At 37.7% G+C, this 72089-nt stretch overlaps 2 protein-coding genes across 4 annotated transcripts; both read right to left on the bottom strand.

Moving 5' to 3' along the window:
• Positions 1 to 24679: 24679 nt before the first annotated feature.
• On the bottom strand, positions 24680 to 36491 carry dusp4 (dual specificity phosphatase 4). The gene is made up of 5 exons (XM_041058184.1): positions 36382 to 36491; positions 33146 to 34969; positions 31597 to 31724; positions 29091 to 29310; positions 24680 to 27033 (listed from the first exon to the last, which is right to left on the bottom strand). Exons 2-5 carry the CDS (start codon positions 33513 to 33515, stop codon positions 26645 to 26647), a joined length of 1107 nt encoding a protein of 368 aa, XP_040914118.1. The 5' UTR covers positions 33516 to 34969; positions 36382 to 36491; the 3' UTR covers positions 24680 to 26644.
• Positions 36444 to 71574, bottom strand: LOC121195027 (cytochrome P450 26B1-like). Of its 3 annotated transcripts, XM_041058181.1 has the most exons (12): positions 71105 to 71574; positions 70189 to 70266; positions 70004 to 70088; positions 69405 to 69440; positions 68991 to 69130; positions 68551 to 68674; positions 67696 to 67840; positions 67245 to 67355; positions 64319 to 64446; positions 57465 to 57552; positions 52339 to 52489; positions 36444 to 36613 (listed from the first exon to the last, which is right to left on the bottom strand). In XM_041058181.1, exons 1-12 carry the CDS (start codon positions 71292 to 71294, stop codon positions 36564 to 36566), a joined length of 1326 nt encoding a protein of 441 aa, XP_040914115.1. In that variant the 5' UTR covers positions 71295 to 71574; the 3' UTR covers positions 36444 to 36563. The 3 variants fall into 3 exon arrangements, with proteins under 3 accessions (XP_040914115.1, XP_040914117.1, XP_040914116.1); XM_041058183.1 differs by lacking the exon at positions 52339 to 52489 and having other exon boundaries at positions 36480 to 36613; positions 71105 to 71573; XM_041058182.1 differs by lacking the exons at positions 36444 to 36613; positions 52339 to 52489 and adding an exon at positions 52504 to 57184 and having other exon boundaries at positions 71105 to 71573.
• Between the last annotated feature and the right edge of the window lie 515 nt (positions 71575 to 72089).

The following is a 72089-nucleotide window of genomic DNA, read 5'->3' as shown; positions in this document are numbered from 1 at the left end:
TATACTATGACGTTTTTTATGACATTTTGAGGTCGATAAAAATTTTGACTTTTTTTGCCCGAAAAAAACGCCTTACTATACTATGACGTTTTTTATGACATTTTGAGGTCAAAAAAAATTTGGACTTTTTTTGTCCAATTTTGACACCTTACTATACTATGACGTTTTTTATGACATTTTGAGGTCGAAAAAAATTTGGACTTTTTTGTCCGATTTTGACGCCTTACTATACTATGACGTTTTGTATGACATTTTGAGGTCGAAAAAATTTTGACTTTTTTTGTCCGATTTTGACGCCTTACTATACTATGACGTTTTTTATGACATTTTGAGGTTGAAAAAAATTTGGACTTTTTTTGTCCGATTTTGACGCCTTACTATACTATGACGTTTTTTATGACATTTTGAGGTCGAAAAAAATGTGGACTTTTTTTGCCAGAAAAAAACGCCTTACTATACTATGACGTTTTTTATGACATTTTGAGGTCGAAAAAAATTTGGACTTTTTTTGTCCAATTTTGACACCTTACTATACTATGACGTTTTTTATGACATTTTGAGGTCGAAAAAAAATTTGACTTTTTTTGTCCGATTTTGACGCCTTACTATACTATGACGTTTTTCATGACATCTTGAGGTCGAAAAAAAATTTGACTTTTTTTGTCCGATTTTGACGCCTTACTATACTATGACGTTTTTTATGACATTTTGAGGTCGAAAAAAATGTTGACTTTTTTTGCCCGAAAAAAACGCCTTACAATACTATGACGTTTTTTATGACATTTTGAGGTCGAAAAAATTTTTGACTTTTTTTGGCCGAAAAAAACGCCTTACTATACTATGACGTTTTTTATGACATTTTGAGGTCGAAAAAAATTTGGACTCTTTTTGCCAGAAAAAAACGCCTTACTATACTATGACGTTTTTTATGACATTTTGAGGTCGAAAAAAATTTGGACTTTTTTTGTCCAATTTTGACACCTTACTATACTATGACGTTTTTTATGACATTTTGAGGTCGAAAAAATTTTTGACTTTTTTTGCCCGAAAAAAACGCCTTACTATACTATGACGTTTTTTATGACATTTTGAGGTCGAAAAAAATGTGGACTTTTTTTGCCAGAAAAAAACGCCTTACTATACTATGACGTTTTTTATGACATTTTGAGGTCGAAAAAAATTTGGACTTTTTTTGTCCAATTTTGACACCTTACTATACTATGACGTTTTTTATGACATTTTGAGGTCGAAAAAAATTTGGACTTTTTTTGTCCGATTTTGACGCCTTACTATACTATGACGTTTTTTATGACATTTTGAGGTCGAAAAAAATTTTGACTTTTTTTTCCCGAAAAAAACGCCTTACTATACTATGACGTTTTTTATGACATTTTGAGGTCGAAAAAATTTTTGACTTTTTTTGCCCGAAAAAAACGCCTTACTATACTATGACATTTTTTATGACATTTTGAGGCCGAAAAAAAATTTGACTTTTTTGGTCCGATTTTGACGCCTTACTATACTTTGACGTTTTTTATGACATTTTGAGGTCGAAAAAAATTTTGACTTTTTTTGCCCGAAAAAAACGCCTTACTATACTATGACGTTTTTTATGACATTTTGAGGCCGAAAAAAATGTTTGACTTTTTTTGCCCGAAAAAAACGCCTTACTATACTATGACGTTTTTTATGACATTTTGAGGTCGATAAAAATTTTGACTTTTTTTGCCCGAAAAAAACGCCTTACTATACTATGACGTTTTTTATGACATTTTGAGGTCGAAAAAAATTTGGACTTTTTTTGTCCAATTTTGACACCTTACTATACTATGACGTTTTTTATGACATTTTGAGGTCGAAAAAAAATTTGACTTTTTTTGTCCGATTTTGACGCCTTACTATACTATGACGTTTTTCATGACATCTTGAGGTCGAAAAAAAATTTGACTTTTTTTGTCCGATTTTGACGCCTTACTATACTATGACGTTTTTTATGACATTTTGAGGTCGAAAAAAATGTTGACTTTTTTTGCCCGAAAAAAACGCCTTACAATACTATGACGTTTTTTATGACATTTTGAGGTCGAAAAAATTTTTGACTTTTTTTGGCCGAAAAAAACGCCTTACTATACTATGACGTTTTTTATGACATTTTGAGGTCGAAAAAAATTTGGACTTTTTTTGTCCAATTTTGACACCTTACTATACTATGACGTTTTTTATGACATTTTGAGGTCGAAAAAAATTTGGACTTTTTTTGTCCGATTTTGACGCCTTACTATACTATGACGTTTTTTATGACATTTTGAGGTCGAAAAAAATTTGGACTTTTTTTGGCCGAAAAAAACGCCTTACTATACTATGACGTTTTTTATGACATTTTGAGCTCAAAAAAAATTTTGACTTTTTTTGTCCGATGTTGACGCCTTACTATACTATGACGTTTTTTTATGACATTTTGAGGTCGAAAAAAATTGTGACTTTTTTTGCCCGAAAAAAAAGCCTTACTATACTATGACGTTTTTTATGACAGTTTGAGGTCGAAAAAATTTTTGACTTTTTTTGCCCGAAAAAAACGCCTTACTATACTATGACGTTTTTTATGACATTTTGAGGCCGAAAAAAAATTTGGACTTTTTTTGTCCGATTTTGACGCCTTACTATACTATGACGTTTTTTTTATGACATTTTGAGGTCGAAAAAAATTTTGACTTTTTTTGCCCGATTTTGACGCCTTACTATACTATGACGTTTTTTATGACATTTTGAGGTCGAAAAAAATTTGGACTTTTTTTTTCCGAAAAAAACGCCTTACTATACTATGACGTTTTTTATGACATTTTGAGATCGAAAAATTTTTTGACTTTTTTTGTCCGATTTTGACGCCTTACTATACTATGACGTTTTTTATGACATCTTGAGGTCGAAAAAAAATTTGACTTTTTTTGTCCGATTTTGACGCCTTACTATACTATGACGTTTTTTATGACATTTTGAGGTCGAAAAAAATGTTGACTTTTTTTGCCCGAAAAAAACGCCTTACAATACTATGACGTTTTTTATGACATTTTGAGGTCGAAAAAATTTTTGACTTTTTTTGGCCGAAAAAAACGCCTTACTATACTATGACGTTTTTTATGACATTTTGAGGTCGAAAAAAATTTGGACTTTTTTTGTCCAATTTTGACACCTTACTATACTATGACGTTTTTTATGACATTTTGAGGTCGAAAAAAATTTGGACTTTTTTTGTCCGATTTTGACGCCTTACTATACTATGACGTTTTTTATGACATTTTGAGGTCGAAAAAAATTTGGACTTTTTTTGGCCGAAAAAAACGCCTTACTATACTATGACGTTTTTTATGACATTTTGAGCTCAAAAAAAATTTTGACTTTTTTTGTCCGATGTTGACGCCTTACTATACTATGACGTTTTTTTATGACATTTTGAGGTCGAAAAAAATTGTGACTTTTTTTGCCCGAAAAAAAAGCCTTACTATACTATGACGTTTTTTATGACAGTTTGAGGTCGAAAAAAATTTGGACTTTTTTGTCCGATTTTGACGCCTTACTATACTATGACGTTTTTTATGACATTTTGAGGTCGAAAAAAATTTTGACTTTTTTTGTCCGATTTTGACGCCTTACTATACTATGACGTTTTTTATGACATTTTGAGGTCGAAAAAAATTTTGACTTTTTTTGCCCGAAAAAAACGCCTTACTATACTATGACGTTTTTTATGACATTTTGAGGTCGAAAAAAAATTTGACTTTTTTTGTCCGATTTTGACGCCTTACTATACTATGTTTTTTATGACATTTTGAGGTCGAAAAAAATTTTGACTTTTTTTGCCCGAAAAAAACGCCTTACTATACTATGACGTTTTTTATGACATTTTGAGGTCGAAAAAAATTTTGACTTTTTTTGCCCGAAAAAAACGCCTTACTATACTATGACGTTTTTTATGACATTTTGAGGTCGAAAAAAAATTTGACTTTTTTTGTCCGATTTTGACGCCTTACTATACTATGATGTTTTTTATGACATTTTGAGGTCGAAAAAAATTTTGACTTTTTTTGCCCGAAAAAAACGCCTTACTATACTATGACGTTTTTTATGACATTTTGAGGTCGAAAAAAAATTTGACTTTTTTTGTCCGATTTTGACGCCTTACTATACTATGACGTTTTTTATGACATTTTGAGGTCGAAAAAAATTTGGACTTTTTTTGGCCGAAAAAAACGCCTTACTAAACTATGACGTTTTTTATGACATTTTGAGGTCGAAAAAATTTTTGACTTTTTTTGCCCGAAAAAAACGCCTTACTATACTATGACGTTTTTTATGACATTTTGAGGTCGAAAAAAAATTTGACTTTTTTTGCCCGAAAAAAACGCCTTACTATACTATGACGTTTTTTATGACATTTTGAGGTCGAAAAAAATTTTGACTTTTTTTGCCCGAAAAAAACGCCTTACTATACTATGACGTTTTTTATGACATTTTGAGGTCGAAAAAAATTTTGACTTTTTTTGCCCGAAAAAAACGCCTTACTATACTATGACGTTTTTTATGACATTTTGAGGCCGAAAAAAAATTTGCCTTTTTTTGTCCGATTTTGACGCCTTACTATACTATGACGTTTTTTATGACATTTTGAGGCCGAAAAAAAATTTGACTTTTTTTGTCCGATTTTGACGCCTTACTATACTTTGACGTTTTTTATGACATTTTGAGGTCGAAAAAAATTTGGACTTCTTTTGGCCGAAAAAAACGCCTTACTATACTATGACGTTTTTTATGACATTTTGAGCTCAAAAAAATTTTTGACTTTTTTTGTCCGATGTTGACGCCTTACTATACTATGACGTTTTTTATGACATTTTGAGGTCGAAAAAAATTTTGACTTTTTTTGTCCGATGTTGACGCCTTACTATACTATGACGTTTTTTATGACATTTTGAGGTCGAAAAAAATGTTGGACTTTTTTTGTCCGATTTTGAAGCCTTACTATACTATGACGTTTTTTTATGACATTTTGAGGTCGAAAAAAATTGTGACTTTTTTTGCCCGAAAAAAAAGCCTTACTATACTATGACGTTTTTTATGACATTTTGAGGTCGAAAAAAATTTGGACTTTTTTTGTCCGATTTTGACGCCTTACTATACTATGACGTTTTTTATGACATTTTGAGGTTGAAAAAAATTGTGACTTTTTTTGCCCGAAAAAAAAAAGCCTTACTATACTATGACGTTTTTTATGACATTTTGAGGTCGAAAAAAATTTGGACTTTTTTTGTCCGATTTTGACGCCTTACTATACTATGACGTTTTTTATGACATTTTGAGGTCGAAAAAAATTTGGACTTTTTTTGGCCGAAAAAAACGCCTTATGACGTTTTTTATGACATTTTGAGGCCTTAATAAAGTATGACTTTTTTTGGCATATTTTGACGTCATACCGTGGTATGACGTTTTTTATGACATTTTGAGGCCTGACTAAAGTATGACGTTTTTTGGCCGATTTTGACGTCATACCGTGGTATGACGTTTTTTATGACATTTTGAGGCCTTAATAAAGTATGACTTTTTTTGGCATATTTTGACGTCATACCGCGGTATGACGTTTTTTATGACATTTTGAGGCCTTACTAAAGTATGACGTTTTTTGGCATATTTTGACGTCATACCGCGGTATGACGTTTTTTATGACATTTTGAGGTAAAAAAAAATTGTGGACTTTTTTTGGCCGATTTTGACGCCTTACTATACTGTGACGTTTTTTATGACATTTTGAGGTCGAAAAAAATTTGGACTTTTTTTTTCCAATATTGACACCTTACTATACTATGACGTTTTTTATGACATTTTGAGGTCGAAAAAATTTTTGACTTTTTTTGCCCGAAAAAAACGCCTTACTATACTGTGATGTTTTTTATGACATTTTGAGGCCTTAATAAAGTATGACTTTTTTTGGCATATTTTGACGTCATACCGTGGTATGACGTTTTTTATGACATTTTTAGGCCTGACTAAAGTATGACGTTTTTTGGCATATTTTGACGTCATACCGTGGTATGACGTTTTTTATGACATTTTGAGGCCTTACTAAAGTATGACTTTTTTTGGCATATTTTGATGTCATACCGCGGTATGACGTTTTTTATGACATTTTGAGGCCTTACTAAAGTATGACTTTTTTTGGCATATTTTGACGTCATACCGCGGTATGACGTTTTTTATGACATTTTGAGGCCCTACTAAAGTATGACTTTTTTTGGCATATTTTGACGTCATACCGCGGTATGACGTTTTTTATGACATTTTGAGGCCTTACTAAAGTATGATGTTTTTTGGCATATTTTGACGTCATACCGTGGTATGACGTTTTTTATGACATTTTGAGGTAAAAAAAAAGTGAACTTTTTTGGCCGAATTTGACGCCTTACTATACTATGACGTTTTTTATTACATTTTGAGGCCTTACTAAAGTATGACTTTTTTTGGCATATTTTGACGTCATACCGCGGTATGACGTTTTTTATGACATTTTGAGGTCAAAAAAAATTTGGCTTTTTTTGGCATATTTTGACGTCATACCACGGTATGACGTTTTTTATGACATTTTGAGGCCTTACTAAAGTATGACATTTTTTATGACATTTTGAGGTCAAAAAAAATTTGGACTTTTTTTGGCCGATTTTGACGTCATACCACGGTATGACATTTTTTATGACATTTTGAGGTAAAAAAAAATTTGGCTTTTTTTGGCATATTTTGACGTCATACCGCGGTATGACGTTTTTTATGACATTTTGAGGCCTTACTAAAGTATGACTTTTTTTGGCATATTTTGACGTCATACCGCCTTATGTATGACGTTTTTTATGACATTTTGAGGCCTTACTAAAGTATGACGTTTTTTGGCATATTTTGACGTCATACCGCGGTATGACGTTTTTAATGACATTTTGAGGCCTTACTAAAGTATGACTTTTTTTGGCATATTTTGATGTCATACCGCGGTATGACGTTTTTTATGACATTTTGAGGCCTTACTAAAGTATGACTTTTTTTGGCATATTTTGACGTCATACCGCGGTATGACGTTTTTTATGACATTTTGAGGTCAAAAAAAATGTGGACTTTTTTTGGCCGATTTTGACGCCTTACTATACTATGACGTTTTTTATGACATTTTGAGGCCTTACTAAAGTATGACTTTTTTTGGCATATTTTGACGTCATACCGCGGTATGACGTTTTTTATGACATTTTGAGGTCAAAAAAAATGTGGACTTTTTTTGGCCGATTTTGACGCCTTACTATACTATGACGTTTTTTATGACATTTTGAGGCCTTACTAAAGTATGACTTTTTTTGGCATATTTTGACGTCATACCACGGTATGACGTTTTTTATGACATTTTGAGGTAAAAAAAAAGTGGACTTTTTTGGCCGATTTTGACGCCTTACTATACTATGACGTTTTTTATGACATTTTGAGGCCTTACTAAAGTATGACTTTTTTTGGCATATTTTGACGTCATACCACGGTATGACGTTTTTTATGACATTTTGAGGTAAAAAAAAAGTGGACTTTTTTGGCCGATTTTGACGCCTTACTATACTATGACGTTTTTTATGACATTTTGAGGCCTTACTAAAGTATGACTTTTTTTGGCATATTTTGACATCATACCGCGGTATGACGTTTTTTATGACATTTTGAGGTCAAAAAAATTTTGGCTTTTTTTGGCATATTTTGACGTCATACCGCGGTATGACGTTTTTTATGACATTTTGAGGCCTTACTAAAGTATGACATTTTTTATGACATTTTGAGGTCAAAAAAAATTTGGACTTTTTTTGGCCGATTTTGACGTCATACCACGGTATGACATTTTTTATGACATTTTGAGGTAAAAAAAAATTTGGCTTTTTTTGGCATATTTTGACGTCATACCGCGGTATGACGTTTTTTATGACATTTTGAGGCCTTACTAAAGTATGACTTTTTTTGGCATATTTTGACGTCATACCGCCTTATGTATGACGTTTTTTATGACATTTTGAGGCCTTACTAAAGTATGACGTTTTTTGGCATATTTTGACGTCATACCGCGGTATGACGTTTTTAATGACATTTTGAGGCCTTACTAAAGTATGACATTTTTTATGACATTTTGAGGTCAAAAAAAATTTGGACTTTTTTTGGCCGATTTTGACGTCATACCACGGTATGACATTTTTTATGACATTTTGAGGTAAAAAAAAATTTGGCTTTTTTTGGCATATTTTGACGTCATACCGCGGTATGACGTTTTTTATGACATTTTGAGGCCTTACTAAAGTATGACTTTTTTTGGCATATTTTGACGTCATACCGCCTTATGTATGACGTTTTTTATGACATTTTGAGGCCTTACTAAAGTATGACGTTTTTTGGCATATTTTGACGTCATACCGCGGTATGACGTTTTTTATGACATTTTGAGGTCAAAAAAAATTTGGACTTTTTTTGGCCGATTTTGACGTCATACCGCGGTATGACATTTTTTATGACATTTTGAGGTCAAAAAAAATTTGGACTTTTTTTGGCCGATTTTGACGTCATACCGCGGTATGACGTTTTTTATGACATTTTGAGGCCTTACTAAAGTATGACTTTTTTTGGCATATTTTGACATCATACCGCGGTATGACATTTTTTATGACATTTTGAGGTCAAAAAAATTTTGGCTTTTTTTGGCCGATTTTGACGTCATACCGCGTATGACGTTTTTTATGACATTTTGAGGCCTGACTAAAGTATGACGTTTTTTGGCATATTTTGACGTCATACCGCGGTATGACGTTTTTTATGACATTTTGAGGCCCTACTAAAGTATGACATTTTTTTGGCATATTTTGACGTCATACCGCGGTATGACGTTTTTTATGACATTTTGAGGCCTTACTAAAGTATGACTTTTTTTGGCCGATTTTGACGTCATACCGCGGTATGACATTTTTTATGACATTTTGAGGTCAAAAAAAATTTGGACTTTTTTTGTGACATTTTGAGGTCAAAAAAAATTTGGCTTTTTTTGGCATATTTTGACGTCATACCGCGGTATGACGTTTTTTATGACATTTTGAGGTCAAAAAAAATTTGGACTTTTTTTGGCCGATTTTGACGTCATACCGCGGTATGACATTTTTTATGACATTTTGAGGTCAAAAAAAATGTGGACTTTTTTTGGCCGATTTTGACGCCTTACTATACTATGACGTTTTTTATGACATTTTGATGTCAAAAAATTTTTTGACTTTTTTTGGCCGATTTTGAGGCCTTACTACACTATGACGTTTTTTATGACATTTTGAGGTAAAAAAAAAATTAGACTTTTTTTGGCCGATTTTGACGCCTTACTATAATATGACATTTTTTATGACATTTTGAGGCCTTACTAAAGTATGACTTTTTTTGGCATATTTTGACGTTATGACGTTTTTTATGACATTTTGAGGCCTTACTAAAGTATGACTTTTTTTGGCATATTTTGACATCATACCGCGGTATGACATTTTTTATGACATTTTGAGGTCAAAAAAATTTTGGCTTTTTTTGGCCGATTTTGACGTCATACCGCGGTATGACGTTTTTTATGACATTTTGAGGCCTGACTAAAGTATGACGTTTTTTGGCATATTTTGACGTCATACCGCGGTATGACGTTTTTTATGACATTTTGAGGCCCTACTAAAGTATGACATTTTTTTGGCATATTTTGACGTCATACCGCGGTATGACGTTTTTTATGACATTTTGAGGCCTTACTAAAGTATGACTTTTTTTGGCATATTTTGACGTCATACCGCGGTATGACGTTTTTTGTGACATTTTGAGGTCAAAAAAAATTTGGCTTTTTTTGGCATATTTTGACGTCATACCGCGGTATGACGTTTTTTATGACATTTTGAGGTCAAAAAAAATTTGGACTTTTTTTGGCCGATTTTGACGTCATACCGCGGTATGACATTTTTTATGACATTTTGAGGTCAAAAAAAATTTGGACTTTTTTTGTGACATTTTGAGGTAAAAAAAAATTTGGCTTTTTTTGGCATATTTTGACGTCATACCGCGGTATGACGTTTTTTATGACATTTTGAGGTCAAAAAAAATTTGGACTTTTTTTGGCCGATTTTGACGTCATACCGCGGTATGACATTTTTTATGACATTTTGAGGTAAAAAAAAATTTGGACTTTTTTTGGCCGATTTTGACGTCATACCGCGGTATGACGTTTTTTATGACATTTTGAGGCCTTACTAAAGTATGACTTTTTTTGGCATATTTTGACGTCATACCGCGGTATGACGTTTTTTATGACATTTTGAGGTCAAAAAAAATTTGGCTTTTTTTGGCATATTTTGACGTCATACCGCGGTATGACGTTTTTTATGACATTTTGAGGCCTTACTAAAGTATGACGTTTTTTGGCATATTTTGACGTCATACCGCGGTATGACGTTTTTTATGACATTTTGAGGCCTTACTAAAGTATGACGTTTTTTATGACATTTTGAGGTAAAAAAAAAATGTGGACTTTTTTTGGCCGATTTTGACGCCTTACTATACTATGACGTTTTTTATGACATTTTGATGTCAAAAAATTTTTTGACTTTTTTTGGCCGATTTTGAGGCCTTACTACACTATGACGTTTTTTATGACATTTTGAGGTCAAAAAAAAATTAGACTTTTTTTGGCCGATTTTGACGCCTTACTATACTATGACGTTTTTTATGACATTTTGAGGCCTTACTAAAGTATGACTTTTTTTGGTATATTTTGACGTCATACCGCGGTATGACGTTTTTTATGACATTTTGAGGCCTTACTAAAGTATGACTTTTTTTGGCATATTTTGACGTCATACCGCGGTATGACGTTTTTTATGACATTTTGAGGTCAAAAAAAATTTGGACTTTTTTTGGCCGATTTTGACGCCTTACTATACTATGACGTTTTTTATGACATTTTGAGGCCTTACTAAAGTAAGACTTTTTTTGGCATATTTTGAAGTCATACTATACTATGACGTTTTTTATGACATTTTTATGTCAAAATTTTTTTTGACTTTTTTTGGCCGATTTTGAGGCCTTACTACACTAAGATGTTTTTTATGACATTTTGAGGTAAAAAAAAAATTAGACTTTTTTTGGCCGATTTTGACGCCTTACTATACTATGACATTTTTTATGACATTTTGAGGTCTGACTAAAGTATGACATTTTTTTGGCATATTTTGACGTCATACCGCGGTATGAAATTTTTTATGACATTTTGAGGTCAAAAAAAATTTGGACTTTTTTTGTGACATTTTGAGGTCAAAAAAAACTTGGCTTTTTTTGGCATATTTTGACGTCATACCGCGGTATGACGTTTTTTATGACATTTTGAGGTCAAAAAAAATTTGGACTTTTTTTGGCCGATTTTGACGTCATACCGCGGTATGACGTTTTTTATGACATTTTGAGGCCTTACTAAAGTATGACGTTTTTTGGCATATTTTGACGTCATACCGCGGTATGACGTTTTTTATGACATTTTGAGGCCCTACTAAAGTATGACATTTTTTTGGCATATTTTGACGTCATACCGCGGTATGACGTTTTTTATGACATTTTGAGGCCTTACTAAAGTATGACTTTTTTTGGCATATTTTGACGTCATACCGCGGTATGACGTTTTTTCTGACATTTTGAGGTCAAAAAAAATTTGGCTTTTTTTGGCATATTTTGACGTCATACCGCGGTATGACGTTTTTTATGACATTTTGAGGCCTTACTAAAGTATGACTTTTTTTGGCATATTTTGACGTCATACCGCGGTATGACGTTTTTTATGACATTTTGAGGCCTTACTAAAGTATGACTTTTTTTGGCATATTTTGACGTCATACCGCGGTATGACGTTTTTTATGACATTTTGAGGTCAAAAAAAATTTGGACTTTTTTTGGCCGATTTTGACGTCATACCGCGGTATGACATTTTTTATGACATTTTGAGGTCAAAAAAAATTTGGACTTTTTTTGGCCGATTTTGACGTCATACCGCGGTATGACGTTTTTTATGACATTTTGAGGCCTTACTAAAGTATGACTTTTTTTGGCATATTTTGATGTCATACCGCGGTATGACGTTTTTTATGACATTTTGAGGTCAAAAAAAATTTGGACTTTTTTTGGCCGATTTTGACGTCATACCGCGGTATGACATTTTTTATGACATTTTGAGGTCAAAAAAAATTTGGACTTTTTTTGTGACATTTTGAGGTCAAAAAAAATTTGGCTTTTTTTGGCATATTTTGACGTCATACCGCGGTATGACGTTTTTTATGACATTTTGAGGTCAAAAAAAATTTGGACTTTTTTTGGCCGATTTTGACGTCATACCGCGGTATGACGTTTTTTATGACATTTTGAGGCCTTACTAAAGTATGACGTTTTTTGGCATATTTTGACGTCATACATTCATAAAAAACGTCATACCGTATGACGTTTTTTATGACATTTTGAGGTAAAAAAAAAATGTGGACTTTTTTTGGCCGATTTTGACGCCTTACTATACTGTGACGTTTTTTATGACATTTTGATGTCAAAAATTTTTTTGACTTTTTTTGGCCGATTTTGAGGCCTTACTACACTATGACGTTTTTTATGACATTTTGAGGTAAAAAAAAAATTAGACTTTTTTTGGCCGATTTTGACGCCTTACTATACTATGACGTTTTTTATGACATTTTGAGGTAAAAAAAAAATTAAACTTTTTTTGGCCGATTTTGACGCCTTACTATACTATGACGTTTTTTATGACATTTTGAGGCCTTACTAAAGTATGACTTTTTTTGGCATATTTTGACGTCATACCGCGGTATGACATTTTTTATGACATTTTGAGGCCTGACTAAAGTATGACATTTTTTTGGCATATTTTGACGTCATACCGCGGTATGACGTTTTTTATGACATTTTGAGGTCAAAAAAAATTTGGACTTTTTTTGGCCGATTTTGACGTCATACCGCGGTATGACATTTTTTATGACATTTTGAGGTCAAAAAAAATGTGGACTTTTTTTGGCCGATTTTGACGCCTTACTATACTATGACGTTTTTTATGACATTTTGATGTCAAAAAATTTTTTGACTTTTTTTGGCCGATTTTGAGGCCTTACTACACTATGACGTTTTTTATGACATTTTGAGGTAAAAAAAAAATTAGACTTTTTTTGGCCGATTTTGACGCCTTACTATAATATGACGTTTTTTATGACATTTTGAGGCCTTACTAAAGTATGACTTTTTTTGGCATATTTTGACGTCATACCGCGGTATGACGTTTTTTATGACATTTTGAGGCCTTAATAAAGTATGACTTTTTTTGGCATATTTTGACGTCATACCGCGGTATGACGTTTTTTATGACATTTTGAGGTCAAAAAAAATTTGGCTTTTTTTGGCATATTTTGACGTCATACCGCGGTATGACGTTTTTTATGACATTTTGAGGCCTTACTAAAGTATGACTTTTTTTGGCATATTTTGACATCATACCGCGGTATGACATTTTTTATGACATTTTGAGGTCAAAAAAATTTTGGCTTTTTTTGGCCGATTTTGACGTCATACCGCGGTATGACGTTTTTTATGACATTTTGAGGCCTTACTAAAGTATGACTTTTTTTGGCATATTTTGATGTCATACCGCGGTATGACGTTTTTTATGACATTTTGAGGTCAAAAAAAATTTGGACTTTTTTTGGCCGATTTTGACGTCATACCGCGGTATGACATTTTTTATGACATTTTGAGGTCAAAAAAAATTTGGACTTTTTTTGTGACATTTTGAGGTCAAAAAAAATTTGGCTTTTTTTGGCATATTTTGACGTCATACCGCGGTATGACGTTTTTTATGACATTTTGAGGTCAAAAAAAATTTGGACTTTTTTTGGCCGATTTTGACGTCATACCGCGGTATGACGTTTTTTATGACATTTTGAGGCCTTACTAAAGTATGACGTTTTTTGGCATATTTTGACGTCATACATTCATAAAAAACGTCATACCGTATGACGTTTTTTATGACATTTTGAGGTAAAAAAAAAATGTGGACTTTTTTTGGCCGATTTTGACGCCTTACTATACTGTGACGTTTTTTATGACATTTTGATGTCAAAAATTTTTTTGACTTTTTTTGGCCGATTTTGAGGCCTTACTACACTATGACGTTTTTTATGACATTTTGAGGTAAAAAAAAAATTAGACTTTTTTTGGCCGATTTTGACGCCTTACTATACTATGACGTTTTTTATGACATTTTGAGGTAAAAAAAAAATTAAACTTTTTTTGGCCGATTTTGACGCCTTACTATACTATGACGTTTTTTATGACATTTTGAGGCCTTACTAAAGTATGACTTTTTTTGGCATATTTTGACGTCATACCGCGGTATGACATTTTTTATGACATTTTGAGGCCTGACTAAAGTATGACATTTTTTTGGCATATTTTGACGTCATACCGCGGTATGACGTTTTTTATGACATTTTGAGGTCAAAAAAAATTTGGACTTTTTTTGGCCGATTTTGACGTCATACCGCGGTATGACATTTTTTATGACATTTTGAGGTCAAAAAAAATGTGGACTTTTTTTGGCCGATTTTGACGCCTTACTATACTATGACGTTTTTTATGACATTTTGATGTCAAAAAATTTTTTGACTTTTTTTGGCCGATTTTGAGGCCTTACTACACTATGACGTTTTTTATGACATTTTGAGGTAAAAAAAAAATTAGACTTTTTTTGGCCGATTTTGACGCCTTACTATAATATGACGTTTTTTATGACATTTTGAGGCCTTACTAAAGTATGACTTTTTTTGGCATATTTTGACGTCATACCGCGGTATGACGTTTTTTATGACATTTTGAGGCCTTAATAAAGTATGACTTTTTTTGGCATATTTTGACGTCATACCGCGGTATGACGTTTTTTATGACATTTTGAGGTCAAAAAAAATTTGGCTTTTTTTGGCATATTTTGACGTCATACCGCGGTATGACGTTTTTTATGACATTTTGAGGCCTTACTAAAGTATGACTTTTTTTGGCATATTTTGACATCATACCGCGGTATGACATTTTTTATGACATTTTGAGGTCAAAAAAATTTTGGCTTTTTTTGGCCGATTTTGACGTCATACCGCGGTATGACGTTTTTTATGACATTTTGAGGCCTGACTAAAGTATGACGTTTTTTGGCATATTTTGACGTCATACCGCGGTATGACGTTTTTTATGACATTTTGAGGTCAAAAAAAATTTGGACTTTTTTTGGCCGATTTTGACGTCATACCGCGGTATGACATTTTTTATGACATTTTGAGGTCAAAAAAAATTTGGACTTTTTTTGTGACATTTTGAGGTAAAAAAAAATTTGGCTTTTTTTGGCATATTTTGACGTCATACCGCGGTATGACGTTTTTTATGACATTTTGAGGTCAAAAAAAATTTGGACTTTTTTTGGCCGATTTTGACGTCATACCGCGGTATGACATTTTTTATGACATTTTGAGGTAAAAAAAAATTTGGACTTTTTTTGGCCGATTTTGACGTCATACCGCGGTATGACGTTTTTTATGACATTTTGAGGTCAAAAAAAATTTGGCTTTTTTTGGCATATTTTGACGTCATACCGCGGTATGACGTTTTTTATGACATTTTGAGGCCTTACTAAAGTATGACTTTTTTTGGCATATTTTGACATCATACCGCGGTATGACATTTTTTATGACATTTTGAGGTCAAAAAAATTTTGGCTTTTTTTGGCCGATTTTGACGTCATACCGCGGTATGACGTTTTTTATGACATTTTGAGGCCTGACTAAAGTATGACGTTTTTTGGCATATTTTGACGTCATACCGCGGTATGACGTTTTTTATGACATTTTGAGGTCAAAAAAAATTTGGACTTTTTTTGGCCGATTTTGACGTCATACCGCGGTATGACATTTTTTATGACATTTTGAGGTCAAAAAAAATTTGGACTTTTTTTGTGACATTTTGAGGTAAAAAAAAATTTGGCTTTTTTTGGCATATTTTGACGTCATACCGCGGTATGACGTTTTTTATGACATTTTGAGGTCAAAAAAAATTTGGACTTTTTTTGGCCGATTTTGACGTCATACCGCGGTATGACATTTTTTATGACATTTTGAGGTAAAAAAAAATTTGGACTTTTTTTGGCCGATTTTGACGTCATACCGCGGTATGACGTTTTTTATGACATTTTGAGGCCTTACTAAAGTATGACTTTTTTTGGCATATTTTGACGTCATACCGCGGTATGACGTTTTTTATGACATTTTGAGGCCTTACTAAAGTATGACGTTTTTTATGACATTTTGAGGTAAAAAAAAAATGTGGACTTTTTTTGGCCGATTTTGACGTCATACCGCGGTATGACGTTTTTTATGACATTTTGAGGTCAAAAAAAATTTGGCTTTTTTTGGCATATTTTGACGTCATACCGCGGTATGACGTTTTTTATGACATTTTGAGGCCTTACTAAAGTATGACGTTTTTTGGCATATTTTGACGTCATACCGCGGTATGACGTTTTTTATGACATTTTGAGGCCTTACTAAAGTATGACGTTTTTTATGACATTTTGAGGTAAAAAAAAAATGTGGACTTTTTTTGGCCGATTTTGACGCCTTACTATACTATGACGTTTTTTATGACATTTTGATGTCAAAAAATTTTTTGACTTTTTTTGGCCGATTTTGAGGCCTTACTACACTATGACGTTTTTTATGACATTTTGAGGTCAAAAAAAAATTAGACTTTTTTTGGCCGATTTTGACGCCTTACTATACTATGACGTTTTTTATGACATTTTGAGGCCTTACTAAAGTATGACTTTTTTTGGTATATTTTGACGTCATACCGCGGTATGACGTTTTTTATGACATTTTGAGGCCTTACTAAAGTATGACTTTTTTTGGCATATTTTGACGTCATACCGCGGTATGACATTTTTTATGACATTTTGAGGCCTGACTAAAGTATGACATTTTTTTGGCATATTTTGACGTCATACCGCGGTATGACGTTTTTTATGACATTTTGAGGTCAAAAAAAATTTGGACTTTTTTTGGCCGATTTTGACGTCATACCGCGGTATGACATTTTTTATGACATTTTGAGGTCAAAAAAAATGTGGACTTTTTTTGGCCGATTTTGACGCCTTACTATACTATGACGTTTTTTATGACATTTTGATGTCAAAAAATTTTTTGACTTTTTTTGGCCGATTTTGAGGCCTTACTACACTATGACGTTTTTTATGACATTTTGAGGTAAAAAAAAAATTAGACTTTTTTTGGCCGATTTTGACGCCTTACTATAATATGACGTTTTTTATGACATTTTGAGGCCTTACTAAAGTATGACTTTTTTTGGCATATTTTGACGTCATACCGCGGTATGACGTTTTTTATGACATTTTGAGGCCTTAATAAAGTATGACTTTTTTTGGCATATTTTGACGTCATACCGCGGTATGACGTTTTTTATGACATTTTGAGGTCAAAAAAAATTTGGCTTTTTTTGGCATATTTTGACGTCATACCGCGGTATGACGTTTTTTATGACATTTTGAGGCCTTACTAAAGTATGACTTTTTTTGGCATATTTTGACATCATACCGCGGTATGACATTTTTTATGACATTTTGAGGTCAAAAAAATTTTGGCTTTTTTTGGCCGATTTTGACGTCATACCGCGGTATGACGTTTTTTATGACATTTTGAGGCCTGACTAAAGTATGACGTTTTTTGGCATATTTTGACGTCATACCGCGGTATGACGTTTTTTATGACATTTTGAGGTCAAAAAAAATTTGGACTTTTTTTGGCCGATTTTGACGTCATACCGCGGTATGACATTTTTTATGACATTTTGAGGTCAAAAAAAATTTGGACTTTTTTTGTGACATTTTGAGGTAAAAAAAAATTTGGCTTTTTTTGGCATATTTTGACGTCATACCGCGGTATGACGTTTTTTATGACATTTTGAGGTCAAAAAAAATTTGGACTTTTTTTGGCCGATTTTGACGTCATACCGCGGTATGACATTTTTTATGACATTTTGAGGTAAAAAAAAATTTGGACTTTTTTTGGCCGATTTTGACGTCATACCGCGGTATGACGTTTTTTATGACATTTTGAGGCCTTACTAAAGTATGACTTTTTTTGGCATATTTTGACGTCATACCGCGGTATGACGTTTTTTATGACATTTTGAGGTCAAAAAAAATTTGGACTTTTTTTGGCCGATTTTGACGTCATACCGCGGTATGACGTTTTTTATGACATTTTGAGGCCTTACTAAAGTATGACTTTTTTTTGGCATATTTTGATGTCATACCGCGGTATGACGTTTTTTATGACATTTTGAGGCCTTACTAAAGTATGACTTTTTTTGGCATATTTTGACGTCATACCGCGGTATGACATTTTTTATGACATTTTGAGGTAAAAAAAAATTTGGACTTTTTTTGGCCGATTTTGACGTCATACCGCGGTATGACGTTTTTTATGACATTTTGAGGCCTTACTAAAGTATGACTTTTTTTGGCATATTTTGACGTCATACCGCGGTATGACGTTTTTTATGACATTTTGAGGCCTTACTAAAGTATGACGTTTTTTGGCATATTTTGACGTCATACCGCGGTATGACGTTTTTTATGACATTTTGAGGTAAAAAAAAAATGTGGACTTTTTTTGGCCGATTTTGACGCCTTACTATACTGTGACGTTTTTTATGACATTTTGATGTCAAAAATTTTTTTGACTTTTTTTGGCCGATTTTGAGGCCTTACTACACTATGACGTTTTTTATGACATTTTGAGGTAAAAAAAAAATTAGACTTTTTTTGGCCGATTTTGACGCCTTACTATACTATGACGTTTTTTATGACATTTTGAGGCCTTACTAAAGTATGACTTTTTTTGGCATATTTTGACGTCATACCGCGGTATGACGTTTTTTATGACATTTTGAGGCCTTAATAAAGTATGACTTTTTTTGGCATATTTTGACGTCATACCGCGGTATGACATTTTTTATGACATTTTGAGGTCAAAAAAAATTTGGACTTTTTTTGGCCGATTTTGACGCCTTACTATACTATGACGTTTTTTATGACATTTTGAGGCCTTACTAAAGTATGACTTTTTTTGGCATATTTTGACGTCATGGTATGACGTTTTTGACGTTTTTTATGACATTTTGAGGCCTTACTAAAGTATGACTTTTTTTGGCATATTTTGACGTCATACGTGGGAGTCGCCAGTCGGTATGACATTTTTTATGACATTTTGAGGCCTTACTAAAGTATGACTTTTTTTGGCATATTTTGACGTCATACCACGGTATGACGTTTTTTATGACATTTTGAGGCCTTAATAAAGTATGACTTTTTTTGGCATATTTTGACGTCATATGACATTTTTTATGACATTTTGAGGTAAAAAAAAACGTGGCTTTTTTTGGCATATTTTGACGTCATACCGCGGTATGACGTTTTTTATGACATTTTGAGGCCTTACTAAAGTATGACTTTTTTAAGCATATTTTGACGTCATCGCGGTATGACATTTTTTATGACATTTTGAGGTCAAAAAAAATTTGGACTTTTTTTGGCCGATTTTGACGCCTTACTATACTATGACGTTTTTTATGACATTTTGAGGCCTTACTAAAGTAAGACTTTTTTTGGCATATTTTGACGTCATACTATACTATGACGTTTTTTATGACATTTTGATGTCAAAAATTTTTTTGACTTTTTTTGGCCGATTTTGAGGCCTTACTACACTAAGATGTTTTTTATGACATTTTGAGGTCAAAAAAAAAATTAGACTTTTTTTGGCCGATTTTGACGCCTTACTATACTATGACGTTTTTTATGACATTTTGAGGCCTTACTAAAGTATGACGTTTTTTGGCATATTTTGACGTCATACCGCGGTATGACGTTTTTTATGACATTTTGAGGTCAAAAAAAAGTTGGACTTTTTTGGCCGATTTTGACGCCTTATTATACTATGACGTTTTTTATGACATTTTGATGTCAAAAAATTTTTTGACTTTTTTTGGCCAATTTTGAGGCCTTACTACACTATGACGTTTTTTATGACATTTTGAGGTAAAAAAAAAATTAGACTTTTTTTGGCCGATTTTGACGCCTTACTATACTATGACGTTTTTTATGACATTTTGAGGCCTTACTAAAGTATGACTTTTTTTGGCATATTTTGACACCTTACTATACTATGACGTTTTTTATGACATTTTGATGTCAAAAAATTTTTTGACTTTTTTTGGCCGATTTTGAGGCCTTACTACACTAAGATGTTTTTTATGACATTTTGAGGTCAAAAAAAAATTAGACTTTTTTTGGCCGATTTTGACGCCTTACTATACTATGACGTTTTTAGGCCTTACTAAAGTATGACTTTTTTTGGCATATTTTGACGTCATACCGCGGTATGACGTTTTTTATGACATTTTGAGGCCTTAATAAAGTATGACTTTTTTTGGCATATTTTGACGTCATACCGCGGTATGACGTTTTTTATGACATTTTGAGGTCAAAAAAAATTTGGACTTTTTTTGGCCGATTTTGACGCCTTACTATACTATGACGTTTTTTATGACATTTTGAGGCCTTACTAAAGTATGACTTTTTTTGGCATATTTTGACGTCATACCGCGGTATGACGTTTTTTATGACATTTTGAGGTAAAAAAAAATTTGGACTTTTTTTGGCCGATTTTGACGCCTTACTATACTATGACGTTTTTTATGACATTTTGAGGCCTCACTAAAGTATGACTTTTTTTGGCATATTTTGACGTCATACCGCGGTATGACGTTTTTTATGACATTTTCAGGTCAAAAAAAATTAGACTTTTTTTGGCCGATTTTGACGCCTTACTATACTATGACGTTTTTTATGACATTTTGAGGCCTTACTAAAGTATGACTTTTTTTGGCATATTTTGACGTCATACCGCGGTATGACGTTTTTTTATGACATTTTGAGGTCAGAAAAAATGTGGACTTTTTTTGGCCGATTTTGACGCCTTACTATACTATGACGTTTTTTATGACATTTTGAGGCCTTACTAAAGTATGACTTTTTTTGGCATATTTTGGCATATTTTGACGTTTTTTATGACATTTTGAGGCCTTACTAAAGTATGACTTTTTTTGGCATATTTTGACGTCATACCGCGGTATGACGTTTTTTATGACATTTTGAGGCCTTACTAAAGTATGACTTTTTTTGGCATATTTTGACGTCATACCGCGGTATGACGTTTTTTATGACATTTTGAGGCCTTACTAAAGTATGACTTTTTTTGGCTTATTTTGACGTCATACCGCGGTATGACGTTTTTTATGACATTTTGAGGCCTTACTAAAGTATGACTTTTTTTGGCTTATTTTGACGTCATACCGCGGTATGACGTTTTTTATGACATTTTTTATGACATTTTGAGGTCAAAAAAAATTTGGTAGAACTAAAAGTCTTTTAATCAACCAAAAATCACTCTAAGTGTCCATAGCCAAGAATCAAAACTCAAATAACCAAAAATATAACTTTCCTTACTTGATACAAAGGAAACCAAGGTAAGTCCATGCAGGGGGGGGACGCAAGACGCAGGAACATGAAGAAACACAGGGACTTGACGTGGTGCAGATTCGAGCAACTTGAGATACAGACATAGAAACAGACATGGAAACAGGTGAACCGACAAGGACACAGAGAAACGACGAGACTTAAATACACAAGGCAATGGGCAACAGGTGAAACCAATTAGGGCGGGGCAAACAATCACAAAGGCGGGAAACAAGACAAAGACAGGAAGTAGAACAAGACAAGATACACAAGGGCAATGACTTCAAAATAAAACAGGAACTATTAACAGAAAAAACTAAACTAGAGTCTGAAAGTCCACAAAACAGTTCAAAACATAACAGAAGTGTTCTCAAAACAGCCCCCTTACAGCTGTTTTCAGCCCCTCAGGGGGGTGTTATGTTATGTTATGACGTTGTTATGTTATGATGTTTTTTATGACATTTTGAGGCCTTACTAAAGTATGACTGTTTTTGGCATATTTTGAAGACTTACAGCCATATGATGTTTTTATGACATTTTGAGGCCTTACTAAAGTATGACTTTTTTGGCATATTTTGAAGCCTTGCCGCCGTATGATGTTTTTTATGACATTTTGAGGCCTTACTAAAGTATGACTTTAAACACATCAATAAATAACACATCTTTATTGCACTTCATTTTATTGTCCACTAGATGTCCTACTCTAGCACTGTGTCATTGAAGCCTCGGGCAATAAACCATTTTTTTAAATCAGGTGTCGAAGCTTCAACAGAGCCTCGATTAGCCTTACAGGCTGCAAAAACAATTTCTGTCACATAGTCCTGTCTGTTTAGAGTTTCCACTATCGTGGCAGTGAAATCATCTGTTTGTTTGACACTATTTTTAATCAACTCCACCTCAACCTCTCCCATGCGCAGTACCATCTTTGACTTGTCACACAGGCCGTGTCTGTGAGGGCCATTGCACTCTAGATGGCGCTGTTTCGCTCATTTGCAGAAAGCAACCAAACGAGAAAGACTTCACAAAGCCCATACTTGCAATACTGGTCAGCACTTTCTCATTCAGGGAATAAAGACAGAAAGACATGAATGATATAAGTAATATATAATTAATAAAATACAATAATATAATATAAATTCAGGGGTATCTGATAATATATGAGATAAATACATGTATAACTTTCTGTGAATCTGCCTGAAACACCAACAGGACAATTATGACAACGATATCTAATATATGTAAGGACAAATACATATTCTCACCACTGGATGGTGCTGCAAGCTTACACTTTTTTTTCTGTGGCAAGAGAGTTTTAAAAAATACCAAAAATTGAGTTAACCCCCCCCCCCCCCCCCCCCCTCCCCCAACACCACCCCTCCATTGCATTATAAAGGACTGATTTGGTTGTTCAATGTCATTTAAGACACAGTTACAGAGTTACCTGTATATGTCTGTAGAGATAAAATGAAGGAAAACTAACAGCAGTTAGAGTACTAGTATACTATATTTTTCTTGGTGGTGGATTTTTCTTTTTCTGCACCTACTAAATTTAAGCCTTGATTCAAGCACTGAATCAAAGCTCTATTCTGCATCTGTGGGCAGATTTTCAAACACTTTACCTATTTACCTATATTACCTATAATTTTCTTCAACCTTTTAATCTACTGAACAGCAAAAGCCATGCAAGGGCAGTCATTATCACAGTATTTTGCAGTGGATTGCATTAGATTTTACAGGTGGTACTGTTATTGTTATTGTGTCCGCCCCCTTCCCTCTACATGCTTTAACACTATTATGTCATCACTCTGTGATTAGATGAGTAATTCAGTGAAGGTTTTTTTTTCTTTCCTCTTGAACCCACGCTCACTAAACCTGCATCATCTCCTGCACTTTTACTTCACTGTGTGATTTCCTAAATTCCTGAATGCCATTTATAAAGTGAAGTTACATTGGTGAGTTGTTAGTTTAAACAGATCACTGACTGCCTTAAATTTGATATGAATAATAGCCATTTATCAAGCCTGTGTGCAAATCTATTCAGTTCCACATACTATCATACAAAGCAAGCACATGCAAGTTAATTAAGAACATTGTTTATTCAACAGTGGATCTTCAGTAATAAATAAATGCACAGATCATTCATTCCACAATAAAATTGAGGGAAAATTGTTTATATATATATATATATATATATATATATATATATATATATATATATAAATGTCCAAGTGGAGGATTGATATTGCCATGATGGGTAAACAGCATTGACCAGACAGAGAGACAATCGAGACAGATGGACTAACACAGACAGACAGACATGTATAGAACCATACATATGTGTACAAAGTATTGCGTTTTCCACTGATTGGCTCTTCTCTCTCTCTCTCTCTTTCTTTCTCTCTCTACGTGCACAAAATGTTTTTATGCAAAGTCTAGTCAGTCTAACACCACCATGATGTGCAAATCAATCATAAATTATAAATACAGTATTGCATCACTTCAAAGTGCTACAGAGATAGGTGCCAACAATCTTCAAAAACAGAAAAAGGTTCAGGTTTTCTTTGAAACCCTGTGTGTGTGTGTGTGTGTCTGTGTGTGTGTGTGTGTGTGTGTGTGTGTGTGTGTGTGTGTGTGTGTGTGTGTGTGTGTGTGTAGGCGTAGGTGTGTATGTGTGTCTTTCTGCCTGCGTGTTTTGTGCATACGTCAGGACTCTGGTATAAAAGCAACCATGGTGGGACTTTGTGCCTTTGGATGTCTAGCACAGAGTGTAGAATTTAGCCCAGTCAAAAGCAGAAGCATTACAAACATTGTCTCAGATTGTGATATTAAGAAGATAAGACGTGACGTTAGAGTGTGACGTCCTAAAAACTCACTGCTAGTCTTGTTTTTTTGTGAAATGGATTGTAAGTGCTATGGAGAGAACTGAAGACAGTCTTCAAAAACAGAGAAGGGTTATGGTTATCGTGTTGTACAAATACATACTGAATGAAATAAATATTTGGGACAGCTTCTTGTTATTGGATTATGGCCTCAAAGGCCAAAGCTTAAAATCCTTCGTTAACTTGTGTCATGAGGAACAACGCTGAGGGTCCCTAATGGTTGGTAAGTAAGAATATAAAAGGACCCACATTTAGATGCCCTGGCTTTAAAAATCTAGGGCAGATCTGTGAAAACATCAGAAGACATATATCTTAGAGAGAGTATTGCAATCTAATTTGCTCAAATTAAAAATGTCAGGGTTTCCATTTTAAATGATTAGGACCTCAAAATGGTTGCAGGAAAATTTCTGTAATGTGTTTAAAATAACCTGAGTTCTTCACAAATGCAATTTTTGTCTAGTAGTCATTATTTTTTTCTTTAACATCTAAAGTAGATAGTGAGTGTGTGTGTGTCTGTGTGTGAGTAAAGATGAAAAGAAGCTTTTGCTCTTTTGACATTGTGGAATAAGAGTCGGTGCTGAAATGCTGAGATTTTTTTTTTGACTAACATTCAGCCATCTGCCTTCTAGCAGCTGAGAAAAAAGTTGTCCCCGGCAAATCCAGAGACATCTAAATCCATGGAATACCTTTATGTACAAGGCACAAACATCTTAAGGGACCATTTGCTGGTGGTGCACATTTTAGCCCATTACCTAAAAAATAAAAATTTTCCAAAGCAACCAATGGGAGCCAGTGTTTTCAGTTCATTTGAGTACGCTATGAAAATAAACTTACAGGAAAGGACCAAAACCAGTGTCTTTAAAGTTACCTATGTTTTGGAAAATGGTCAACAGTAAAGAATAAATTACTTATAATGAGTTAAAAGATACAATGCTACCAGCATGGTCCTTTAAGGGGCTGTCTTCCAGGGCCAATGTGCTCTAAAATTTGCCCTCTGATCTAAAAGGAAAATCCAGTAAAAGACATTGAAAATGTCCCCGGACAAAGATGCATTTTCTCACAACTTTTTCTTTCAGCCCTTTCATCCAAAACAATTTTTTTTTTCCTTGACATAGCAAAGGGAGTTTCCTACAGTGTGTATATCAGGGGCTTGCAGAAGGGGTTTCCCAGTCCATTTACAAGGGTGGACGGGGTAAAGATGAGAGGCAGAGATGAGAAGAGGAGGACGAGGAGGAAAGGAGGGAGGAATATAAAAGGATGAAAAGGAGATGAGAGCAGGAGGGGGAAGGTGTGGGGCGAGAGACAGAGAGAGGAAGAGGACGTATGAAAGACAGGAAGCTCCGGTCGGACTGCCGGCAGAGCACCTGTCACTGAAGAGGCTCCTGCTTTCTATCACCGTCTCCTCCCCTCTTTTTTCCATCCATCTCTTTTGTCTGGGAACAGGAGGGACACCCAAAGGGGAAAGAGCGGGTGCTTAAAATTCCTCCTTCCTTCCTGTGTCCATCTCCTCTCCTAAAGACCTGTCGTCTCCATAGCAACAGACCCTGTCTTCATACTGAGCTTATTCAGTTGGTAGTCATGAATGTGTGTGTGTGAGGCAAAGAGAGAAAAAGAGAGTGTATGCCTCTCTGTGTCAGTGTGTGTGTCAGTGTGTCTCTGTGCATGTTGTTGTTATTTTTTGTCAAGGAAGAGGGAGTATCTCCAGTAAACATCAGTCCAACACTCCATCTGAACTCATTCACTGAAACAAGTTTTGAAAGCCAGTTCATTTTTGGTCAGTTTGAATAAATCTTGTGTTAAAATGGAAGGAGCGTTGGCTGGTTTCTAAACTTTAAAAAGTTTTTTTTTTTGTTTCCGGTCTTTGAGTTTCGAATCAGGCACCATGACGCTTCTCACCTCCCTGCCCTGGAAGCATGTACATACTGCAGCGGTCAGAAAGACTGACAGCTCTCCCAGCCAATGCCAGCCCAGTCTGTGCTCAGATAGTTTGTCGGGGGGGAAAGCTGCGATTGGCTGCCCATCAGCAGCCGGGTGAGGTTGTGATTGGGCTGTGGTGAAGGTAGGCGGGGTTCACCACAGAGACTGGGAAGTTGAAAATGAACGGAGAGGTGGGCGTGGCCGTTGTTGAGGTGGTGGTTGTTGACGACTTGGGTCCGAGCAGTGGGCTCGCCGTGGCAGCTGCTTCAGCAGCGCAAGAGGTGGCGAGGAGTTGTGACTCGAACTGCAGCAGCTGGCCCATGAAGCTGAAGTTCGGGGAGATGATGCTGCGGCGCCGGCGCACAAACTCAAAGGCCTCGTCCAAACGCACACGCTTTCTCTTCATCAGGTAGGCCAGGCAGATGGTGGCTGAGCGGGAGATGCCTGCTTGACAGTGGACCAGCACTCGCCCACTGGAGTCCCGTACTGAATCTGAGAAGTGAGAGGGGTGAGAGGTCAAAGGTCAGAAGTTTCCATGGACAATATAGACAAAACTGCAAAACTAAAAATCTCTGTAATTACAACATCTATTGAATGGCACAACATATTGTACAGAAATTCATGGTCCCCAGAGGATGTACCTTCATGACTCTGGTGATCCCTTGACTTTTGCTGAACTAAGATGGTGAACATGGTAAATATTGCACTTGCTAAACATCAGCGTGTTAACATTGTCTCAGTGTTAGCAGATATTAGCGTTAGATCATTAGCATTCTTTTTTTTGTTTTTTTGTTTTGTTGTTGTAATTATGCCATAAGCTCACTTTCCATCGTGGACAATGAAGGCGAACTGAATGTTTTCCTGTTTATTTTATCTCTAAGCAAAAGGGCTGCAAACATGTTCGTAGCTGTTCATTCAGGTAAGGTTTTCATTCAGGCTCTGGTGGCACCAAGTCAACACTTAAGTGCTGTGATCTGTAAAAGATTCAAAGAAACTATCATCCTAAATGTACATTTGCTGTATTTTAAACACAACAGATGTACAGTAACGCTTTGCCTAAAACTTTCACTTCCTCTCCTCCACATTGTCATGTCTTCCTTCCCCTCTCTGTGCAGGCCAATTGGTAGCTAACCTCAAAGTGAGAAAGCAGCAAAAGCAAATCACATTTAACTGAAACATGCAAGTGCAAAGAAAAAAATGAGTCATCAGCCCCTCTTTCACATTCCCTATCCAGTCCTATTTTTGTCTCTTCCTCTTTCAGTATGTTTAGATTCAGGCTTTTACTTTGTTACTGTGAATAACCAGATTTCGGTAATAGCTTGATTGAAGCGTTTACAGTAACTCAATTTTCTGAACATCCTTAGTTTGCATGATTAGTTGGACAGTACTGGTAATGTCCTGGAGCATGTGTGGCGGCCTGCAGGAAATTAGAAGCACACAATATAAAGAAGATAAATGGAGGGCCTTCATTTATTGTTTTTTCATGTTGATGAATGTAATCTAATTTTCCACCACTGCTGGCCATGCTAATGTTTGAACATAAAATGACTGTTTTGAACCCGGTTCACTTTATGACCCTCCTGGCACATGAGCAGAATTACACAAGATCGAAGAACGTTTTCTGCCATTTCTGCCATTTCACGCACAGATGCGTGATTGCACGCAGCCACCTCCCCCATCTCTCACTCTGTGTCTCACGCTGCTTTTCAGATGTCTATAGTTTTTCTCTCTCAGTCTGTTTCCTTCACACACACACAGATTTCAGGTAACTCCACCACAGTGTCTCTTCACCCGGTAACAGTGGATGAGTCAGACTCTGGTCCCACAGCAGCTAACTATGACGCATACCAGCACTCACACACACACACACACACACACACACACACACACACACACACACACACACACACACACACACACACACACACACACACACACACATCAGAGCACGAACATACACTCACAACACGGAACAGACACACACAATGTCTACACACAGCATGGATATGCAAAGGAAAAGCAAAGCTCACACTTGCCTACATTATATACACAAACACACCTCTGAACTCATGCTGCCGGAAAATGATTGATTGGAATATTTTACCATTTCAAACACAACCATCAGTTTTCTTCCTACAGTGTATTACGTCATTTTGTTCTGTAACAGATTAATTTGATTAGATTTTGTTGTAATTCTCAGACTCCAGACAAAAAGTGATGTGCTTTATATTTGTCGGTTTGAGATTAACAGAAGAAGAGAACTGTTTAGTTAACATGAGCAATGATGAGCCACTATGGCTGAAACTCAAATCTGCATCAGGGAAAGGACATCACAGCCCCACCAAATACCAAATACCAAATATTAGTAGTTTTATAGTAAATTGAATATCTTATACTTGTGATATTATGACCTAAAAATTATGTGACCTAAAAACAAACCCCACAAAGCAAAAAACATGCTGCAGCCTGAAGGAGGCTCATTTTATTTGTGGTTTTCCACCATGGGATAACCACAAATAAACGCACATCACACACGCTTACTCACTGACCTATGAACTCAATGGCCTCCAGGAACCAGCAGCTGATGTCTTCTTTATGGTTGTCCTCCACAGGGATACATTTGTACTGGTACACCCCCTCGAAGTGGTTGGGACAGTCAGCTGATACGTTCAGCAAGGCGGAGATTCCTATGGCGTCCAAAACCTCCTTCTTTGAGGCGTGGAGGGCACTGCCAAGGTAGAGGAACGGGAGGATCTCGACTGGCCCGCCCTAGATAAGGGACAGATGGGAGGATGATGATTACTAAATTATTTCTTTATTAGTCAGCCATGAAGAGATAGATTTACTGTTCTGAGGCGGCGGTTTGTTCATGATTCATTCAGTCAGTCATTAAGTAAGTCCTCATTCACTGAGTCGTTCCGTAAAGACACATCTCCTGACCCAATCAGCTTTGGAGAGCAATGCTGGCGAGAATTTACTTAAAAGAAAAGCAGCTTACACGATAAGACAAAGAATTCTCTGTGTCAGTGATCAGCAGAGGCCAGATGACTTCAGCATAAGCATGACCTCGCTTAAATATTTTGTTAATCACATTAGCGACACTTATCATCAGACAGGGGTAGCTTATTATCTGTGTAATTAATGCAGAGTCATTTGATACGGGCCATTTAGTTTCTGTCTCAAGCCAAGACATTTCCACATATGGAAACACACCCCACTGTAGGAGCTGAGCTTCTTGATCAACTGAGCAGTGTGAACGAGTTCCAGCTCCATTATTTAATGGAAATATCAGCACGTTTTTGACGTATTTGTATGCACAAGAAATTCCATGAGGAAGCCTTGTAATTTCTCTGTGATCAGACTTTATGGTGGAAATAAACAAGTCGTCAGAGAAAAATATGCTCCACGGCACCGTTTCCTCAGGAAGTCACTCCTACTTAATAACTTACTTAAATCACTAACACGGCACTGACCGAGTAAATGAAGGAGCATGACACATACATCCTGGAAAAGGTGTCTGAAGGAACATAAAACACGTCCTAGAAAGGACATGTGTTTGTCCTTTCTAGAAAGGACAAACTTCTTTCTAGTTTGCTGGGTATTGGTTCAAACTATTGCTTACACCAGACCACCATCAGCACTGCCCTCACCCTGCACAATCATAAACATAAACCTAAAAAATGCATATTGTCTTTCTTATGAATACAAATAGTTTATTGTGTCCTGACTCACTTCCTGTAGTATATTACTGAAATAATATATTTTCATTGCACACATAATTATTAAATATTATAGTCCATACTACATGATGAGCAAAAATCTCACACTGTTTACATAATGCTATTTTGTTTATGTTGACCCAAATCTCAGCCCTTGTTCTAATATAAGCATGAAAGCGTTGTTTTCCCCTTTCACTGGGTCTGAGAGGTCAGGCTGTTGGCGGTCTATACCGGTAGTGAAACTTATTGACGAGGGCTGTGTCTGTTTATGTCACTGCCGCTGACGACCTCGGTACTGACACAGTGTCAGGAAATGGTCGATACTGCTAAGAGATGTAATGTGAGGAAGGTGGGGGGGCTGCGGGGGAGCGTGGAGGGCGAAAGGGGAAAAGTACAAGAGAGACACTCAGCCAGCTTTTACCCATTCCATCATATCAGCACTGCAACAGGAAGCTACAGTGTTCCTTGAATTAAAACTCCACTTGACAGTGTGGCTGAGACTATCAAGCATTTTTCTTAGAGAACATACAGAGGCTGAATTGTCTGTCTCTCTCTCCTCACGCATTCTGGGGAAATTTAACCCAAACCGCATGTGACTTTTAAGAATTGCATAAAATCTGCAGGCTCAAGCAGCAGATCACTGACCAACAAAACACGGCGACCCAAGTCACAGGGAGAGGTGAACTTTCCTAAGACAAAGAACTAATTTAAACAACAAGTGGATTTTCAGGAAATGTTCCCATCAGTTCTGGCTGATTTTGCCAGCATGGCCAAGAGACTGAAGAAACAAGTTTGTGAATTACACATTCACTGGTTTAAATTCCCAGACAGGATGGGAAGTGTGGTTTACTGAACGTGGGAAAGTGAGAGACAGTTCTGTTGAGCAGCGCAAATAACCTCCAGTGTTTGCACTCAGGAGCTCAAAGTGTCAGTGAATGAAACTGAAGGTGACTTTAAATTGATCATTTGGCTGATGGGACACTTATACATTTAAATATTCATAAAGGTTTATAATTTTAATCATTTATTTATCAAGAGTAAATAAAATAACCTAAGAAGCTGCTTGCTTTTTCATGCTTTTAATCTAAAAAAGCTAATTCAAGACACCGTTTATTGGTCTGGTGACTTGTGATAGATGATTATTTTATGAATGAAAAGACTCATTATTTGCAGTTTTAAAAATCGGCTGCACAGACTCAGAAGCTGCTTACACATGACCTACATTAGTTTGACACTGGTTGATGTTATTTGTGCTTTTTAAAACCTAACAAAAAGAATGTGGGTAAAGTGTGAGTTCAGGTGGGTCTGCCCTCGTCTGTCTTGTGTTGTGCTTTACCTGGTCATGGTGTGGCGTCCCACAAGATGAGCAGGCAGAGTCGATGCTGGATTGGCTGGTGAGGGATGGTAAGGATTTGGTCTTTAAACAAAACTCTGGGTATTCTGTGAAAAACCTGTCATATCCACCTGGAAAGTGAAAATAAAAGACGTCATCGTCAAATAATCAAATAGGGTGCATCATATATGCATATGCATCATATGTTTTGGTTGAGGGAAAAGGAGTTCAGTACATGTAATGATGATGTACATCAGTACATTAAAAACAATGTTACAGTAAAGCATGTGAGATTTAATTCAGTACAAAGGACCACAGACAGGAACATTACAGAAACAGACACTTTATGTTTGGCATCATGCACAAAACACACCACTGAAACATACTTGAGGAAAAAAATGGCGGCCCACATTAACATTCCCACATCTCCACCAGGATTTTCTCCTCTGCATCCACTGAGTCTGACATAAAGTCTATTAAACTGACCCCTGACCTACTCTGTCCTGTGTCTACTGCTGTGGATTTGGAAACAATTTCATCATCCCTTTGCTTTTTTTTTTATACATCTGCGGGCTGACCAGTGCTCTCTCTGCACCTCAGGGATCAAATCAGATTAACTGGGAAATGTCTTTATAAGCTACATACATACACTCCTGTGCTTCAAGGCGCCTGCGTCATTAGGATGCACAAAAAAGAATGCGCCACAGCTTGGAGCTTGCAGCAGCTTTGGTTTTCAGATTTCCTGCAGTCTAAATATAGTCTGGCGGGTGAATCGAGTGTTGATTTTAGATTTTACCACTTCCCATCTATGATTTAGCAGAGACGGACTCTTTCTGAAATGATCATGAGTGTCCTGTAGGTCCCTCTGGTTAGAAGTGGCTTCTACGCAGCATCAGCATTACCTCATTCACTCAGCTCACGGCCATTGGTCTGTGTGTGAATGTGTGTAGCTGTGAGTGACTGAGTGTGTGTATTGTGAAAGAAAAAAATAAATAAATTTGAAAAGGAAATTTGCATAAAAATAGAGCAGGCACAGTCAGCAGGATATTTCAATCTCTGGTTTAGGTTTATAGGCTAATCAGCAGCTGCCATTTAAATGAATAAATAAATAAATAAAAATATTCAGCATCTTTTGGAAGCAATACAATAATATCGATTATGTTGGTTGAAAAATAAAATGAGCCACACATGACCCACATAGCTTGGTGGCATATGCATAGAAACGAGACTATTAATAAAATCTGGGGCTATTATTATTATCACCATGATTATATCATTATTATATCATCATTGTAAAGGCTTATTTTAAAAAAGGCATTTTTAGCATTAAGTAGTATAGGTAGTAATATTAGAGACTAAATTAGAGACTAAACAAACCAAATATAGAGTTATAATGAGGGCTGGTGATTCCCAATCTAAAGTCATGATTTTAAAATTTACACTTGTAAATTGCATTATTATAATTTTTAGACCTCCTTACTGTATCTGTATTTGTGACAGGCAGCAGTTGACCCATATAAAGGCTAAACGTAATGATGAAGCACATATTTACCTTTCAGCAGGTATATGTGTGTACCGGAGGAGTCCCTGCACAGCGCGTTGAGCACCAGGGTGACCGTGCTGTCCTCCTTCACCGTGTCGGAGTCCGGCGTCCTCTCGTCATATAACACCACGGCGGAGTACATCCCGGAGCGGAGGCGCCCGCGGACCTCCTCGTCCCCGGCCAGTATCTGGTCCAGGCTCAGCACGGAGCCCTTAGCTCTGCGGCGCACGATGGTGTTGCAGCGGGCGTTGACTGCGCCGCGGATGTGCCCCGCGCTGAAGGCGAGGAAGGAGCGGCAGTCCAGCAGCAGGCACTTGGCGCTGTCGTCCTTCAGGAGCCGCTTCAGCACCGTGCAGTCCATCTCGCACAGCTCCTCCATCGCACGTCGTTTCAGGCTGCGCGTGTTAAAGCTTCACTGTCGCTGATATCTCTATCTTTCTGAGCCCACACCAACACTCCAAACCTGGAGAAGGCGCACGGATCCTGCGGTGGATTCCCTTTGCGCCTCTCCTCTATCCGCGCATTATCTCGCGCATTGTAACCGCACTACTCTTTACGCACAGTCCGGTCACCTCTTTCTTTCCACCTTTCTCTCTGAGCGTTTCTCCTCAGGACTGTTTCTCTTTTTTCCCTTTTTTTATGAATGGGTGGATCGCGTCACGGCGGAGGTGACGTCAACCGATAGCAGCCTATCACAGAGCGTCCAGTTTCCCGTCCCATTTCCTCCTCTGCCGTTCATTCATAAAAAAAAAAAAAGCCAGACATCAATGAAACGAGTGGAGATGTGGATGGAGATTAGACTCCATGAGGCGTATAGTGTGGTTCGGCATGCCTTAACCACCTCATGACCACACACTTGAATCATTATCAGTAGTTTCTTATGGTAACAGAAAGGAGTTTCACGGATTTTGAATGACCAATTTTCAGACCCAGTTTCGAAACCAGAATAATTAAAAAAAAAAAAAAAAAAGCCAGAGCCCAGTGTGTGATTACTCATTAGCTTTTGACCTTTGTTTTAAATGTTTGCAGAGGAACATGTCATTGACATATTAGAGCTGCTCAAATAAGGTTTTTATTCATATTTTATGGTATTTTACCTTAATTTAAGTCTTTAAAGCTGCATAAAAATATTTTCACATTAAAAGTGAATTTGTTTGAATTTGCTGAAACTACTGAGAATTAAAATGCAATGGTTCTTTTAGCTTCTTTGAGGTTTATTGGGTTGTGTTCATTCCCATAAATGTACTGTATTTTCAGTCTCACCACTCTGATTAGAGCCACCCCCATTTCCAGTGAAATTAACTCTCACAAACTAACTATACGTCACCTGCACCCAGCACCAAAGGGCAAACAGAAGGTTAGCAAAACTACACTTGTGAAGAAAGACAAGCATTGCAGCTTAAGTAGCCTACCAGATATTTCTCTCAGCATTGTTGGAAACAAAAACAAAACAAGAATTCCATATTTCTTTCAAACATTACCATTTTAAATAACTTCTCCTGTAGATAATTTGAGTCTGATTGTGGTGTAATGTGCCAAGAAATGTAGCCTACTGGACTACAGGTGGGCGTGCTTACGTATGTGAGCACACGTACATAAATCTGCGCGTGTATACGTCTGAGTGTACATCTGTGTGTGTGGGTGTGTAATCCTACAAGCGGAAATGTAATTTGCATCTTCTATCGCACAGCATTAGTGAGCTTGCTCAGGTATTTGCATGTTGATCTCATTTCCATGGTTACGAGGGGAAAGAGAGCAGCACGGCAGCAGATGAGAGGAGGAATAAGCAGACACCCTGACACAGACTGCTTGCAAAACAGGCAGACGCTCCAGCTGAAAGAGACATGCAGATAAACAGACTATAAAAACAGATCATTTAATATTGTATCATTCTCAGATACATTTTGTTATGAGCGGATTTGTTTGGGGAAACTCAGCGTATGAGCAGACAATACGTGTGCACACGGATCTGTGTTTGTTAGGCTTTTGTTCACACGCCTTTATGCTCAACTCTGAAATGTTGTATGTCTGAATTACTTTCAATGAATAATCCAAGATGTAACTCATGTGATTCAGGTATGATCTGACAGTAATGTTAAAATGATACTTAGAGGTAAGCAGAAGATCAGAACCAGAAGCTGTTTGTTTCCAACCAGCTTAGACTCATGGGAAATTCTATAGTATTTATGTCACATCTTCCGTCTGACATGGTAAAAAAAAAAAAAAAAAGAAAACAGAAAAAAAAGAAACGCAACTCAGTAGTAAGCAAATGCCAAACCTCAAGACAGGAGACAGGAAATGTAGCAGACAGCTCATGGCTATATGAGAACAAAACAAATTTGTAGGCATTTTTGGTGAAAACTGAAGTATATTTTTCAGTATAATGCAAAATGATTTTCATTTAATACATTTAGATGCAGTATCTATCCTCAGTTTCAAGGGGACATTCCAATTTTGTATTTTAGCACTACAATAAAGTTGGGAGACTTGCAAGAGACAGATTACAAAAAAAAAAAAAAAATATTCAGAATTTATCCAGCAAAGGCCCAGAAATCCAGACTTTTAGTCCCTAGTATGGATCAAACTCCAAAAACAGATCCTGCATTTTCCATATTACAACTCAAAAGAAACTGTCAGTAGACCATCCCTTTCCTGTAAAATCAGTGTAGTGATTTTACACATGATACACAAAGGACAAAGCAACATAATAAGGTGTTTAGCAAAGACAGAGCATCTTCAGCGATTCTTGCCATAGAGTCTCCAAACTCTCTGGAGCTCTCCTGGATTGAAGACTGTTCTTCCAAAGTAAACGTCCCTACTCAGTGTTCTGATAATGGTGGTGGAGAGCACCATCTAACTTGTTGGTCAGAATTATCTCGGGTGTTCAAATCATACAGGAAAATAGTGACTCAAAAAAGTTCTACGGTGAGCCAAAATGTGTGTGTATATACAGTATATGTATGTGAATGTGTGTGTGCTGTTGAAGATGTGTGACAGTAGCACTGCAGTAAAAATAAGTCATGAATGAAAGGACCTTGAACGTTAGGACAGAGAGGTGAGAGAGGGTGAGATGGAAGACAAGACAGTGACAGGCAGAGGAAGAGGAGGAAGAGATGAAGGATTATGGGGGTGGGGGGATGAGTGGTGGCTGACTGAGTAAGAAAAAAGGGATGATTTCTTGTGCTGGATTGCAGCCTTTAGAGCCCCATATTAACACACACACACCACTCTGCATTACTACCAACCTCAAACAATGCTTCACGCAGGCGGGATGGTGCTGCTGCCGTAGCAACAAGGGAGAGGTGTGTGAGGGCGGAGACAGCAGGCAGGGGGGCTGCGAGGGGATTGGATGGGAAGAGACTCTGCGCTGATGTCATCCCTCTCTCTCTCCCTCCCTCCCTCCTTGTGCTCTCCCCTATCCATCCATTCATCCCCTAACATCCCTCACCAGCATGTCGTCATCCGTCAATACAGTGGCTGAGCGAGAGAGAGAGAGGGAGGGGGGAATTTTTCGTGTATGTCAGTGATGGTAAAAATCTCTCTCCCTCCTTTTTTTTTTACTTCACTCTTCTCTCTTATCATCTCTCTGTCTCTTTTGCTGACCTCCTTCACCCTCATTATCCTCTTTCCCTATAATGTTGTCAATTTTTATTTTTGTTTATTTACGGGCACTGTCCATATTACTGTATACAATTGCAGTATACATACATTTACATAGCTCCCCAACAGTTAAGCACATTGAGCTGTAATATAAAGGGAATATTAATGTGAATAAAAAGAATATGGATTACACAGGATATTATGATGCTACATAATCATACGAACTTAATATAAACATACAACACCAAAGCATACTGTACAATACATTCAGTTGAGCAGCAGATAAAAAAGCGGCAGCAAAGCAAAGTGGCAGCTGACAACAAGATGACTACTCAGACAGACTGACAGAAAGGTGACGACAGCAAAGAGCACTTCATGGCTGTGGCTCAGCTGATAAAGCAGGTTTGTCTATCACAGAGGTGGTGGTTCTGTTCATGCCTCCTCCTGTCCACATGCCAAAGTGTCCTTGAGCAAGACACTGAACACCGATTGCTCCCAGTGGCTTTAGTATAAAGGCTGTAGATAAATGCACTCCATGTGCTGTTTATACTAACAGACCATTTTCATTTCTTTAAAGGAGCAGTTCAGCATTTTGGGAAATACATTTATTCGCTCTCCCCCTGACACTGTCTACACAGAAGGAGCAGGAGTATATCTGTTCAGTCAGATGTGTGTGAGACGGATGAGTGAAAAACGCCTAACGTAAGAGTTAGATGCAAAGACTGATACCATTCGCATGTCTGTGACCCCAGAAAGCCAGGAGCTTGTTAGCTTAGCACTGCTAGCCTGGTACTGTCCAAAGGTTAAAACATCTGCCCAGAACAGGACCTTTAAAGCTCACTAAATACCATGTTATATCTCATTTGTCAACTTGTCTAAGCAAGGCTGTCTCATGGCTCTAGCTTCATATTTGGACATTTGGATTGGAAGTGATCTTCTGTTCTAACCTGTTGTAAGAAAGCAAATGAGTTTCCAAAATATTGAACTACTCCTTTAAATGAATGGTATGCAGTGTAACTGTAGTATGTACGCAATGGTAGTCCACAAAGTAGGATCATGAAAACACCGACATACCATAAAAAACAACACACGGAGATGTGTATGAGTGTGTGTATGTGTGTGTGTGTGTGTATGAAGCATGTGTATACACACTCTAAATCTGTCCCGCTCTATAATCCCATAATCCAGTGGTTAAGCCTTGACTGAGTGCCGCTACGTTTTCATGAATGAGTTTGTGTCATCTGTCATGTGTTTATGTGAGTGTGTTGACGAGAGAGAGAGAGTTACGTGAGTGAAAGGAAAAAAAGGAAAACAAATATATGACAGAAAAAAAGAGAGGAGACAGAGATGCTGTGAGGACAGAGAGGAGAGAAAAATAAACAGATTAATATTTCCTCATGTTGCATATGTTGATGCTCCTACAACACAAAGATGAGTTGTTGTGGACAAGGGCGTTAACTTCTCCACTGGGATGATCATATCACAAAGATGATCATTTTCTGCTCTTTAGGTGAAATAAAGACTATAATAATCCAACAAAAACACATCACCATCTCAGTGGCAGTGAGCAGACTTTTGTTTCTGCCACCCAGAGCATTACAAAACAGAAAAAAGTGAAATAGAAATCTGCCTTTCAAGAAACAACGTCCCAGTTACTCAGGATGAGGGGTAATTGAGAAATCAATGATTTTGAGATTTGAGTCAGATGAGTCAAACACAAGCCCTGTGTTGTGATCCTCAAACTTTTTGGCTTGAGACCTTTTAAAACAAGGCAATGTGTTCACATAAGAAAATTTGAACATTGGAGCAGAGTCTGATAAAGAACATTTTGTGTAGTAGAAATGTTTCATTTTTACTGCTCTCTTGTCCTGTTAATCATTTCTCAAACCCAGAGATTTATCTTGCACCCATCTGTGGAGGTTTCAACCTGTTGGTTGGAAACCACTGTTACTGTTTATGTGATGAGAGAAATGTATTAGAGAAATGAATGTGGTGGTGTTACCCAGCTTGGATTCCTACTTTTTTTTTTTTTTTTTTTTTTTTTTTTTTAAAGTTCTTTAGCAACGTTCAGATTTTTTGTGTTGTTCTAGCTGTTTTGACATCTACTGTGTTTATGTTAGTAGATGATGACAGGTGTTACTTTGTTTTCTGACAACTTTAAAATGGACTTTCGGGGCAACGTCATGTTTGCCTAGACCTGTGTGTTGAGACTATGTGGGTTAATGAGTAACAAAAGCTAACGGGTCACCTGCTGCTTATTTCGGTGGATGAACTTACAAAACACACACACAAATGCAAGGTCACTGAATCCCTTCTTGTCTAGCCCTCAAATGCTAACCAGCTGAACCGGAGGCTGCGGACACACTGCCTGCACACACCCCCGTGCCTTATTGCCTGTTTACTCCCTCTCATCATTGTGAATGTGAATTGTAAGCTCTTTATTTGGTCACTGTGTTACCTGCTTCCTCTTAAGCCAAGTGCAAACACTTCACTATTTGATAATCCATGACTTCTGACATGAATGAGCTGCAGCTGGTGGAAAATGACATTTTACTTTTCAGTTGTAACCGTTATTTAACTAGGAAAGTCGATAAAGAACAAATTTACCAACAATGATATTGCAAGTTGGGAAATTGGGAAAAACAAACAAAAAAGAAACAATGGGATAGACTATAATATGACAATGGAAAATGAAACAGTAGTGTTAAAAGTAGTGTCTCCGAACCTTTAGTAATGTGCTGGTAGGTGGATCTTACTTTGGACAGAGCCAGGCTGACTGTTTCCAGTCTTTATGTTAAGCTAACAGTCTGCTGGCCGAGGCTTCACATTTAACAAACAGATGAGAAAAATATCAATCTTTTCATCAAACTCTCCTCAAGAAGGCGAATAAACATTTCCCACAATGTTAAACCGTTCTTCTTCCACAAATGTTTTTATGTCTGCAGTGCTACAAGCTCCTAGTACTGTGAAAAATGCACATAAACATCTATTATGTCCACAGAAATCAATGAGAAAAATAAAATAATAAAGGTTTCCAGAGGGCACAACAGACCAACAAAGCAGTCTACTACAAAATTTTCATTACATAAAGCACATCTTTGCTTGTCATAGAGGACAGCTTTGACAGCGGCATGACATTTTCAACCCAAACTGTGGAAAATAAACCTAAAGTAAAAGTGGTATAACATCAGTGTGAATCACCTCTCCCCTGCCTCCATCTCTGTTTCTTTCTCTGTCACACATTCACAAAAAAAAGACATTTATTCATCATTCAAATCTCACTGTGTATTTTGAATAGTCAAAGCAGCACAGGATGAAACGGTGAGATCATATTCAAAGCTATTCATATTTTACTCAAACATCTGTAACCCGGGGGCATGAGTGCAACCAAACATTCCTGTTACTCCTACAACGTTCGAACTTCTCAAACTACACTGCTAATACAAATATTGTTTTAGTTAATGAGAACAGAAGAGAATTCATGATCATAGCCCGGAGGAAGCTAAGGTTTTTAAAGTACCTTCCTGTCATAAATACTGTCTCCCAGCTTGGGCACAAGTCCAGACTGCTTATTGGGTTTTTTTTGTTTGTTTTGTTTTTATAAATATTTTGCAGTCTGGGCAATGTCTACAGGCTGGTGTTGAGGGGTTTACAGACAGCTTGGATGTCAAAGAGAAAGGTGAAGGTAAGCAGTCATCATATTTGGATGATGTGATGACATAAAACAGTGCTCAGCAGTAGTTTGCGTCACTTACTGTTAACATTATAAGTTATGGTTGGGTCACACCAGACACTGGCACAGCAAAATTCATTTGTATTCCTTTGTGAAAAATGTGGCCCTGCTGCAGCATAGGTTAGCACTAGTCAGTCACAATAGCCATCTCTCTCTTTATTTTTTCTCCATACAGGGTCCATTACTATTCCTTGGCATTTTGGTCTTTGAACTGTACGTCATGCCATGTGATAAAGAGTTTTTGCAAATAAAAGTTCACCAAAGTTAATCTCTACTGTATAAAATATGCACAAATCTTCTTAAAACCATTTAATTTTTTCCCATTAAAAAAAAAACCCAAACATTATTAGCATCAGCGGCACAGCTCCTCTCAGTTTTTGTGAACGAATGACTATGGATGAAGACTACCAGGAGGATTATCTGCGGGTCAAACACAGGCAGGACTAAAGCACAACTTGTGTGAATGAGTGTGTCTGTCTGCCATGTGGTAGCACAAGCAGAACAGACACAGGGATTAAAGACAGGAAACAGGCTGCCGTTGAAACCCTTTTCCATATCTGTACACGAAAACACACATGCACTGCTTTGTTAGTCACCTATACATTGAATTTGTGAATCTGGATTCAAAAATAGAACATTTTACTGTTGCTAACATGCACCGAAACAGTCACAGACACACACAGAAACCTGGCGCCGCACTCTCTCCATCGTTTTATGTGGTAGAGGTGCATCTGACCTGACACACACGTTGACGTCATCAATCTGTCATGTTTTTTTGTTTGAGAAACTGTGACAGAGCCAGGAACTGTGGTTACTAAGGCAACGAACGGGCAAATATGACTGGTGACGACAGGTATAGACAGACAAACATAAGTGTGCACACGCAGATACACACACACACACACACAATACTCTCACAGCCCTCATGTATATATTCAAAAAGGCAAACCATACTAAACTCACGCTGACCTGTGTCTTGCTGTTTTTCTGTTCATTTTCCCAGAAAGCTACATGAGGGGCAGCTGATCGGTGAAAAGGGGGTATAAGGGATGGACGAGGGGGGAAGAGGAAGACAGGAGATGAGTGGGGGAGGAACGACAGGAAGCGGAGTGTCCTTGTTAATGTGACATGGTCACATTTAAGTGATTGAATTTCCTCTCTCCCTCATCGTGTGTGTGTGTGTGTGAATGTATAGCCATGAGTCAATTGCCCAATTGCTTGACAGCCAACATGGCTTGAATTACACAACACACGACTGAAACATTTGCCTCCTCACCCCCTCTGTGCCTGTGAGAGGCACAAAATGAAACTCAGGGCTCGAGGTGTTATCACAGTCTTCCACAAGGCTGCTGAATCATATTATGCACCGTGTGTTGCAACATTTGACAAGCTCTCTCTTCCTGCTCGCCTCCTGCTCTCATGTCGTACTCAACTGTAACAATATACAAAAGAGAAATCAAGATTAACTCTAAGATGTGCAATGTCAAACTTTCACTTAAACCTTGTGAAGCTTCATGGAGGTGCCTGAACCGTAAAAGCATTTACATGTTTAATTTACTAAAATTTACTTAGTGAGTTGAATGTTTTGTCTCTTATCATTTGGATTACTTTACTTAAATTAAGGTAATTTATAAGTTTGACCATTTCTCTTTGGTAACTGGATAACAGATTAATCATCTTTTGTCCATACATAAATAAGAAGTGCACAGAAACATTATCATGTCAGAAGATCAACTAAGAGATCTGTTGTTGTAGCTTTGAACATGTTGTTCTTGTTTTCTAGCAGTGGAATCCAGCTGACTTTAATAGATCACTGCTAGTTCTTAAATAGCACTGGGCTGATAACATTAAAACACATTCATTTAATTCAGTAGAATTAATTAATTCCAGTAGACATTAGTAAAACTGCTAGAATATTTCAGTTCTGTTCTTTTAAAAAATGACTGAGGTTATTCCCTGAAAAGCACACGTGTCATTGTATAATGTTGCCTAAAGAAAAACCAGCTCACAGTCATGTGTGAACCTGCTAACAGTAGCCTGCTGCTGCCAGCGCTAACCTGCCAGCTGCTGTCTGCAGACATATGGTGGGTCAAACAAAGATCAACACAATTTCTACTCAGATTTCTTCCAAATAAATACAAGATCTGCAAACTGGAAAAGGTGTTTACATTAGATGCTCATCAGAAAATTTAAGATCTATCCAAGAACTATCTTGTTTATTTTAATTTGAACAATGAATATCTCCATCTATGTTGGATGCTCACTAAGTTTTAATAATGGTTTTGTTTCCACATTTAAAAAATCCTGCCTAGTACAACTTCAGCTGGTGTAAGGCAGGTTGAAGCACTGGACTCATAGTTGGAAGATTACAAGTTTGAATCCGAGGAACGATAAAAATACTGAGAAGCAGCCGGAGGCGAGAGCTGCACTCTCATGACTCTAATGCTAGCATTTTATTTTTAATTCTATGAATCAGTGTTGCAGCACATACTGCCTTCTTCAGGATAGAAAAAAAACCCACAACAGTGCATAGGGCAGGTGATTCAAATATATATATTGGAATGACATTTCCATCCCAACTAACACCCCAGCCTCTATGTGGGTTACTCTAAAAAAACATACACATCTTCAAACTTCCTATAAAAATGTGTTTTGTTTCAGTGGTGTCAGTTGGAGAAAGCAAATTTATCATATCTTCATAATGTTCCACTATGTTTTCAGTGATTTAGCTTTTTCTTCACATAAAATGTCTTTGTCTATGATGCACTTTGTGTTCCTCTATTGCTTAAAACTATTTTCTCTGTCTTTTTAGCCATGCACGCAGTGCATCTGTGGCATCTGTGTATATATGCCAATGTTTTCTGTGTATTGCTGTTTACTGTTATCTCATATGTTATATTTTTGATGTGCAAATACATAAATACATTTTGTACATGCTGGTTTACTCTTGGTCACTCTATCAGTTATTCATATGATTTGTGGTTTTTTAACCTGAAGAAAGATACTAATTCATAGAATCACACCAAAAAAAAAAAAAGAAGCGTGACATCAATATTCTCATCTATCAAAAGTTCAGCATTTTCCAAAACGTCACACTATTCCTATAAACTTGAATGACTTGAACTTTACTGTGAAAGAGCATACTGTACATGTGGAGTCAATGGTTCCTCACTAAATAAAGGTCAAGTTGCTATTTGCTGTCACAGGTTACAGCTATGTCACGTTATCCTGAAATCACATTCTCATTGTGTCTAATGCAAGTGTACACTGTCCTCTTTTCTGCTATAATAACTTCCAACCAGACCACTAAATATCATTATATTTCAGATGTGAGGGTCGAGTCACATTTACTGGACCTCTCAGCTAATCTCATTGTGTTGTGGCTGATCTGACATGATATTTTGCTCTTTTAAAGCACACTGCATTATCTACATTGACTTTACCATGGATACCCATTGTCTGTTTTTGCTGCAAGCAATACAGCCCATGCCCTTTGCTTTAACACACACTCTATAAATAACCGCTCCTTGGTAAAGAGCGACTTTTAGACAACATTTACAGAAGAGTTGAGCTGTTAGATACAGGATGTTATATAATTTTGGGGGCGGACCAAATTCTGGGAACCAAAGATAGTTTGAGTGGTTTTACTTTTTAAACAGGACTGTATTATCCACATCAAATATGTCCCACTAACCAGAGCCCATTCTCACTGCAGGCAAAATGCCTCCCCCCTCAAAATGTTTCCCATGAATTATGCCTGAAGTCTGTCACACATTCATCTCAGCATTGCGCTTTAATGGCAGAGAGACTTCCAGTTGCCAGGAAACACTTATAACACAATAATATTTTGGGCCACATGTATCATTTGTTGTCTCCTGCTGGGAATATTACCCGTCTTCACTGTACTCAAAACTCACTTTGTTTATCACATTCAGGAAGACACTATAGTGGGCAGTCTCTTAATACCTTATAACATCTTCAGATCATGAAAGCATCTCAACCCCAGGAGGAGGATAAAATACTGGAAAGTTTGCTGGGACTGACAGTCCAACTCCTACTCAGTCCATCAGCCAAACACCGAGCCCATTCTTCAGTTTCTAAGGAAATGTGTTTTCTTTTTTTGGCATTGAAGTGTCGGGTCTGAGAGAGTTTCGCTGTAGCTCCCCATGTTCTAATTGCTGTTATCTTCTCTAATTGTGCAAAGACAAACATCTCCTCCTACACTCCCACTGAACTGAAAGAACACTCATCATTGTGACGGCTGACGGGAATCAGGAAAACTTATTTTATTTATTTAAATGTTTATCGGATACCTAATTTTGGTTATAACTGAACCCACATTTACAGCAATCAGTCCCAGTCCTATCATTATCATAATCCATCATCCAACAAAAACCAACAAAAAAACAAAAACCAAAAGCAAAGGTTGCCCATTTTCCACGTATTTCTTACTACAAAATACAAATATTGACACAATTTAAATGTATTACATCAAATATATTTCCTTTCCTTCTAGGACTTTCTCCAATCACTGCCACTTATCTTCTCTGAATCTATTTAAATGTACACACTTAACCCTTCTGGTTATCACTACAGCATGCTTACATAATCCCATGCCTATATACTACTGCTAAATCATCCCCACAGTTCACCCATATAGTCACTCATCTCTGCTGTGAATGCCTTTTCTCCTATATGGGAGGTCATCAGCTGTGTTCATTCCATGGGTTTAAAATCAGGCAAGAAAGAAGGAAAGCTCTGAGGGCAAAGATTGCAGCATACTGAAAGTGATGCATGACCATGAGCAAAAACTCTGCTTCTGAATGCTATTAAATTACATTAAATATAAAACTCATACCATATGAGTTTTAGTTCTTTGAGTTACCTGAACTGACCTGCTTGAATGCCAGTTTGGTTGTTTACTTACACGAATGAACAGCTAAGTTCACTGTGTATATGGTCAGGAGTGAAAGCAGCACAATTGGAAAAGTGGCCTGACCTCTTAATTCAAACTATGTGAGCACAGCTAGAGCTGTAAAAGAAACAGGCCTGCTATTGTTGTCTCTACATCTTAGCGTGTTGGGCAGCCAGCTTTCCTAACAGCGGAGGATAAACATACTTTTCACAGAGCTCTGTAAACACCAAGCAAACAGCACAGATTGAGGGTAAGAATGCAGTGTTTCTGGATGCTGGCCTGCTCGGGCTGCTTGTTCACTGTGTCTCTGCACAAGTGTGTATGATAGGGACTAAACAAGATTTATGATTTCTTTTTTTCTTTTTTTTGCAGAGTGGAGGTTGGTTCCAAGCTGACAGCTTAACAGTCTTAAGACAAGAGGTCTGTGACACACAATATGTGTTAAATGAGAAAAATCAGCTCCCAATATTTGAGTTATGTTTGAATAACCTTACTTTGCTGAGCATAAACAGGTGCTGAGTCCCATTAAGTGAACATATAGCACCACCCTAAAGGACAGATAAGGCTGCTATTATTCTATAGTTTTCTTGCTGTCAAATCCAATGACAAGAAACCAGCATTGTATTTTTATTAATACTTTTCAGCTTCCCTGCCCTTGTTTGTGGCGCTCAGCTCCAAGTCTATTGGTTCCTACTTAAGACATAAATCTTTAAAAACAAGTACTTCAATTTTCTTGAAATTATGAAAAATAAAAACAATTGCAATGGGTAAGCTTTTAAGAATCTGAGAAGCAGCTCAGATTAATAGCTATTAGTGAGCTCAGTCCAAAATACAGCTGTTAAATGTCAGCATTTAGATTTTTATTCTGGCTGAACTTTTCATTTAACTTCCCTTCTCCTCCTTCCCTGCATAACACACCTTCTTTCCTCTCCTCTGACCTCTCCCCTCATCTCATTCCTTCCATCCATCCTCCCTCTCATTGCCTTTCCCCTCCTGTTCCACCTCTTCTTCTTGTTCTTCTTCTTTTTCCCATTACCCTGGCAGCTAAAAACAGGTCAAGTGTTGTTCCGTGATGTTGAAATTAATGACTGCAGTCCCGAAGAGAGGACGGGGGGGGGGGGGGGGGGGGGGGGGTTGAGAGACTGAGGGGAGCGATACTGTATGAGAGACAGAAGAGGAGGAAGAGTGGTTATGAGTGTTTTAAAAGACAGAGTGAGAGTATGTCAATGAGAGAGGGAGGAGGGAGTTTGGAGAGGGACACGCTTACTCAACTGTACTCCCAACCACTCATCTACCTCCCCTGTTTCCTCTCCATTTCTCTGATTACAATTGCAACATAATGGAACAACACTTGATTTTAATTTTGAAATTATAATGAGAGTCACAAGAGGATGACAGCTAGTCCAGAAATAGGCTTTCTGCGCAGTAAGCTGTTGAGTTATTTCTGTGTCAGGAGCACCCGGGTGACGATAAGGTATTTAAGAGGACTAAAAGAAGCAGCTGCATTTGCTTTACTTAACCTAAACGATTGCTGTGGGTTTATTTTTTACTTGTGATGTGAGTAGGATTGGAAGGGATGCAATGTATTCTGAATCAAGGACATTAGAGATTTTCATTTACAGTTATTCATCCTCATTTTTAAGAAAGTTATGCATGCTAAACTGTTAAACTAAGAACATCAGTATGTTTGCATGCTGACTTTAGCATTCAGCTCAAAGCAGCGCTTTACCTCTACAGCCTCACAGAGCTGCTGGCATGGCTGTAAACTCTTAGTCAATGCATTTTTAGTTTAAATAAAATAAACAGATAACTTCCTTTATAAATATATATGTGTGTGTGTGTATATATATATATATATATATATATATATGGCCCTTCTCATTAACCCTAACCCCTAACCCTCTTATTACAGAAATTAACATAGGCCATAGACAAAATCAGTGTCATTACCCCAACAGCTACAGTTCAAATTCACAAAGCTAAATTCTCACATGAAGGCTTTCACTCTCTGATTTCATCATGGCTGTCAACCAAGGACATCACTATAGATTCTGAGTTGAGTCTGCACAAGCATCAACTTCCTCGACAAGTCACAGGAGGTTCATTAATATTCTATTGAGCTGAGCGACCTGAAACTCAGCTGATGTCACAAGGTAACCGACCACGAGCTGACCACTTCTCAGCTTCTATCAGAGACGTTTGCATTGGAGGATACAAGCCCACTTACTGCAACAAATTATTATATACTTCTATCTGGCGGAGTGCTCTGCTCCCGAAAGCTCCCCGGTGAATCTGAGCAGCAGCGTGCAGCTCGGCAGCAGAGGGAAGATAAATGAGACAATTAAACAGTGCTTGATGGCACCTCAGTGACTAATGGCTTTTCCTTCCTGCCTGTCTGAGCAGAGACAAACACAGTAGTAAGCAGCAAGGAGTGTGTGTGCTTCGTTGTCAGGCACATGCTTGTGTGTTTACGTGAGTGCATGTTTGTGTCTGAGTTTTGTTGCAGGTATTCAGTTGCTTGATAGTCAAACAAAACAATGAGACCATAAAGTCTGTGGCTGTACAGTTTTGTGAATGATCTATGGAGCAATGCATAGGAGGGGCTACAAATGCTAAACCACACTGCTCTAATGTAAGCTGCAAATGTTAACTGTGCTCTAACTCACTCACAACCTACAGTAGTAACAGCCAAAGATTTCCTTAACTAACTTCAGTATCTGGCGGGGTTACTGGTTGCATTACAAAAAGGCCTGATTTGGACTGGAATATCTGCTGTTTAGCTTTCCTCAACTGTAAAGAAACTGGCCCTGGATGCTATTAAGGCCAACATTAACAGCTCCATCGTGCTCTTAGTTGGATATGAGAAAGTTTACACTGCATAAACCCCAGCGAAACTTGTTACCTGGGTAATCTCATCTCAAGACCTACCTGATTTCTTTCCCTGTTTTAATTCATTCAATAATTACTTACTTGTCTTGTCTACTATCTGTATGTGTCCCAGCATGTGTGTCTGGCAGTTGTAGGGGTCGGGTTTTCTTGCCTTTACTTCCTGTTGTATACCCTGGTTGACAGGCTAACAGTCCACTGGGAGTGGACAGATAGGACAGTTATGTGGTAATTAGCTCTGCTCATTAAAACTGACCTCAGGCTTTGTTCTGCCATCTGGATACACTGTCCTACCTCCTGTTAGACGTGTGTGTGTGTGTGTGTGTGTGTCAGTGTATGAGAGTGATTTTTTTTCTCATGATGCTGGATGTAAAAATGACCTCACTTGTAGCATTTGGTTTATATCTCCCTTTCATCTGCATCTATTGATCTGTCCCGTCATAAAACATCAGCTGGCAGACATATTGGAAATCCTCTGTCCTTGGAAAACAAGAAGACACAATAGAAGGTTTAAGCATTACTTAACTTTCACCTTGTTTGCCTCAGCATTACAAATTCAGCCACAAAAATTCACATTTTAATTTTAATGGTATGAACTGAGAATATGATTTTACCTCATGCATCAGTCACTTAGGAGTCTCTTAGTTACGTGTATTAAAAACACAATGAGCTGTGCTGAATGAATGATCATGTGCACATAATGAGCTCCACTTACATCTAAACAAGCTCCATTTGGTTGTAATCCAAACGTATGAAAGACAGAAAAAAAGAATATGTCAACTCTGCTCATCACATTCTTGAAATACATTAATTTTACATTCACAAGAGCAAATTCACTAGAGCATTGTTTGCGGGGACACAGTCAGGTGACTTTTAAATTATGTTTTAAAATGTGAAGGAGGATCACACATAGTTTATTTAGAGTGGAATGTAGCAAATGTGCTGCACTAAATGCTGATCTGTCCATCAGCTGACTTAACAAAGATCTTCAGTTGAATTCCTGCAACAGGAAACGTGTCCCAATAAAATAAATGTTTTATACGCAAAGTGTGCAGAAACAGAAATCCAGTAGTCATCGGGATTAGGACCATATTCTGCATGTTTTAGACAATTAACCTATTTGAGTTTGAAGTTTGAAGTTTTATGAGGATTGATGTCTCCCTTTACATCTAACGGACACATATGGACATAGCCTCCAACTTGTCGTCCAACCCTCAGCAAGATCGCCAATAAGAAAACTTCCAAAAATATCCAACTACCACTTTAACAACCTTGCACTCAACTGCAATACCACACTTATGTAACCTTGACATCATTTCACATAACGTTCACCTCTTCATTTCAACTTCAACAAAAGTTTAAATTTTCAACCATTCAGCCATGAATTCAGACCAGCTGCTGCCCGTAAGGAAGGAAGAAAGAAACCCAATCTGAAACTTACAGTATACTTTGGAAAATAACACGCATTAAAGTTTATGTGATTTTTAGATAAAGAGCTAAAACACGGAAACACGGAAGCATGGTACTTCAAATGTTTAGTCTGCCAGTGTCCTCTCGGTGCTTTAAACTAGATCAGAAGAGAAAAACGACAAAAAAGAAAATTAAATGGCTCTAAAAAGTAAATGACATGAAAAATAAAATAAATGCAACAGAGTCGTGTGTCCTTGTGCATAAGAGGAGTCAGAGTAAGTTGCTCTCGCCTGCTGTAAATTGTTGTGAGTGGGAGCATCAGCTAATGGACAAGTGTGGGGAGAGCAGTGAGTCATACCACTCTGTTCACAAGAACCCCATTTTCTGCCAGATCCTGGGTGATTTATGTCTGCAAATGTCTGTGTGTGTGAGAGGGAGAGAGAGAGAGAGAAACTGAGACAATGGAGGGAGAGAAGTAAGAAATATGCATGTCTGCAGCATAGTTCAGTGTGTATAGGAGGAAGTATAGATGTGTGTGTGTGAGCGAGAGCAGCAAAGAGAACAGTAGGTTTGTTGAGCAGCTCTCTGTAAAACAAAAGCGTCTCTCTAAGACACGTGCGTTTAGCTGATTATGCAGACTGCAGACAACAATAACAGCATAGCTCACATTTTATACATGTTACACACTCCAGGATTTATTTATAATGTAGCTGAACATGTACCAGTTCAGACTGAAGATAACTTTATTTTAAAAAAAAGAAGAAAAAAATATACAAAAGACTGCTGCCTGGATACGTTAAAGACTATATAAAATACAGCATTAATATATTATATATTGTATGTGTTCACTGTAATTTATAGTATAATTATTAACATATGTATTTCTTGTCTATTTGCATTTTATTTTTCATTTTACTATAGTTTAATTGGGTTTTATTGGAGAATAATTTTTTTCTTTTAGCTACAACGTGGGTGAAAGCAACTAGAGAACTTGTCATTTTATTGTTTTTAACTTGTCGTTTTATTTTAGCTCCTCATACTTTGTCACTACAATGGCAGTGGTTTCCAACCATTTTGGCTTGACACCTTAAAATGATATTTCACTTGTGACCCCTCATGACTTGTCCAGGACATGAGCAGTTCAACCAAAGAGGGATTTTTCTGTCAAAAAGTGTCATTTTGAAGGACGTTATGAGGCCTGAAGAGGTGGAAGCGTTTCAAAAGAAAAACACATAAATGAAAGAAAAGTCTGAAAAGGCAAAATATAACTTTGTGTGATTTTTTTTTTATCCCTTTAATAATCCAGTGATTCTTAAGATTTATCTATGTGGGAATCCCTGCAAAGTGACACCAAATCCCAAACTGAAAACAAGAATCATCAGCATTCAAAATGCCCGAATATTTTGCCTGTAAAAAAAGAGGAAACTAAAATGAAACACTAGGATTTAATTAAAGAGTTTAATTAAAAACATAGCACATAGGCTCATAAAATAACCATGTAGAAAGATAGTCAAGATGTCATAGTCTGATACATAACATGAAGTTACACTCTGTCTCATACGCCAAACCAGAAGATAACATATGAAAGACACTAACAGCATTTAAATGACTATGAAAGACTGTGTATGTGTACTATACTTTTATATTAATAAATAAGACGGTAAAAATAGTTTTTATCAGTGTAGCAGATAGAGACAGAGTTTTGTTTGGTTTATGATTCATGTGCTAAAAATCGTTCAAGTTACCCAGGTTATTTCAAACGTAGATGTGTGCCGTGAAACGCCTTGTTGCATCATGTACATGTGATTCAGATGGCGTGCGCATCACTGCCGACTGAATGCATTCAAAAATAACCAGGTTAGTGTGTGTGTGTTTATGTGTGTTTGTGTGTGAGAGAGAGACTTGCATACTAAAAGGAAGCAAGTCAGTGTTGGTATGACGAACTGTTGCTAAGCAGTGGTGGTTGCTAGGTGGTGGAGGGGGGGAGGGGAGACAGGTTCGCAGCCAGTGATGGAATCTGAGGGCTTACCTCTGTATTTGTGTGTGCACGTGTGTGTTCCCCTGGTTTTATCTGGTTTAAACGGTGATACTGCAGCGTGGGGAAAATACACAGTTTATACCTTATCCACGTTGCAGGTTTGGAGGTATTTTCAATTTCTTCTGACAACAAACAACATTAAAAAAACAGGACAAAGGAAGGTGTATCTTAATTGAACCTTGCAGCAATGTCTGATGTATAAGACAAGTTAATGCAATTAAATTTAATGAGCAAATGTTTTTTGTGATCTTTTTTAAACTGTAATATATGAGTAATTAAAAAAACTGTCAACAAAATGCTGTCTGGCAGTGTCGGGTTCAACAATGGAAGAATGAGTCATTTACTTTGTCTTCTGGTGCAGATTCATCAAAGGAAGCTGCAGAATATCTGGCAGAGGAACACACAGAGTGAAACCAGCACGCTCCTCGGCTTTCCCCAGGACGATTACTGTATTATACACAGCGGGGGAAAGCCTCACAGTTTGATGGCTTCCCTCTCATTGTGTTCAGATATGTTCCGGCTTCTTTTTTTTGGGGGGGGGTAGTGCTCATGTGATTTCTTTCCCCCCCAGTTTATCAGCAGGCAGATCACTAAATATACTGTGCAACCCTAACTGGTACCTCTCTCGTCAGATCTGGTCTGATCCAGCCGGGTGAAAGACATGGTGGGGGGGTTGGTGGGACGAGACACTGGCAGCCATTTGTACTCAAGGTCCTGTGATGGAGGGTCCAAACACCAGTCGTAGTGCTTTAACAGGTATGTGCACGCTTCCTGTCACCAAAATACAAGGAAACAACCCTGTTTTCTGTATGTGTTGTTTTCAGTATCTTCGCTGCATTGACATCAACAGAACTTACTTTCTGCCAAACAGATGATGCTTTGAGTTAAGAGCAGTGGGGGTGTAAGTGACAATTTCCTAATTTTACAGCAGAGCAAAAGCAAAATGCTAAGCTAGAAGGCACTTGGCAGAGCAAGAGCCTCCGCCAACACTGAATAGGTCTCCAACTTGCAAAGCTACAGCCTCCATAACACTTTACGTCTGTTTGTTTGTTTTGTTTTTTTTTCCAGATATGAAAATAGCAATGCAACGCAACACCTTTTAGCAGCCAAACTGAAACAGAACATTAGGTTGTTTGGACTTGGTAGGCGGTTGTAATGGCTCAAATTATGAACAATTCTTAGTTTTACACACATAAATCTGAAAGTTGATAACCACTTGAGTCACTGGATCTGAACATTTTTTTTTTTTATCTTTGTTCATTTGACTGTCTGGGAGAGTTCACCATATGCAGTTCTCATTTTGCACCAGTTAACGTGACATCTCCGGCCTATTTTTATATAAAAACTGAACTACGGCACCACCACACAGGAAAAACCTGATCTTCTATTGTACTTCATTCTACATGCTAAGAGCTCTGTGGCTGGTGATATCATAGCCAGGATCCCCCATTGGCTGACACTCAGCCACTGAGCCGACCAATCGTATCCACCAGTCACAGTCAGTTACCCCGCCTCCCTCCATTTTATGAATGAAAACTTTTCCTGATAGAGGGGGAGGAGCAGGATGAATGAACGGGGAAGGAGGAAGCGAGGAGAGAAGCAAGGGAATGGAGGAAGGATGATGAAGGTGGGGGGTGGGGGGGGGGGTTGGAGTCACATCTCTGACCTAGAGCTCTGTGGTCTACTTGTTACTCTGGTCACGCCCTCCTGCATGTGTGTGTGTATGTGTGGTGGCGCGTGCATGTCGTCAGCCTGCTGAGAGCCAATCAGACACACTTTAAACAGTCAAATGGTTTAGCCTTTTAGCCATAAGAGAGTAGGCTACAGTGAGGGATTGAGGTTCAATGTGTACATCACTAATGCAAAATAAACCTCAGGGATGGATGGTGTGTATACTTTGTGCACAACATGAAGCAACAGTGTGGGGGTGAGTCAGTGTGTGTGCTGCTCAAAGTTGCAGAAAACTTTACTAAGGAACTCCTACGCCACGCCACTCACTGTTTCTACAGTGACGGGTTGACAGGTGAGTGGTCTGTGTGAATGAATATTAAATGAAAGACGAAATCATTATCGAGGAGTGTGAAAGGGAACTAGAGTGTTTTTGATGACATTCAAGTAGATTTGATTATGTAAAAAATGTATTTAATTAAAAATAAAATAAAAAATGTAACCCAATTAAATTAGAAACTTAAGTTACATGACTTCAGTTGTAAATTAAATTGATTGCATTTGCATAAAAATTAATGTAATTTAACTACATGAAAAAATAATAATCTAAATTAAATTTTATTAAACATCATCTGATATTTCACTGAGATATATTGAGTGTAGCTTCTCTTGGCTACAAAAATCATGTTCTGCTCAAAACCAGTAGCTCCAATCTGAATATAGATATGAAACAGATAAAATTTTAATTTGATGCTTTTTACAGACACGCAAAACTACAGCTTAGTACAACTTGGGTTTTAGTTTAGTTTAGTTGCTAAAAGTAAGTCCAATAGGGGAACAAACATGAGTTGTCTAACAATCAGTGGGTATAAGTTATCTTATGAGTATGTACTACAATACACTTGCAGTGTTCACACATATGATTTGGTACTTTTTAAAAAGAAAAAGAATTTGCACACACCTTTACAGCAGTGTTTCTGTGACCGATTTACTGAAGAGTTTCAGTCTTCTCTATGTGGTATTTACATTATTTTACCCGCAAGCCTCTGGTTGTTTCTATTAATACATTACACTGTATTAATACATATTTAAATTATGTAAATAGTAAGTTTCGATGACTAGATCCTTCTTTCAAATCAACCTGTCAGGTGATTTCAAAATGATTCCTTAATATGTGCCCACTATTGACTAACGCACGCACATGAATTGCTGTTATAGTGGTACAACATGGGTTAATTTTCTGCCTCGATCACAGTGCTCCTGCTGTCTAGAGTCTATAATGGAAACAATATGTATGTGAAAAGGGAAGATGACTACCCATTGTCCACTTGGAGAGCAAGAGTATGAGAGCAATGCTGTGCCCCACATTATCCCATTCATGCCACTTGCTTAAGCAATAAAAAACAAGCAGCCCCCAGTTATCTAGAATAAGTAATCCAATTTTAAATAATGAGATATGATTGTCCTGCTGAACAATGAGGAGAGCTGAATGAGGAGAGAGCAGATCATTAAACCGTTGTGAACATTTCACCTGAGCGCCATTCAATCAGGCCCAACATTTACAGTGAGTCATGTGTGTGAGTGTGTGTGTGTGTGCGTGTGTGCATGTGTGTGGAGGATTGAGTCATCCTTCACTGTTGCATTCTGGATAGCTCACAGTAACACCCCCATCCATATGCATGTGTTGCTGTTTTTGCTCTTTAATAATCTGAGAAGAAAGACGTCCATATTCTGTCTCAGTGATCTACCACAGTAGGTTAAACTGTTAGTTAACAGTCTGACTCAACGGATGTGGACTGCTGAGATAAGCCTCTTATTGGCTGACTAGTGCAATCTGCTTCCTTCCGGCAGCTCTCTCATCTGGTCTTTCTTGCTAAGTTCATTGAGAAACAGCAACGATAAGCAGTTGACCTGGCAATGAATGAAGTCATTAAAACAAGGCTGTGCGGACCATTGGCTCAAAATCAAACAGAACTATGTTTTCTTTTCTACATTCCAAGTGTCTGGCTGAGGAAAACAGGCCGCATGGTTAAATCCTTTAGGTAACCATATAGTCTTTGAAAACAACATAAGACACATATTCTTACTCTTAGCAACCGTCACTATGCATGGCAGGTCTCTAAAATGTTGGGTTTTTCCACAAAAGTGTGAGAAATCAATTAAATTGTGTATCTGATCTACTGTAAGCCACTAACATTAGCATGTCTGGCTAACCAGCTTATGTAGTAACCTAAAAAAGTGTTTGGGCCAAGGAGCAGTTAGTTCACTACATTTTGTGAGGCTTTATACACATATGTGCATACACAAGCTAAAAACAAACAAAGAAAAAGATATATTCAGTCCTTTTACCAGAATTTTTTAACCTGCACAAGGTTTGGCTGTGGTTACTGAAAAACAGAGGGGATCCTTAAAACCCAGATCCACAGACTTCCAGTGAAACCCTTGGGGATCTACTGGCCCACAGCGGTTGTTTTCACCCTTGCACTCCCCAGTGTTAAGGCTCAGAACACATGCATACACACACACTTGTACATACACACACCTGTTTCCAGAGAACACCCCTACATGGGAAATAAATCCCTCTCTTTCCTGTTGTCACACCTGTAGCACACCTGTCATGTTCTGGTGCCTTCCATAGGCTGTGTGTCTGTGTGTGTGTGTGTGCGTGTCTATATGTCTCTTGAGATATGCAGCGGTGGCTATGGTGAATGCAGCCATGGGGAAGGGCAGGTGGTTTAAACAGGACAATCTGTACCTGGACTCTCCTGTCTGATATCTCTAACACACACACACACACACACACACACACACACACACACACACACACACACACACACACACACACACACACACACACACACACACACAGCCAAGCATTTCATCATTCCCATGAGCAGTGCTCTATTTACTGAGCAGTTGGGGGATGGTTCACCTCTCTCTCTCTCTGTCACTGCTGGTTTCTCTCTTATTTCATTCAGTGGGCATTAAGCCTCAAAACTCAACACTCAGGCTGTCCTTGTTCTTTGTTTATCATAATATGTCAGTGATCGATAGTTACAGCAGCATCATCCAGTAACAGGTCCACTACAAATGACCAAAAAGGTTTCCCCACAAGCTTCCCTATTTTCACCTATTTTTACTCCATTTATTAAACATATTATATACTCCATAATGCCAGCTAGTTTGGTAGTTACGTCTTGGGGAGAGACAGCAAGACATCATGAAAGGAGGAATTTCATCATATTTTTAAAGGAGTGTTATTTCAGTGAATTATTCTAAAATATGACTGCTGGAAATCATGCAACAGAAAACAGACAAGGACACAAATCCAGACAGTGGACACGGTTCTGTTAAAACTACACTGGGTGTCTGCATAGATGGACAGGTTTAAAGAAGCAGGTGGAATGTATGATCTGTGAGCAGTGAATTTTGGGCTTTACCCATAAAGTCTGCATGGACCCTCATGGCTATGCAGACACAGAGTATAATTTCTGCTTAATTTTACACAGGTGCATCTGCATGATAATTTCCATAATTTCAGCATTGTATTTTCATTTGGTTGTAGCCAAACAAGTGTAAATTCTGGGACTACAGACTTATATTTTCAGACATTATAACTCACTAATGCAAATATAGTTCTCGTTCAAGGGCTTTCCAAGTTGGTCAAGTCTGATTAAAAGTTGTGTATAACGTTAACATTGTCTGTATCTCACATGGATGATATCAATAATGCTACAAAACTATTTCTGCAAATTAAGACTATTTTACATCAGGGCTGCTGCATCCTCTCCTCCCTCTCTGAAAAGGATAAACACATTGGAAATAAAGTTTCCATTTTCACTTTCACTCAATCCACTAAACTTCCATTTAAAATGAAAAACGCAGAGCTGAGGCAGCTCAACATCTCAGCATTTTAACGTCTTCTGAGTGCCTGTTTCTCTGGCTAAGGAACTTTTATTAAATGCAAATGCAGAAAGTCCTGAGGAAAGTGAAGAAGACTGTTCCTTGAGTCAATTCTTTTGTATGCATGTATGTGTGTTTGTGTGAGGTGATGTTATGAGGAAAGAAATGGAGTCACCTTAAGGAAGACACTGGTAAGTTTAGATCCAATACAGCTCCTGGGCCCGCTGCCGAAGGAACACAGGAAGTGCTCCTGGCCCGCATTCCTGCACATATAAAAACACAGTTTGATGATTTCTCAGAAATGTATTCGTGTGCATAGAAAACAGAGATGCAGAAATCAACATTGTACCAAAATTTCAAGAGGTTTATAGGTGATATTCGATATTTGGTGCTTTTTTTTTTCTACAAATCAGTGCTCAAATCAGTACTGTTGAACAGGACTGGATCTCTGTGCCATGTGCGCCAGTTAAACGACAGTCTTCTCTCTTGTAGATTAAAAGAAAATCACCTGAACAATTCTTTTGTGGAGAATAACACAACACAGGCATGAATCAGTGCCACAACTTGACTTGTTGTCAGGAACTTTTCAGTGTCAACTCCTAACAAAATATATTTAAAATAAAGAGATGCTAGTTGGTTCAAGCAGCCGGCAGGTTTGTCAACAGCCAGCTCGTGCAGGCCATCTCTTTCCTCTCACCACTAATGCATCCTGTCTTCCTGAAACCTGAGCTCTGATTAAAGGCAAACAGGAAGCATTAGTGGCGTGTATAGTCTGGGTCCAGTGTGTGTGAGAAGGTTTGTGTGTGTGTGTGTGTGTGTGTGAGTTAGAGACACAGACAGAGGGAGAATATTAGTGTTCTCTGCAGCATCTGTCTAATGGTTTAATGTACTATTAGGCTCATCCTGAAACAGTAAGACGTGTAACACACAAGGCAGTCTTGTAACACTGAGACACAGAGAGAGAGAGGAAGTCTTACCAAGCAGCCCAGCATAAGAAGGTTATATCAAATCTGCTGAGTGGACGGGAAGTGAATCATAGAGTGTAATCTATTGTCCAGTATAATTAATTTTTCTGCTATAAAATGTTATGAGAGAGCAGTCCGAAACAGCAAGACTGAACTCTGAGGCCAAAAGGACATTAAAATCATCCAATTAACTATTAGTTTGAACAGAGGGGATTCAGAAACATGCTCTGGTACCACATTGACATTTTTCAAGTGGTTCAATAGCAGAAAATGTTTTAGTGATCTAAATCATCAATGGTAAATGCTAGATTTTTGTGTCAGCACAAGGCCTCTTTAGAGCACCAACATTCAACAGCCACAAAGGGAGAAATGAAGCGGCGAAGACAAATATCTCTGCTCAGAGTAGCAAAGTGTGGACCTGAAAGCAATGAAGTGACAAGACAAGTTGTGTCGAATACATATAAATTAATGAACTTTAAAAAAAATATTTTATTGGTACAAAACATGGCAAAATTGAATGCTTTGAGCTGGCCTAATTCTTCATTTGTTTAGCAATTCAATTAGGTCTGGTGAAATAGTTTGTGCTCATAGCAACCGCTAGCACAACATAACATAACAAAAAAAGCCCTGCTCCCAATAAGAAATCAGCTAACATGAACATGATATTGCAGGCTGAATGAATGAAGTGAAATGAAATGGCAATTCAGCATCTAAAGTAAGATTCTTCATTAAAATGTTCACTAAATCCAGTGCAGTTGTTTTCTTTACCAATAAACCGACAGACTTTCTAGTAAAATTGGACTTTTTTCCCTCGCCATGTATTTTAAGACAGTAAATCCATTATTAAAACTGCAGTTTAAATGAATTGAACTAGCCTTGTCTATTACGACACAGACTATGACAAATTGACCTGAAGTTATCTTTAGGGACTTAAGCTGACATATCATTTCTGATTACTCACAAAACGGTTGATTTATTGACACAGAGAAAAGGTTACATGAATTTCCACTTCAAATAAAAACAGGTGGATGTCAATATTTTCTGTAGACAAGTAGGCCACTTCCCCTTTTTAGATGTATCTAAAACTAGCAACACAGCCCGTTGCAGTAGCTGTGATTTTTATCTGTTTGGTCGCGTTTCCGATTAATTTATCTACAGCCAGAGCCTGTGTGGGCGTTTTGGCTGATAGGATGTTAACTTGCTAGCTCTCCTATTTGCTTCCAACTGGAAAAGCACACATATACATGTACATGCACACACTGGGCGGCGATATGTACACATGGAAGACAACATACACAACTATCGCATAGAAATGTGCACGAACCAATAGACGATGTGGTTACACTGTAGTTATTGTAGGTGAGCTTGTTATGTAACTGGACTGCAGTCATTAAATTAAGCAGCCAGGTGGCGAGGAAAGGAGCCAGGCAACTATCAAGACTGGCAGGAAAATAATCTCCAGGAAGACTGACAGATGGCGAAGCAGAGAAAGAAGCAGGTAGGAGGAAATAGAAACAGACCGGAAGATAAATGGAAGATTGTGTGGAGAGGAGATACAGCAAACACACAGACAGGCAGAAAGAGAACTGATTTATTCATCCTGAGCAGGGTTTTCCATTGGTTTTCCGAGAGCTTAGGTGCTGCCTGGGTTCCGCGGAGTTGGTGGTGGTCAGGCGATTTGAAATTATTCAAAGGAAATTTAAGCAGCAAGACCTGTCATGACAGTTAAACTGTATCACCAATATTTATTTCTGGAGTAAAACTGTATGGGTCCTAAAAGCTCCTGGTTAGGCCTATTTAGCTGGCACCCCCCCACCTGTTGGGGCTTTTTGAGCAGTCCAAACACTGACTGTTGATTGGCAGGTCATTTCTGATGCCAGCTTACCTTTCAGTTTTGTTGTCGCACTTTTGTTTTTACATTCATACTGATATGCCGCCTAAATGCCTTTATATGTTCAAATCATTTCTAAGGCAGTGGGGCAGTGTCGTTTTTAGTACAAATGATTCAAACACACTTTCTTATTAACCTTTCTGTGTATTTCTATGATGCATTTTGTGGATTTTACATCATATTGTCTGAAGGAAAGTCTCCTCTGACTCATTCCTTAAACAAATCCCATCCTGCAGAGCAGGGGGTATACACACACACACACACACACACACACACACACACACACACAAAAGAGCAGAGGGAATCCCCATTGGTAAAAACGGGTGTGAGGTGGCCAGTTACCATGACAGCAGCTACCTGTCTGCTCATTCATAATTTTTCTCAGCTGAGTGCTCTGTTGCTTTCACACACATTTCAGTAAATTCCATAACTAAGTTAATATTGTCTTCTGCGTAAGTAGATCATAAAAAATAATTTGTTGAACTGATGTTTTTTGAGTTCAAGTTATTCCAGTTAAAAAAAAATATCTAAAAATTGACAATGAATGTAAACTTATATGCAGCTTACATGCAATGGTCCCTGTAAGTGATATCCTTGAGATAAGACTACAAATTCACTTTGTCATGCAGTGGATGCTAATGCTGTAAGAAAAATACAATTCCAATAAAATAAGATACTAATTTATGCACTAGATCTTCATATCCAAAAATATTCTGAGGAAGAGAGGGTTTGTCTAAAAAATAATAATTTTCTTGACCTTGAAAAATGGCTTTATCATGAAATAGCTGAAGATATTTAGACACTGTTGTATGATCATGTTTGCAAACGGAAAGAAAAGGCAGGAAAAAGAGGGTAATCCCTCCTGTGAAAACGCTTGCTAAAAAAAAACTGATGCTGCTAAAAATGTCCGTGCTTGCCTATTTATAATTTTATTTATCTTCATGTTCCACTAAATGGGGTTTTATAATGGTGGTTGTATTTAACTGATAAAAGGGAAACCCCACACTAAAAGGGGACATTTCCTGTCTTTGTTCTGAGAGCAACACACATGCGCACAAGAAAAAAAAACATGATAAGATCTTCTCTGACTCATTTTTCTGTATCCCATCCCACTCCACAGGGCATCATTCTCCCTCACGCTGCACACACACACGCACGCACGCACACACTCACAAAGGGAATTGGTAAAGATGGTGTCAGGTGACGGGTTTCCATGGCAGCAGCTACCTACATACATACATTCATAGATTTTCCCCCCTTGCTCTGTGAGCCTGAATGAACGTCTGAAACATGAATGAGAATAAACCAGGTGAATGGGGGAAATGGATGAATAGAAAAACAGTTGACTGAGAGAATGAATAAGTGAAGGAAGTCACTTATCTCTGTCTGCTACCCAGAGCAGGTAGCAGACAGAGAGTGAGGGATGTGAGTGAAGGATGTCGACCCATAGCTTTTCTTCAGCTGTCTCTTTGTGCATCTCTAGTCGTGTTCAGAGGCCTTTTTTTTCCAAATCTGATCTTTATGGCTGTCTATCTGTGCAATACTGTATATGTGAAAGCGATAAGGTTAGATTTAAGCATTCAGGCATTGTTAATCTTTCTGCATTGGTTGCTATGGTAACGATGTAGGCGTATGTATGTACAGCATTATTTTCCAATCAGAATCACAAAGCAAGCTGCAGTCTAGACAACAGGCCAAAGTAGATTACTAGTCTGCTATATAAGGAAGGATTAATATGTCAGAATGAAGGAATGACTATCTATCCCTCTATCCCTCTATCTATCCATCTATCTATCTTAGCAATAATACATGATTTGGCAGAGGAATTGCCATTTTTATCTCATAATGCATGGCCTCTGATCACAAGCAAAAACAGAAGCTGTGTTCAAGGCATCATCCAGGTTTTAAAAGTGTGTTTGTAGACAGTAAAAGTCATGGTTATGTCCGTGTCACCCCAGGATAGCTGGATTAGATTGCAACAGGTAAATATATCACTAAATGTATGCATAAAGTCCTTCCTCAGGTAATAATAGCTACTATTAGTTATTAAACTAGTGACTTACTAAAATGGGTTGCAGTATTACATGAACTGTGATTTAACATTAAAAAAATAACAAAACCTAAATGGCCATACATTCATTTGCTCCTACCCTCTGATAGAACACCAAGAAGCAATTCCTAAATTAGTGTTTACACTGGAAGCTGATAAACTGTTAAAAATCAATGTGTGAAAAATAAATATTTAACTCTTCTAGGTTTAGCCACAAAAACAAAATGGTTCAGTTTTGGGAAAGATGATGTTTTGGGTTAAAATAACTACTGTATGTGCTTAAGGTTAGACCTACGTCATCGTGGTTACAATAGTAAACACACGGTTAGAGGTCGTGGTCATGGTTAAAAGAAACAATGTTGACAAAACACTGAACTTTAACACAACGTTTTGTCAGCCCATCCATCCACCCTGAGCTCCTCCTAACACTCTGCATCTGGTCACCTACTCCCGCCACAACTACTATGGTCACTGGAGGGCTCTGTCACTTGAATGAAAATTTCATTCAAGATTCAAGAAAATGGCTTTCTGTGACTCATTTCCTCAATCTTTAATGTGTCACGGCATTGAAAGCTTCCTGTTTCAGTGTGTGTCTCCACAGCTAACCACAGTGGAGTGGCAAGTAAGGTGTGACACATTCACCTGCCAGGAACAGTAAAAGAGAAAATCTCTCGGATAAAAGAACCTGCAACATGATGAAATTTTAAAAGTCAAACTTCAAAATCCTATTTCATCAGTGTGGAAAGTTAAGTGCTTTCCAGGAGCTACTTTGTGATACTCCGTCTTTTTAGTTTTGTGATTTCCTATTTTACTATTTTCCCTTTAGCTGTGGGTTAGATGTTTTAGAGAACAACACTTTTTTGTTCAGAGAAAAAATTGAAACACTTACTAAATAAAAAAATCATAATTTCTTGAATCTCATTCTGGTCTAATTTCTGCTTCTGTGGGTGCAGAGAACAGTCTCTCTGCCTCTGATTTTTTTTTTTCTCCTTGGGCAACTGCTCTTTCTGAAGGACTGAAAGAGTATGAAAAAATCAGACTGATGAGTTGAGATTGCTGCAAAGTTTCTGACTTGCTAGAATAACTTAATCCAGTGGAGTCCTGCAATAAACACAACCTGTGAGAGCCCCCATTTAATTATTGTTGATACAGCATCAGAAAAGTCTTGTTTTATTACTTGTATGGTAATTTCAGAGACTGTAGTTTGTGGTGCTGCATTGATTTGTGTTTTATTGTTCTAGGGTTCTGATGGAAATGCAAACTTCCATCAGAAACCAGATATTTATGGTAAATGTAAGATTAATATAAGATTTATATCATATATATATATATATATATATTTTCTGACTACATGTACTTGCAGCTGAGGCCAACCTTTAAATGCTGATAAAAAAGGATAAGGATATGATAGCCAGCACCTAGTTAACTGATTTTGAAATTATTCTGAGGTGACATTGTCACATTAAACACGGCTGCAAAGGTGGCTTTTACCAAAGGTAAAGACATTTTTACCTAACAATCCCATTCTCTGTCAATTTCAAAGTAAATATTCTTTCACTTATTGCAATGAGAAAGAATCGTACATGCTGCATGTTGGAATGCTGTAACATTCAGACATTTTGATCACAGACAGATAAAACTTTGACCCACAAAGCCTGGGTCAGAGGATTCATTTACTGCTGGAGATGGTGTTTCTATGCAAAGCAATCCCTAGAGCCTTTGCACAAATACATGAGCAAAACCAGACATTCAAATACATACAAACATACATGTACATGCATATGCTGTACATATACATGTAAATACATTTTCACCAGTCATTTTCAAAAATTAGCTTTTCAATGTAAATGTAATGCAAATTTTCTTTTTTCCATTTGCCTTAAATGCTTGCTTTTCATATGTTTTGCTCTTCATGTCTCTGGGGCTCTTTGTACATTATATATGGTAAACCTCCCTTTTCAATGACAACTTGTGTGTGTTCTCTTTTCATTTTCTTCTTATCTAATTTAACCTTAAACCTAACCTCTGGACTATAAAGAGGAAGCACATGGGATACTTAAAGTCTATTTTCTGAAACAAGGCCTAAACTTAATAAACAGAGAGACTAAATCTAACATTCTCACCTTCCGCTCCACCTCTCTGGTAGGAAGTTGTCTGGCTGCTGGAACACCTCTGGGTCACGGTGGACGGCGTGGCTGATATAGATTGTGCCGTAATCCTTTGGGACATGGAACCCTGCCAGGGTGGAGTCCTACACACACACACACAGAAGGGGACATCACATTATTATACATGAAAGGAAAATAACGTCATGATAAGTTTGTGATGATCTCATTATATTTCTATTGGCTATCATCTGTCTGATAACAGAATGCAAAAAGCTTGCACACTACTGTGAAATTCAATCTGATGTCAAAGTTGAACTCTGTAAACTTTCACATGCTAATTACTGCTGCTAACATCCAAGTTGTTGGAAAGTAAGCTGTGTCCAAACAAGAGTCACCATGACAGTTCACATACATATATTTCCAGCGCTTGAAAGAATGAACATATAGCTCAATTTACAAGCTGGAAAATCATGCAAATGCCTCAGTAAATGCAGATGCTTCACATCTGATTCAAACACCCAGGACTGCAAAGCAGATTTAGTGTAGTGGCACTGCACACCATCTGCAACACTGAAATGACAGCATTGTAGGGACATGCTATAATACCCATTTGAACCAAAGTGAATGGGAGACATTTTTAATCCTGATGTTTTGCTGGAATGAAAACTATAACTCCCTTTTAAACAAGATTTCCAGAACTAGTTTTTCTGGTGAAAGGAGCCGCCTTGGGGCAAAAACGCCACTCACCCAATTGTTGCCCTTTTAATTCACCTTTTCACTACATCCATTAGTAGCTGCACTAATGGACTGCCAGAGAACATGATCACTGTTTCTCTTTCCTCTCCCCGCTCTCTCATTTTTCTCTCTGCCTCTCTCTGCTGGAGTGGAAAATCTTATACAAATCTCTTTCTTTCTTGCGGTTCTCACTGAGAGATGTGAGTTCATTCTCCCTCCGACCTGCTCTCACACACTCAAACTTCAAGTTGCTAAAACTATTGCATATCTTAGTTCCACCTGATGGAGCTTCTACTTTTTCCACCTGACTGTGAATTCTAATAATTTTTTTCTTTCTTACACACCTACCTGCACACATAAACATCTCATTAACTCTTTTCAGTATAGAACCAGCACTTATCTCTTGCTTTTCTACTTAGTTGTTTTTGAGGGTATACAAAGGGAATGGCAGGGGAAGGGCTGTGGCAGTGGAAATATGTCAGTAATTAAATGTAAGGAGTCTTCAAAAGAGCTACTTTTGTGCTTCAACAAAAACAATAATCTTATGCGTATATGAAAAGCACAACAGATATTCGAGTACTCCTTCCTTCCAGGATGACGGCCAAACCATCTGCTTTTTTTGTTCCTGTTTGTTTCTTTGTTTTACATTCTGACCTTGATGGACTTTATGGCTTCACAAATCCTATGAAATGCACCTTTTCTTTGAGTTCTTTCTCCTCTAAAAATGAGCCTGTGACGGCCCCGAGGCCGTCGGGAATCAAAGTGCACTGGCGCGTTTCCTAGAAGTGACAAATGACTTTCCACTCGGCTTCACGGCATCACTAGCACACATCAACCCCCCCCCCCAACCACCACCACCACCAATCCTGACCCCCACCTCCCTCCCTCCCTTCTTTCCTTCTGGGGGAGCGGAGCCAATCAATCACAGAAACGGATCAATGCCTCTGATTGGGCTGTTGCATAAGCATGTTTGATGAGGTCACAATGATCAAAGACAGCCGCCGAACCCCCCCGCCCTCGGAGCAAACCGCCGGCCAATCAGGACATGGAATTTAGGCTAAAAGTGCGACTGTATTGGTCGACAGAGCTGATGTCATGCCAGCATACAGAGGAACAACGATCATTTTAATGAATTAAAATGTATACAGTAACACAACAACAAAGGTTTTACTAGACTAGAATATTTAACAAAACTTTATAGAGAATAAGTTGCCAGTAAACAAACACATGGAAACGCCAGTATAGTCAATGTAACAGGACTCTGTTTCAACAAAATTCTTTAACGCTGCAAAAGAAAAAGTCTCAAAAATAGAGGTTGCTCCATGACACCAACACAAGCTGACATTCACCTAATGCCTCAAAATTACTAAATAAGACCTACTGAAGTGTTAATATAAAGAACTGTAAAACAATCCTGTTATTTTGTCCAGCCCCTTTAGGTCAGGGGAGAAGAGCTGACAGTGGAGGAGACTTTCATCTACAGTAATCTGTCGCCATCTAGAGGAAAGGCGTGTAACATGCACAACTACACAACAAAATGGCCTGGGACACCTTTTGAAGACTACAGGAGTATGAATTCATAAAGGTACAATAAAGACCATTATAGATCCTTCAAAGTGTACAGAAATAGGAGACATTTCATAATACAGTGTACATTAGCACAAGGTTTTCTCAGGAGGGAAATAAGCTCTGCTACAACACTTAAACCCTTGTTAAAATTCCTGCCTTTCCCACATCTGCATAAATTTAATAAAGCAAAAAAATAAAATAAAATAGGATTTTATTCTTCACATTTCTTATTGTGAACTGAACCAAAAACAGCTGACATGTTGTAAAATTAGAGGGGTTATACTTTTGTTTGCTTTTATTTTGGCACTTTATGATCCTCAAAATGTTAATAATCCATGGATTAATGTCTTTTTCTACTTTTGTTCTGATTGTTAAGATGCACTGTACAACTGCATCTACTTCAGGTCGAAGCTGTGACACATAAAGTCAGACACATTACATCTGGAAGCAAAGCCTGAATCCTCGCCTCCCCCCACACTTCACGTTACACTAACATTTGCTGACAATGGTCAACTGACCATGGTGTCCCTATTTTTCACAGACCAGTGCAGACCCTCCATGATCTTGAGTCAAGTCAGTCACCACAACCAAATCTGAGTTCTAGGATGAGTTTCAGTCCCCAGATGAGCAGTCCTACCTGATCAGCTATTCTGCGTCCACCAATGAAAGGAGGCCAGAGTCTCTGCACCTCCAGCAGCACTCTGTGTAAGTAATCAGGGTCTTTTTTAGCTCGCCGACGTGCCTCCTCCTGATGGAGAAAGAGTGGGTTTTGGTTGTTAGCTTAATGTAAAGCAAGAGGGGCTAGCCAAGAAAAGTTATGGCACATTGTTATGATTATTATTATTACAGATGTCTCCTTTTTGCTCAGGGTTTTCAGAGCTAAAGAGTAAAGATGATGGATTTGACTATGTCTTAACTAAATTCAAAGGAATGCCTTAATTTCCTTTCAGCAGTTTTTCTTCTTAAATTATTACAATCGGAAGACCTACAATGTCCGTGTGAACCTTGAATCACACAAAGTTTGTTGTTTGTTGCGTTGTTGTCATTTTGTCTAGTCAACATGTGTGCTTTTGCCTCTGTCTGTGTACCTGTTCATTTCCACTGAGCGCCAGTGTGAAGGAGGTGAGAAGCGAAGCCAGAGCTTTGGGGATCAGAGCTGAGATGAACAGCAGGAGATGCTGGGAGGCACAGCTGGAGTCGGGCAGCGGCAAAGAGCCAAGAGAGCCGACGAAGCTAGAGAATGGAGAGAGAATTTCATGTATGAGAATGGCAGTGCAAAGATGAACAGTCATCACTATTTTCAGTGGATAATGTTGCTGTATTTGCATAGCACGTGTGTGTACAAAAAAACACATTAGTGAAAATCCAACAAATGCAGTGCTTGGCTGAGGTAAAAAAGTTGACATACTAAAACAAAGAGAGGATACGATAAAAGCCAGAGGATTTTCCATGTTGGTGCTGTGGAATTATATATTCATATAAAGTTTTAGATAATGAAGACACACACTGACACACACTGACTCACTGATTTTATTTTGTAGATCTTTCAGAAATTAATAATAATAATTTAAACTTGCACAGCAATTTCATGGAAACATAACTACTGTTACTTGCAATGTCCAGAAGAAGCTGAATTTATGTCAGTACGAAATGTCCACAAACTAAAATGTGTTCCCATTTCAACTTCTACAGGGAGTATCTTTGAGAATGATTGTAAAATGAAAATTCCTGTGTGTGTGTGTGTGTCTGTCTGTATGCAACAAGAATATGTGAAGAGAATTAAAGAAAGAAAGAAGGAGGATGCAAGAAAGTGAGAGAAGAAGAAGAGAAGCAGTGAGGAGGTTCCTTCTGTCTCTGTACAACAAACTGTGTGTATGTGTGCGTGAGTCTGTGTTTGTGTGTGTGAAATGAAGAAGGAAGCACAGAGACGGGTGCAAACTCACCCCTGTGTGTCATTCTCCAGTTTGTCTTTGATGATGTCCATCAGTTTGTCTCTGGCGTCCAGAGCGGTGGAGAAACCCGACGACCATAGAGGAACCTTCACATTCACTGGAGCAGAGATCAGGCCTGCAGGGGCCGAAGAAACACATGCAAAGATGTTCAAAAAACACAAAACACCGAAAGAAATATTTTTTGAACTGAAATGAAAAGCAGAAGTGGTCGATTTTGCAATGCTGTCTTACAGAACAAAAACACTGACTTAAGAAACAAGTTGTGAGAGCGAGCATCTTACAATACCAGTGCTGCATTTTGATGAAAGACAAATTCGTCAACCATTTATGGAACAGTTTGTTTGAACTGAACTGATAGTTGCAGTAAGAAAAAAGAAGGCTGCTCAGGAAGGCCAGGGGCAACTCTGTATTCACACATCCATACTCCCTACCATGCCAGTGCTGGGTGCAGAGCTGTGTGATTTCCTGGAATAGTTCAGGCTGCTCCTCCGCTCGTACGTTCAGAAAAAGGCCCAAAACCAACTCCGTCCCCAGGCGCTTAAAGACAGAGTAGACACACTCTGGCTGCCCACTATGCATACATAGATCAGTTGCATTGATTAGCTACATACATTACTCTTACCGTCCAAAAATATTAAGTCTTTAATCTTTAATGCAAATATGAAGTGACTTGAATGTAATACTGGTAATATAGGAAACAAATGGACAAAAGTCTGTATAAAAAAAAAAAAAAAAAAAAAAAAAATATATATATATATATATATATATATATATATATATATATATATATATATATATATATATATGTTAATATGTATATATGTTATATATATGTTAAGTGCTACCTGAGTGAGAGGTCTTTCAGACAGCGCTCACATACACTGTAGAGAAAAAAGAGGTAGAGAAAAACAGACTTTTTAAAGTAACTGCAAGTGCGTCTTTTCAAAAATATGTCCTGGGAGGTAATTTTGCTAAATTGTGTACATTATGACAATAACATAAACAACATGCCCTTTTTATTCTAGCATTAAATCACCACATTACACCCAGTATAATTAGTGTGGAGACGTGTCGCCCATGAAACATACAGGGACTCACTTCATCCACGTTTGCTCAAGAAACCTTTGACATAGACGAACAAGTGTTGCAGCAATATAAGCCCTGCAGTTGCGTCACAAATGTCCTCGCAAACATTTCTGGTGCCACTGTGGACATCCATGGGTCAAGAGGTGGGACACAAATAATGTCTAAATACGCAACCTCCTCTCTTAAAAAAGAGAATGAGCTCTGTGGACCCATTTAAACTCATGAAACTAAAGCCCGAACGAGGAACCACGCCACTCTCCAGGTCATAAAAACATGAACGTCAACACCATCAAGGGAATCTACAAATATAATGTGAATTTACGCTGACACACTGTTCAGTAACATTACTTTCCCCCACCTTGTGATATAACTGCTTGATGATTCCAAACAATTTCCTGTAAACAGGCTGGTGAGGGACAGGCGGAGAAGACATGCCTCTTCACCTGAAACACACAGATACAAGTTACTCAGTGTAGTGAGAAAGCCACCTTAGAAGCTCTGTTTTGTGATATTTGTCAGGTTGTTCTGTGTGTGTGTGTTTACCATTAGAGGTGACAATGGTGTCACCATACATGTTGGTCATCAAGTCAGTTGGATCCTTCAGAAACACATTGGACTTCTCTGAAACACACCACATACCCTGATTACATACACAACAAACATACAATATACACACACTGTTCACACACTTCTTACACAATCAATGTCCATTTGAGGTTTGATTCTGTATGCAGGTGTGTGTGTCCTAAAAACAAAGCAGAAGAGAGCAGATGCTTCCCTGGAAGTGCATCTGCATGTAAAATTAACAATCTCTGAACAAGTCCACTTACTTACCAGTTCTGTGATCTAATAAATGGTGTATGTACTTTTAAAATCTCAATATAATGTGCTGTTATTTCCTTTATTTGGATTTTTCATCATGTTATATGTTGTGATATTAACTTGACATTTTCCTGTTTGCAAATATTGCAATATAAAATAAAACATATAATTTGATATCTATTGTACAGGCCCATCCTGGTTAATAGTACAACTATAACTATTTAAAGGGTGACCATATTTAAACTTCATATCAGTTACATCCCCCCTCCTTCCCTCTCTCCAGTACCATCACGAGTCTTTCCCATGACTGATCACACTAATCCTGGGGTGCATTTTTCTCCATATAGAAGAAATTTTCCTTTTGTTCCTTTGCCAGAGGAGAAAAAAAATCAGATTCAGGAGACTAACAGACGCACTAATTTCCTAGTGAATTTGTATAATGATGAAACAAATAAGTAGAATTACATAATAAAATTACCAACTGACTCATTGAATTATCATTCAGACTATAAAACAGCCATAGTTCTGCAGAGGTTAAGTGTATTTTCTCACTAGGAGCAAAGCTTTAACTCTGAGATTATGGTGCGTACCTGCACACACACACACACAAATAAACAGTCGTGCACGGACAACATACCACACAGCAGCTCTCTCATCCCCTGCACAGAGCAGATGAAGGCGGTCGGTCTGTTCAGCAGGCGGCACTGAAACAGTCTGCTCCGGTGTTTCTCGATCCTCTGCCGGTAGAAGCTCACCGGGTCCCGGTAAAACTCCAGCGACTTGTCCCCGAGCACCGACACACCTGCATTTCCTGGTAGTTTAGACATTCAAGGCCGAGTTAAGAGGACGCGATTTCGCCCCGTTTGTCTCACTTGAAAGGTGGATGTTGAAAACGGCTGTGTGCTAAGAGAACAGGAACTCGAAACTTTATTAAGACTGGGTCCAGTTTCGGACTAAATCCTGCTGTCATCGACTATTAATCCTTTTAATTCGCGGGGCAGCGCAGGAGCGACCTGTGTGTCAGATTACTGCTATCTCATTGTTGTCACTGTTTTCTCTGAGGTAACCCAAAGTATCCAGCTGCACCGGAAAGTGATGCGTTCACGGCTCTCGGGAATTTAGGGTTACTTGTAACTGCTACTTTTTGGTCATGAAATCACTGTGCTAAGCTGACACTGGTAGTAGGAAAATATTAACTGCGTCCTGTAACAGCAGGGTCATCACACCACAGCACAGGGAGTTTAAACACAACCTTATCAAACCTACAGCATCTGGCTCAGTCCAGATCATTAGTACCATCGCCCACAGACCGTGAGTGACCTCTGGCCTTCCTGATCCTCGACTGAGTGATCATTGAAGGCTTTATAGCAAAGCTCAATACTGCTGATTTAATTATTTACATTAGATTTTGTTTGTACAACGTGCAGATTTGTTGCTGGAGTGCACCAAATGAGTGAGTCAATGTGAAATCTGGTGGCAAACAGTTTCATGATGAAACAATATATACATGAAACAATATGAGTTCTGTTTAAACTTTTTTATCTCCTGAGTTGAACTCATTCTAATGAATTCATAACAGAGGGAAAGTCTCTGAATTAGGACAATGCATTGATCTCTTGTAC

The sequence above is a fragment of the Toxotes jaculatrix genome, chromosome 16 (assembly GCF_017976425.1).
Source record: "Toxotes jaculatrix isolate fToxJac2 chromosome 16, fToxJac2.pri, whole genome shotgun sequence".
Classification (NCBI taxonomy): Eukaryota; Metazoa; Chordata; class Actinopteri; family Toxotidae; genus Toxotes; species Toxotes jaculatrix.
This window is presented reverse-complemented; position numbering and strand designations above follow the sequence as displayed.

Excerpts from the sequence above, each read along its gene's own strand:
- dusp4 (XM_041058184.1), bottom strand. The coding sequence starts at position 33,515 with ATGGAGGAGCTGTGCGAGATGGACTGCACGGTGCTGAAGCGGCTCCTG. Across the intron at positions 31,725-33,145 it reads ACACATATACCTGCTGAAAG|GTGGATATGACAGGTTTTTC; the intron begins GTAAATATGTGC and ends TTCACTTTCCAG. Across the intron at positions 29,311-31,596 it reads GGACGCCACACCATGACCAG|GGCGGGCCAGTCGAGATCCT; the intron begins GTAAAGCACAAC and ends TCCCTTATCTAG.
- LOC121195027 (XM_041058181.1), bottom strand. The coding sequence starts at position 71,294 with ATGTCTAAACTACCAGGAAATGCAGGTGTGTCGGTGCTCGGGGACAAG. Across the intron at positions 70,267-71,104 it reads GATGAGAGAGCTGCTGTGTG|AGAAGTCCAATGTGTTTCTG; the intron begins GTATGTTGTCCG and ends GGTGTGTTTCAG. Across the intron at positions 69,131-69,404 it reads CTGAAAGACCTCTCACTCAG|TGGGCAGCCAGAGTGTGTCT; the intron begins GTAGCACTTAAC and ends ATGTATGCATAG.